This window comes from Helianthus annuus, chromosome 10 (assembly GCF_002127325.2).
Source record: "Helianthus annuus cultivar XRQ/B chromosome 10, HanXRQr2.0-SUNRISE, whole genome shotgun sequence".
In the NCBI taxonomy this organism is placed as follows: domain Eukaryota; kingdom Viridiplantae; phylum Streptophyta; class Magnoliopsida; order Asterales; family Asteraceae; genus Helianthus; species Helianthus annuus.
In genome coordinates this window covers 167,277,887-167,349,975 of record NC_035442.2, presented here as the reverse complement: position 1 = coordinate 167,349,975, position 72,089 = coordinate 167,277,887, and the positions used below count along the sequence as shown (strand labels likewise).

Here is a 72,089-nt window from a genome sequence, read left to right as displayed (position 1 = left end):
TTAATCAACTTCACTATTTTAGGCAACTAGATTTATTAATCATTTCAATATTTATCTAGATGTTTTTGGATTTATATTTGTTTTTTTATCAATTAAAATGTTCAATCATATTTTTATGAATTCTACAAACTGAAAAGGATTTTATAGCCATTTAGAATTCCATTTAAAAAAATCAATTATATATTTGCATATTTAAATATCTAATATTTTTATGATTTGATTGAGCTTGGTGGTATATTTTTCATATTATTATAGTTGAAAATATTCAAGTAATTATTTTCTTTTATTTTATTTGGATTTATATCATGACTTGTTTTAGCCCATTGCATGTATTTGTTTATATATGTTTTGTGGATATGACTACTTCAACCTATATTCTTATGAGCGAGTCGATTTGAGTTATGTTTTCTCTATAGCATATGAAATGGTTAAAATTTAAATCAAAATAGTCAAAAATGAGAAGTCAGGCCGGTTAAAAGTCATCCTAAGTTTCATTTTAATACATGTTTTATCTCTAGCAAATGAAATGGTTAAAAGTTAAGTAAAAGTAGCCTAAGTTGAGAAGGCGGGTCGGTTAAAAGTCGCCCTAAGTTTCATTTTAATACAACTACTTTTTTTACGCCGCGCGTAGCACTGAAACCGAACAAATTATAATGTAAAACAAACGTGATTTGAAAATAAAGCATGTTGTTTAGAAAGTCAAACCATTAGAACGGTTTAGTTTATAATTGTATTATTTTATGATACAAAATAAATACTTAATTTATTTTTAGTACAACTTCGTTTTTAACAAAACTTATAACAGAATGTCGAGGGAAAAAAATCAAACAAAACTACGTACTTAAGTTTTTAGAAACAAGTTATAAGCGTAAATTATTAAAAATATATCAAATTATTTGATAAATTAATATATGTTCTAGAAAAAGAAAAAAAAGAGGGCATGTGGTGGTGTGCTGACATGGTGGAGTCTTTCACGTCACCAACGCTCACCACTCTGTGTGTTCTTATGATATGGATGATGAGTTGGAGGAGAGAAAGAATAGAAAGAAAATAGTAAAGTTCTTGGCTAAATATATGCATATAGAGAGACAATTAAGTTTGTAATTAATGAATTTTTAAATAAAGAAAGAGAATAGTGAGATAATGTGACAATTTATTTTTAAGAATTATATAATTATATAAATATTGTTGACGAAAGACGATTAATAGTAACTTTATTTTTATAATAATATATAGTTTTTTTTTTCTTTTATTTAATATATTATAATAGTTTATTATTATATTTACTTTTAATATCATATGTTTAATTTTTTTCCTTTTTTAAAATCATATATCTCCTATACCATTTTTTTAATAATTCTTTTTATTCTTTTTTAAACATATATTAATTTATCGATTGATTAATTTGATACTTTTTTTGATAATTTACGTTTATAATTTTTTTTGAAAACTTAAGTACGTAGTTGTGCTTGATTCTTCCCCGACAGTCTGTTATAAGTTTTGTTAAAAAGAAAGTTGTACTCTAAATAGAATATTTATTTGGTATCTGTTGACGAAGGACGATGAATAGTAACTTTATTTTTATAACAATATATAGGTTTTTGTGTTTCTTGTATTTAATATATTATAATAGTTTATTATTATATTTACTTTTAATAACATATTTTTAATTTTTTTCCTTTTTTAAAACCATATATTTCCTATACCATTTTTTAATAATTCTTTTTTTCTTTTTTTAGAACATATATTAATTTATATATAAATTTGATACTTCTTTAATAATTTACGTTTATAACTTTTTTGTCCTAAAAACTTAAGTACGTAGTTGTGCTTGATTTTTTCCCCGACATTCTGTTATACGTTTTGTTAAAAATGAAATTATACTCTAAATAAAGTATTTATTTGGTATCATAAAACGGTATGATAATAAACTAAACCGTTCTAATGATTTGGTTTTCTAAACAACATGCTTTATTTTCAAATCACGTTTGTTTTACATTACTATTTGCTCGATTTTGTCACAACGCAACGCACAACCTAAAAAAATAGTTTTAAATTAGAGATGGTCTTAGCTCCTTGTTAGAGGTTTTTGTTGTGGAATAAAAGTGGGCCCCTTCTATGCTAAAATGTAAAAATTAAAAATTGCATTTTTATTTTTTATTTTAAAACAAATCAGAATAAGTTAATAAGATGCCAACTTGGATTAATTACTGCAATTAATTTCTTTAACTCAACAACATTTAATGTAAAGTCAAAATCAAATTAAGTTAGTAAGCGTTCTAATCCTTATTAAATATATGATTTTTTTTTAACGGTCAACAAACCCAATCCCGAGCACTCTCGGGGCACCCATTGGACAAACGGAGTACTCCGAGAATAATCCGAGTCCACAACCAATTCGGGGAAAACTCGGTAACCCACCCGCCCGTAGGCACGACAGTGAAATTACCGGTAAAACCCGTTTGGCTCAAGGATCCAACCCAGGTTTCCCTGGGTCTCCTATCATTGCCCACCAGTGCCTCACTCTGCATCAAGTGGGAGTCAAACCTGCATCTCTCAAGAGAAATGCAAACCCTCCACCACTTGATCTAGAGATCATTGATGTTATATATAGGATTTATTTTCTTTTTTTAACGGCAAATTAGGATCACTGACGAACCACTGGAGTATCATCGTGCCAGCAGTAGAACCACCCGATCATATCCATCTTCATTAGGTTATAATGTCGATACACCAATTCAGGAGGAAACCTAATAAATCTAGGATAAACCCCCCTTTGTGAGGAAACCCAATAAATACATTGCGCATTATCTCTTTAATACGCATTTGTTTTCTTTAATTTTTCAATGTCTAATATAAATATAAATATGAATTATAATATGTTAGTATAAAAATAGCTATATTTTTTAAAATAAAATTTATCTAAATCTTATTTTTATTAACTTTGTAAATGGTGCTAAATTTAATGGCATTTATTATCTCTGTTTTAACAATACTTTATTATAAATTAATTCATAATATGTTATTTTTACCAATCAACTAATAAGGAAAAAATATTAAGGCATAAATTAAGGATAGCACAAGAAAGTAATCAAATTTAGATGTTTGTAGAATCTTGTTATATAATTTTACAAAAAAAAAAAATATACTCACAATAATATTATGTAATAACTAGAACCTATTAGCAATGTATAGAAAGAATGCGAGAATGGGAGATGAATTTCTTATTGATGTACATGTATGAAATACAAAGCCTTTATCTATAGGCTCAACATTAACATAAGAGTAAATACAATGAGGAGTTAAGGATGTGGAGAGTCACTATAAATGATATATTCATAACACTCCCAATTGACGATGCATATGATGAAATAGTACAATCTTGTAATATGCTTGGTGATGCTGCTTCATTAAAAACCTTGCTAGGAAAACCCAGTGGGATAAAACCATAGCTAAGGGAAAAAGAGTGCAGCGCGTATTGTCTCCCCCTAATACTTCTGGATCAGGTATGTTGCCTCATTAAAAACCTTACTAAGAAAACCCAATGGGACAAAACTTAGTTAAGGGAAAAAGAGTGCAACTTGAATAAGTCTCCCCCTCATTTTAACATGTATCCTTTAAGTGACGTGTGTCCATCTTCCTTAAAAGTCGAATAAAGCTTTTGTACTGAATGATTTGTCGTTTGATCCCTTAATGTGCAATCATTTATGTTGAGCAATGTTGTATAATCTTCTAACGAGACTTTAGGTGCCTCCTTCCAAAAAAAAAATATCATATGTCCATGACTGTGTTTTGTTACATTCCTGCATCTACAAGACTAACCAAACTTGTTTTGATGGGTTAGTAAAATATAATCAAATATCGTTTATACCTGAAATATTTTTTTGAAATCATTCCAATGTCTCTTCGCTTGACAAAGGTTATATCATGACAATAAGCTCAAGTGAAAGATATTATAACCATACATAGCTAGCAAAACATTTTTAATGCACTTATGCATTTAACGATGGTACTTCTAGAATGAGGATCTCTACTTTGGTAGGAGATGATAATAGGCATTTCTTATAACAAATGACTTAACAACCTTTAACATACTTTAAGGTTCAACTATGTCCATACTAAAATATCCAAACATCATCTTCTAGATGTACTTGAGGGATTAGTAAAATATAATTACATTTATACTCGAACTGTAGTTCGAGTAATATTTAGACGATGCCAAGGTCATTCAAAAATTCTCCCTCTAAAAGCTCGACAATTTCTCTCAGTGATGCCTAGACATCATTACTGTAAATTGCAATTATAGTGAACTTTTAAAAGTAGAATGTTCATTGAACATGGCTAGTTTAATCAAACTTATATTCCTCTTTATGCGAATATCTCGAGTTGTACAACACTCGTTTTGACTATTTAGTGCATACGTATTTTGTCAACTTCATATAATACGTTCTTGAGGTTTTGACATCATTAATGCTTCTAGCATTATCAATCCATGAGAGAATTCTTTCCATCTTATCAAAATATTCATGTGCTTTCACTCTTTAGAAGTTTTGCTACATAAATTTGCCCTTTTAACACATAGATATCTATATCATATGCAAAAATATCATGAACACTTGCTTTTATATCCAAAATCCATATTGTACCATGTTTGTACATTGTGTACATTGAGATGCCATAATAACCAGGTATACATTTTCTATGTATATTTATTGGAGTATTGGTGCACAATAATTACATTCATAAGGTGTTTCAATTAACCTCTTAAGCACTCAAATGCTTTAGGATACTCATGGGGAGTTCCAATTATATTCAATTCAATAACATATACAACATGTATATGTATTCAGATCTGAATTTATATAATAATCATAATATTCTCGAGAACTTATTTTATATGACTTAGTATCAAGTGATACATAACTTTCATAAGACGCATGTCAATTCTCTTTTATATATTACCATACTAATAAGATATTGGAAAGTCAATGCACCCACCACTAGAGAATACGTTTTCTCATAATCAATCATAGGTCTTTGTGAAAATTCTTGTGCCACCAATTTTGACTTATATCACTTAATTTGATTTTCACATGATTCGCGTAAAAGACAATTTTGTATCCAGCATATTTTACAACTTTAGGTGTATAGACTGTTGGTCCAGAAACTTTCCATTTCATTAGAGAACTAAACTCTGCCTTATTTGCGTCTTTCTATTTTGGCCAATCATTTCTTAATATTCATTCATAGGCAGATCTTAAATCTTGTCCTCATCATTTAATCATTTTAAGCACTACATTATATACAAAAGTATAACGACGTCGATTTTTATTTCGATTCCATACATATCTTAAACATGATACAACTTATCGAGATCTTTTTATTTTCAGGTACCTGAGGTTCTTCTTGAACCATCATGTCTATTGTCTCTTCAGAAGATCTTATTACTATAACCTCGACTTGACCATCTTAATTACTTGCTCCAATTTCCGAGGAATTTTATTATTGGAATCAACCAGTCTACCACGTTTTAGGCATGAAATACACTCATTACAAAAATATGTGGTTGTCCTCTTAGGACACAAATATAATTGGAGCATAAGCAGTTGATTATGTGACTTACTTAGTCACTCTATTCAGGTCAGTGAACTTGTTTGGTAATTTGTTCTTTAATATTGGTAAATGAATTATACATTAAACTTCTAGTTTGTAGTTTATAGTCTGAGGATCAAGATGACATGATAATTCATTTCACTTTTCACTATCCAACTGCTTGTTATCTCCCCCTAATGTTGGGAACATTCATTCACTAAAGTGAAAATCAATGAGCCATAAACAAATTTCTCACTAATGGCTTTAAGTATTCAATCATAGGCGATTATTTATACCCAACATATTCTCAAACTTTTTAGAAGTCCCATCTTTGTGCGGTGTGGTGGATAAGTTTCAATATATGTCGCACAACCAAAATCTTTGATGATACATCTTTGGTTCCTGACCAAAAACCAACTGTATGGGGGAGAACTATAACTTATTGGCTTGATGTGAATTGATGGTACTATATATAAAATTACATGTACCTAAATGAACTTTTGCTCCTCTCATGATCATTGGATTTGTAACCAATAGAAGACGTTTAGTGATCATCTCAACAATAACACTTATTCCAATGATCATTAATAACTTGGGAATCAAATTCACTATTATCAAATAAATATACTAATCTGGATTAATATGCTTGCTATCACATTAGCTAAGCCACAATCACACAAGATTTAGGTTGTGGATTTGATAACCATTTAGACGATGCATCGATTTAAAAAAAAGTAAATGGTATCATGTTGGGATATGCATATCCTTTAATCGCTTCCAGAATATTTAGGTGTATCGTTTATTTTGCAAATATAGAATTCCCTTGAGAGCAAACATTACATGTTAATTATTATCTTGAAGAATCTTCTAGTTCTTCATTATGTTTCACATCATCATTGACTCGGTGTGGTCTAACCGGTCATGCCAACTATTAAATAATTATGATCCATAAACTTCCGGTTTATGATCGTATGTGTATTACTTGCTCGTATGTAATACAAAATGTATGATACGAGAGAATATATTATAACTTCAAAGTTAAAACCATCACGTTATGCAATCACTCCTTAGTTTGCCACTTTTGGTGGTCCATCTCATTATTAAAATGGCCATCATTACAATTCTTATAGTCAATCTCATCATTACAAATGTCTCAATTAGGTCCATCATTACATTTACAATGATTAATATATAATCACATTCACTTTTGGGAATGGAGTAGAACCAAAACAAGCTTCATAGCTTTTCATTATTTACTCGATCACATGAGTATAAAATCATTTCATTTTTTTCATAACTCTTATAATGATATTGCTACTTTAGGAGCATATGTCTCAAGTGTGACAAATGAAAAGATTTTAATCGATTTTTCCTTGTAAATAATGTTCTCTTTGCTTACCATCAATTGAGAATGAGTAGTACAAAATTTATCAATCTTATATCTTACGACCTTTATAACGATCATTGTATACTCATCACATTATTAACATGGTTGATCTCATTACATGAGCATCATAACAATTTCCTCAACTACCATGATTACGAACTTTACACCAATTATTATATCATCACATTCAGTTCAATGGATGGATTATTACCAAACAACTATCATGGTGACATCATGACAATTTTCTTAGTTGTTATATACATGATCGCGACCATACATTGGTCATTATATCATCACATTCACTTCATGAATGGATTAGAATCACACAACTTTAATGGTGGTCGTTTCAAACCTTACATATTCTTTAACAATCTTGCTTCTTCAAGAGCATATTTGAGGTTTGACGATGGAACTTGTTTTATTCCACATGTATAACTAATCTTTCACCACATAACATCAATTATATTGCCGAATCATTAAGATTTATCAGTCCAAAATCTTACAAGCATCAATAAATTAACAATAAGCTTTAGTGAGTTTGAAACTTCGAATGTCATATTATAAATGAATCTTGATCACTATTCAATCATGTTTATAATGTGTGATCATATACACAACTTTAATTTAGCTGCTTCATTGAAGACAGTCGATATACATAAACAATATATAGCATATAGATGACATATACTACAAAGTTAAATCAAGCAATACATAACATTATAACATGTTATCAAATAAAATAAGGTTATAATAAAACCTTATGAAATAATAATATGTCATCACATTCAAGCAAAAAATATATAAATTATGCATTAACATATCATGGCATAACGAATCACATGCATATCTTATATAAAATATTTGTTGCTCTCACAAAAATTAGAAATATCTTAAAACATATTCAATACGAAATAAAGAAACCTATTGCTTACACCAAATAATATGTGATAATATCATGCACAATTATCAACATCTTAGTTGATTTAGTTGATATTGAAATATTATGTAATTCAGTTAACACATGTTACAAAATAGTGTTGGTTCATGAATCAACAATTTAAATAATGCACTTTACGTATAATAAAAGCTCATATCGACTTAGAATATGTTTATATGGTTCGATCATTCTTATCATTTAAGGCATGTGCTATTGATGTACAAACAAGACAAATAAACTAAGAACATTTTTCTATGTACCATCCAATTACATAAGCCATAAAGTAATCTTAAAACCAATTTTCTGACGACAGCTACTTAATTTATTTAATGTATTCAGTTCAAGTAAAATATATATAAATAGAAATAACAATTAAATCTGAACCATATATTTTTAGTAAATAACATCATAACAAATTAATTATATCAAACATCAAGATGGTTAGTTTATCATCAACATTCATCATATATTCCACAAATAATTGTTTTCAAAATAAAACAAAGAATATAAACTTTATGTATGCCAAAACAGTAACTTAATAAAATATCTTAAAAATCACATTAACCATATTGTTTTCAAACTAAAACAATAAATATAAACGTTATGTATGCCAAAACAATAACTTAATAAAATATCTTAAAATATCACATTAATCATACTAATTAATAGCATAATAAAATCACTAGCCATAAAACACACGCATACAAAATTCAATCTATATATTTTATGATTAAACACTTATTTGCATCACTAAATTATGATAAAATCAAATACTATTAAAATTTTATAAAATAACATGTAGTAATAAACAAACATTGATGTGACATGTAATTATGTTGTCCAGCCTCAACCTAATATAAAATGCTTACAATCCCATTAATTCATTACAATATAGTTTCATCGGAACAATAATTTCATTAAAACATTAATAAGCTAGTATTAGAAACCACTAAAGAATATGTGTGTATATCAAATTAATTACTATTATTATTGTTATTATTATTATCTTAAATTCAAAACAGTCATGTGGCTATATTATTAAAATAAGAGTTTGAGTCCAATAAAATATTTAATGATAAAAGAGAGATAACCAAGATGGGTAATAAATTAGTTACAATATTGTAAATAATCAATTAGAGAAACTAGAAAGATTTTTTTTGTTGATCGAAAAATCATTGTGTTTCTGGTTTACTTTTGCTTTCTTTTCTTCACATCTCAATGTTTTTCGTGGGTGTTTGTTTGTGAAAGAAAACTATTCAGATACGTTAACACATAGGAAAGTAAACAAAGAAGTAAAAAAACTTTATGATCCTGGTTAAATAAGGATGATGTCAATGTTGTTCATGATGATTTTAATCTTAAACCATAACCAATAAAAAATATCAAGAAAATCGTAAGTTAATTTTTAAGTTTTATCATACCAACAATCGATGAGAAAAGAGGAAATAAAATTAAAACAATTAAGGGCTTCTATACCAGATCAATAATTTTGTCTTTTATCTCTTTCACCAACGTTGATACAATCCAACTTCAAAAGCAATTCGTGTTGATAACGTGTTATGTAATAACTAGAACCTATTAGCAATGTATAGAAAGAATGGGAGATGAATTTCTTATTGATGTACATGTATGAAATACAAAGCCTCTATTTATAGGCTCAATATTAACATAAGAGTAAATACAATGAGGAGTTAAGGATGTGCAGAGTCACTATAAATGATATATTCATAACAAACTTCATTTAATTAACATTTTAGTGTCGTAATATTTACTAATAATATGGTTTCCTTGCAAATTCAATAGAAATACTAAAAAAGATGTAAATGCTCTTGTACTCCTACCATTTTTAGGCTAATATTTATTTTAAATAAATATACTAAACACCTTTTTGGTGTCTATATAATAGATTTATTTTCTTACATGCTCATACGATGATTACCTCATTAATATGAAAAGTTTATTTTTCTTTTTGTTTTACCTTGTTATCATCACAAATGCATCTCAAATCACAAACACTCAAACCGTGTCTCTCATATCTAAGACAACGAACAAGGTATGTTTTTTCGATGACCGTTTTTATCTACAACGGAATTCAGGATCCTATCAATGTGCATGTACAATTAGGTGACGATGATCTCGGAAATCGTACACTTGCATTAAATAATAATGAAAACTGGAGCTTTTGTCAGACGGTCACCACTCTATTTTATGCTCATTTCTATTGGAACTCAAAGATTGCTTTTTTTGATGTTTTCGATATTAATACAAGTCAGAAATATTGCACTAGATGGAAATATCGCAAAGAACGAAGATGTTTTTGGATGGTTAAAGAAGATGGATTTTATTTGGCGGATCATCTTTATACCTTTCCAGGTGGATAGACCAAATTACATGATTGGTAATGCATTTTCTATTTTACAATCAAGGAGATTAAATGAAATGAGTTCTAAGCGTATGTTGCCTTGCTATTTTTATTTTTTTTTGTTTTGTTTGTTTGTTTGTTTTTTTTTTTTTTTTTTGAAAATGTGATCTTAACTCAAACTAATTAAAGTACAAACCACATTATAATAAAACATCTACTCCGTATGTGATTAAAGTTAGCATTCAAAGCTTTTAGACTAAAAAATTCAATTCATACATGACGAACCGGTTGAAACATCGTTGAATTGAGTTCAGTCAAGATCCATCTGAATTGTTTCCTTTTTTTTGAACGACAAATTTGGATTACTGACGGATCACTGGAGTATCATCGTGCCACCAGCGAAACTACCCGTTCATATCCATATCCACTAGTCATAATGTCTATACGCCAATTCAGGGGGCAACCCAATAAATATTAGAAAAACCCCCTTTTGTGAGAATCTAACTCGGGACCTTTTGATCTCAAAGCTTTATCCCACCCCTAAGATGTCACTAGTCTATAAAATGATAAAGGCATGGCCAATCGTTTCCTTTCAGATTCCCAAACATATTTGGACTTCCTCAATACACCCACCCCTAGTAGCATATACTTAGTATTATATCATTATATATGATAATATGGTAATAAAATAGAATATGATTTTAAAAGTGAATTTTATTATCAATTTATCATGGATCATCAATTCAAAAGAGGTGCATACAAGTAATGTCACACCCCCAAAATACCACATAGGGAATATCCATGTTAGGCGTGTGACATACCAACAACGAGTCACCGGTTACATTAAACCTATACAAGTTATCAATAAAATCCCTTTTATTAATAAAAAGATCATCAACAAGTTTAAATGAAAATTAATAAGTTCAGCGGAAGCAAATAGTAAACCAAGTTAAACTGTTTCAAAACCAAAGTATTGTTTCATGAACAATCACATAATCCTCCCAGTCGACCCATGACCACTCCGGCTACTCCAGACAGCAAGTTCCCAAATCCAAGATACCTAACAACCTGCGAGCATGCAACAAGTGTATCAGACAACGCTGGTGAGTTCATAGTTTTAGAAAACGTTTGTTACCAGTTGTATGTAAAGCAGTTCACTGACAAATGCAAGTAATATTGTTAATATCTCAATTCCGAACAAGACGGCTCCTGATGTACATGACTGCCCTTTCCCACGTACTCCTATCCAGTACTGGGCCCGACTGGGTCATTAGTTCACATCCGTCCTATCTAGGAGCGGTGTGAGGGTGCCAAACCTAAGTAGCGCTACCAACTAATACCCGTTACCCTCCAGGTAACATAATAAGGGACTTACAAGAATGATAGGTGAGAATATTAACCAATATACCCGTTTTTTTACCCAAAAGACTTATCCCTCCACGGGATACCCACTGACTGTCCCCAACCACTGGGACGCATGCTCGAATGTAGTGAACTCACCTTAGATTTGCTCGGTTAATTAAGTCACTTTGTTCACGGTTGGTCAACCAAATCCTAGCATGGTTACCAATATAAATCAGTTCCATATACAAGTGGTTCACATGTTATCACACCTATACTAACAACATGTACACCATAACCATGTTTCATGTTCTATCCACATACAGTTCACATATAAGTACACGATTCACCAGCATGTACTAGTTTAACTATCATCACATAACACATTGTAGGCATTTTTGTCACATAAACATTACTAACACAAGCCCATGGTTCGGGCATCAATTTCACAGCCCATCATATTATTCAACATAGGGTGCGGCCCAGTAGGTCTAATGGCCTAATATTCAAGTGTGCAACCCGTTATGAGTGTGCGACTCATGGTAAAGTGTGCTACGCCTTTTAATATGCGACTACGGCTATGCGGGTTACTCTTTCCTTTGAATCATGGTCAAACAATTTACGTGATCTGATAAGTTAGTTCTCCGTATTTTCTGCAACCGACATTCATCATCAGATCGTAATTCAATTGAGTCAATCATAATATGATTTCTTCTAAGAATCAGATTAATGGTTTATGCTATTATAACTTCTTTATCATGAACTCATTTAAATATAATCATTACTAGAATTTATTAACAAAACTCTAGTGCTCATGCACATGCTCACGACCCCATCAGATTAAAACCTACATATGTACATCATCGACAACCCTAACCCTTCATATAGTGTTTATATATTTTTTTTATTAACCAAGACCCTAGTGTTCATGCAACTATAGTTATTAATATTAATCATGTGATTCAGACTCCTATTTAATCGAGACAACACCTGCATCTGATTACTAACAACTCTAAGCCATCAACTAATTATTACCCAATCAGATAATCCTAGCAACATCAAGAGACTATAGCTGTGTAACCAACACAATCGACCAACTCCCAACATCAAGCAATACATGTTCAATCATGACCTCATACACTACCAGTTAACATTACAATCATCAAGCCAATCAAGAAAAAGTACAAACACAACCATGATCATGGATAATTAATGTTAATATTACAATAGTTAGACACGTTACCAAGTTTAGAAGAGGTGATGAGGCGCTAGAGCTTGCGAACCGAATGAACCTTGGATTGTTTATGCGTTGCTAATGTTCACAAATGAAAGGGGGTAGGGAATGCAGGGGTCACGATCTACCACCCCCTCCATGCACACCATTATCCACTTCGTAACCGTACACCATCACTAAAACCCTTCATGCCCCATCAACGCAACCACACCATGCCACGAGTACCGTAACCCGCAACCAAACGTCAAGCCCGACATCACTTAACCACTGGTACCACTCGAAACGGGTTAACGCGCCAGACACGTGTTCACCATGTCTACGTAATCGTTTCTTCTTGGTGAGTTCTAAAAAGAATCGTACCTGAGGTTGGCGTATTATACAAACCATCAGCTGCTCCCCAAAACCTCTTGTTGCCGTCACGTTGTTGCGGAAACGCGAGTCACTCACCACTGCACTGCTACCATTGCAGCCACTCGTCTACTCCACCATCCACCACAACCCCATCACCGTTCCCACCATTGCACCACCACGTCGGCCTACACTACTGAACCTCATCATTCGCCCTCGTAACAACACCCACCGTAACTCCGACCGACGCACTAACAACCTTCATCGTTCTACATGAACACCCCTTACAACTACCATTTCGTCATAAATGCGTAGCAAGTTGCTACAGATTTCCTACGCAATACATTTTCCATCACAAATGCGTAGCAAGTTACTACACATTTCCTACGCAATAATTAATAATAATGCTGATTAAACATTAAAATATAATCTAAGTATAATAATAAATATTTCGTCATAAACGCGTAGCAAGTTGCTACGCATTTCTGACGCAACAATTAATATTTAAATGAATTTAACATATAAATCTAATTCCAACAAATAAATAATGGTTCCGTCGGAAATGCGTAGCAAGTTACTACGCATTTCCGACGCAATAGTTAATAATAATAATAATTAAACGTTTAAATATAATTCAAATACAAATATAATTCATCTGTCGTAAATGCGTAGCAAGTTGCTACGCATTTCCGACACAATACTTAGAATTAGTATTTTTGTCACTATTGTGTCGCAAATTGCCCAAAAAAATCAAGGTCTTTTTTCCGTAGGAAATGCGTAGTAAATGTGTTAGAATTTGCGACGCATTTTTTTGCGTAGAAAATTTCCGTAGCAAAATGACCACTTTTCTAGTAGTGAGAGAGAGAGTCAACGAAAGTGTATCTCACAGAGAGGATTGAGACATGCTTGCGGCAAGATGGTATTTGAATATTCGGGTTTGTGGTGAGAAAGATACAAGAGGGAAAGTGACGGCTGCCATGTTTTACCTTTTGGTTTTTAGGGTTGTGTGGGGGGAATGGGGGAAACGATGGGTTGGGTAATTAATATAATTGTTTGAATCCTAATCTCATAAGCATCCCTCAACTATTAAGCATATTCAAGTTGCACCAAAATTATCCCAAGTGTTGCTATTTGCATTTTAATTGTTATTATTAATATTAATAAATTAATATATATATATATATATATATATATATATATATATATATATATATATAAAACGAACATTCGTCAATCGTGAAAGAAAATAACGCGGACGGGTGTTTTGAGTTTAGCCGGAATTAGACAGAGTAAGGAAATGGTGTTTACCTGAAAGTGCGGATTGTCACAGCATCCCCAACTTGAAAGAAATTTCGTCCCGAAATTTGACAAGTAACCCAAAACGGCAGGATGTTAAATCAGGATGGCTGTGGATTTTCCGCGGGTACCACATCATTCCCAACTTAAAAGAAATTTCGTCCCGAAATTTGACAAGTATCAACAAGAGTTACTTCAACCGTTTGAACAATCGGGGATACTAGAGCTTCATTTGTTCTTTGTGTTTCCATGCAAACTCTAATTCATGACTTGAGTTCCTACGAACTCTCACGATTTAAAATTCAACTAAATCAACAAACCTTGACTTCTTGGTCCATGTTTTTGGTAGATTACTCGACAACTGCAACTTGTCGTTAACCTTAGATTCTAGTAAAAGGTATCACAAGTGTTTCATCGGGCAAACTCTGCCTTAGATTCGAGATGTATAAAGCATTATGTGTGTTGCCCAACTTGTCGGGTAGCTCGAGTTTGTAGGTCGCGTTACCGACTCTTTCCAGAATTCTGAATAACTCAACGTAAAGTAAGTTAAGCTTGTCACGCTTCCCAAGCGTATCACACCCTCCAAGGGTTAGATTTTCAACATGATACGATCGCCTAAAGCGAACCCCCAAGGTTTCCTAAGCTTATCAACCTTTCTCAAAGGCTTCAAGTACCAGTCCTGGACCTGTGATAGGTTGTCGCCCACCTTATTCCAACAAGGAGAACGGCATTATCATCCATGCAATGCCTCAGACAGAATGGTAACTGTTGTAGTAGAACTCAACCAAAGGTAAGTGTCGTTCCAATTTTCACTAAAGTCAATCACACCCATGCTCGCAGCATGTCTTCGAGTGTCAGGATGGTTTGTTTACTCAGACTGTTTGTCCTACGATGGTAAGCAATGTTCATGTTTAGATGTGAGCCCAAGGTGTTGTGTATTGACTTTCCTAAATCAGGTATAAATCAAAATCAGGGGTAATAGGAGTTGGCACCTCGTGCCTAAAAGCCGCCTCTCACAGAGGAACATTCACAGCTGTGAAGACTCATCAGTTTCCTTGATTGCAAGAAAGTGTGCTGGTAACGTGAGACCATCAACGATCACCTAGGTGATATTGTTTCGTTTTAAGTTGTTAGTAGACTAGTGATAAAATCCATGGCAGTCCGTTCCCATTTCTTGCGTTTCTGGTTGCCAATATCCCACCTTGACTTTCCCACAAGTCAAACATCGTTCTCATGCGTTGCTATGTGGGCCTTCAGGCCCGGTCATCCATACATGGTCTTCAGGTTTTAATTCATCCTATCTAAACTCAGATGAATATGTTATCGAGGCTCGTGTGCTTCGCCTGCACCAGTTCCCTAAGGTTGTTGTATAGTGAGGTCCATATTCGTTCGATGAAGTAGCAAATACCGTTCAACCTGCCAAAGGTTGCTTCCCCATGGCCCGCATGGGTCAATCTTGAGAACTCTCTACCTTCAGTTCTCCAGTTCAATCAAGGCGAGTCTGATCAGGTATGTTAGAGTTAATAGCAAGTTGTAAGGCTCGTGCACGTCCAGGTTTCACGGTCGTATTCATTCAAAAGTTCCATCCAGTGATGCCATCACATGTTTAGCTTTCTTGAAACAAGGGTACACTGGAGGCTCTTGTGATCGGTCTAAGTGGTGCATTCGGTACCGTCCAAGTAATGCCTCCAATTTAAACCCAAAGTCCACAGCTTCCACCACAGGTCGTGACTCGTGCAGTTCTGCCTGTAGGTCCATTACGTAAGTCATCACTTTCTCGTGTTGCATCGGTGTGTAACCATTGCAGAGTTGGGATTCGAAAGCTGAAAAGACGTCCTCCTTTTTTGTCCTTCACGAACACAACACTCTACTGTGCTAAAGGGATTTAAGATGCGTGATCCTCGAAAATCCTGTGGTGAATCTGCGATAGAGTCTATTGTGACCAAGAAATTGCTGCATCCTTGAAGAGATCTTTGGTGCCGAACAATATCTAACGAAATGAGTCTTTAGCGAGATCCACGTCACTTCGTTGATCATATGACCAAAAAGGAATCTCTCGAATCCAGAAGTTACCTTTAACAAGACTTCGCGCGGAGTGGCTCCTCCCTCGGGAGCCCTAAAATAAGATACAAATGCCGCCCATGATGTTCCTTCCTCTTGGAAATGATTCAGAACGTCATCCATAAATACGATCGATTCATGTGGTCCACAAAGTTGTCGGTGTGTTGATTAACTTAATGGTCATGGTGCACGAATTCGCAATGGCCCTATTGCGTTCGATATGTCGTTTCAGGAACATTCTCCTCTTGGTCTTCCGTCAATACATGGTCGAGGCATACAGTTCTTGATTGTCACCTTGCTCAGTTCCGGATAATCAGTACACATACGAAAAGGCTTTATCTTCCCGAATATAGCTGGGGCTTCCCAAAGCGAACAAAAACTATGTCCAATAAAACTCATGTCCTACAGTTCCTGTAGATAGTCCTTGCAACCCTCCTAGTGCAAGACGGTATGTAGCACGAGTAATCAGGGTTGCCCCTGTCGTGAGATCAAACTGAGATTCTGCCTAACAGTGGTGGAAGTAAAGCTGTAAGCTCTTCGGGTAGCACAGTGAAAGGAATCACGAACAATTGGTGGATCCTCGATCCTCTTTCCTTAGCCTCAACATCAGTAACGGTTGCTAACGTAGCGGGGTGATCCCTCCATAGACACTTTTGGGCCTTCATAGCTGATATGGCGCTAACATTTGCACCACTCTGTTGCTTTAGAACAAATAACGATTCTCCACACAAAATTTTCACCTCACAAGGTGTGTCTGCGCGATTTCTGAATAACCAATCCACAATAACTACTGCATTGTAACCATCAGGGGTAATAGAAGGAAGGTCGATGTCGAACAACTGTCCCCCAAGGTCGAGTTTGCATCCCAGCGAACATATAAGGCTTCAGAGATGAAGCGAATAGCTATCCATCAAGCTATCATGTTTCTATTACGCCTGGTATAGCCTATGGCAATACTAAATGTCCTTCCATGAGCTTCATTTACAGTGTTGTTTTCGTCACGAGAATTTCCAGTACTGTCGTCGTTCCCTTGGTTGCCGTCACCTTGACTTAACACAGTCAGTCCTTGTCGAGGTCACATTCGTTTCCATACTTTAAGCTACGATCACGAGTACCTTGATGTTGCCGCGACTGTTGCCACCAATATTGTCACCTGTAACGGTGGCCTGCGTCCTTTCACCAACAAGGTCCATCTTCTCACATTCCGTGCTATGTCCTAAGGCACTACTCATGGTGCGGGCGGTTACACAGTCTGCTCTACAGTCAATCGTCATTGATTTTGTCCCGATTGGTTCGTAAGAGTCGACTCCCATGAGTCGCTAGCTGGGGTTAAGGAGTCAAATCACTGTTGTTCGTTGCCGGTAACTAGGGTCGTTCAAATGCTGAAGTCGGTAAGGTACTACGTTTACCCTCTTATCCATCGTTCTTGCAAGTTGACTAAGTGATACACGATATGTCGCGAGAGTGTTGCAGAAGTGATCGCACTTCGGGATCTAAGGCGTCAACACGCTAAGTTCCAGCAAACAAAGATAAGTGAGGAAAGTATAGTCCAATCATTTGACGCTGAGCAATCCAACTCAGGGACGTTCGTACTAGCACCTAGCATTCTACACAGTTTGCTAGGCGTTCAGATGTGTGTTCAGGTAATACTCGATAGCATCGAGATTCGTAAGGGTTCAAAAAAAAAGAGTGAGAAGTTCATGTTCGAATAGGAGACAATCACTGCTATGACTCCTATGGATTTGTTACGTTTTCTACTGATTAATCAACAGGACAGAACCCCTTTTCCACTTGCTAAGGCTCGCTGGGACTCGCATGCACCCCACATTATTATTATGTGTGCACCCACAATAATATTGTGATTTGCATGCTAATCATAGCTCCTCCTAACTCATGTCAAAGGGTTCCTCAACTCAAGTAGCAAACAAAGAATATCACAAAACAGGGGTCACGGTTCTCTAGGGTAACACCACACTATCAATCACTTAACACATGCAAGTAATACATGAACTCGTATTGTTGTGCTAAACGTGCACTCACATGCAATATCATATGTAAGTGTTCACTAGTTATGCTGTGCAATGAGTGGACGAAAGACAAACCTTGCTATCTGAAGCTGAGTGTCATGGTCGTATTCTTGTTTTCAGAACTGTTCGGTTATAGTCTGGTTTTATAAAAACGTTTTAAAACCAAGTTCACTATAACCAATGGCTCTGATACCAAACTGTCACACCCCCAAAATACCACCTAGGGAATATCCATGTTAGGCGTGTGACATACCAACAACGAGCCACCGGTTACATTAAACCCATACAAGTTATCAATAAAATCCCTTTTATTAATAAAAAGATCATCAACAAGTTTAAATGAAAATTAATAAGTTCAGCGGAAGCAAATAGTAAACCAAGTTAAACTGTTTCAAAACCAAAGTATTGTTTCATGAACAATCACATAATCCTCCCAGTCGACCCATGACCACTCCGGCTACTCCAGACAGCAAGTTCCCAAATCCAAGATACCTAACAACCTGCGAGCATGCAACAAGTGTATCAGACAACGCTGGTGAGTTCATAGTTTTAGAAAACGTTTGTTACCAGTTGTATGTAAAGCAGTTCACTGACAAATGCAAGTAATATTGTTAATATCTCAATTCCGAACAAGACGGCTCCTGATGTACATAACTGCCCTTTCCCACGTACTCCTATCCAGTACTGGGCCCGACTGGGTCATTAGTTCACATCCGTCCTATCTAGGAGCGGTGTGAGGGTGCCAAACCTAAGTAGCGCTACCAACTAATACCCGTTACCCTCCAGGTAACATAATAAGGGACTTACAAGAATGATAGGTGAGAATATTAACCAATATACCCGTTTTTTTACCCAAAAGACTTATCCCTCCACGGGATACCCACTGACTGTCCCCAACCACTGGGACGCATGCTCGAATGTAGTGAACTCACCTTAGATTTGCTCGGTTAATTAAGTCACTTTGTTCACGGTTGGTCAACCAAATCCTAGCATGGTTACCAATATAAATCAGTTCCATATACAAGTGGTTCACATGTTATCACACCTATACTAACAACATGTACACCATAACCATGTTTCATGTTCTATCCACATACAGTTCACATATAAGTACACGATTCACCAGCATGTACTAGTTTAACTATCATCACATAACACATTGTAGGCATTTTTGTCACATAAACATTACTAACACAAGCCCATGGTTCGGGCATCAATTTCACAGCCCATCATATTATTCAACATAGGGTGCGGCCCAGTAGGTCTAATGGCCTAATATTCAAGTGTGCAACCCGTTATGAGTGTGCGACTCATGGTAAAGTGTGCTACGCCTTTTAATATGCGACTATGGCTATGCGGGTTACTCTTTCCTTTGAATCATGGTCAAACAATTTACGTGATCTGATAAGTTAGTTCTCCGTATTTTCTGCAACCGGCATTCATCATCAGATCGTAATTCAATTGAGTCAATCATAATATGATTTCTTCTAAGAATCAGATTAATGGTTTATGCTATTATAACTTCTTTATCATGAACTCATTTAAATATAATCATTACTAGAATTTATTAACAAAACTCTAGTGCTCATGCACATGCTCACGACCCCATCAGATTAAAACCTACATATGTACATCATCGACAACCCTAACCCTTCATATAGTGTTTATATATTTTTTTTATTAACCAAGACCCTAGTGTTCATGCAACTATAGTTATTAATATTAATCATGTGATTCAGACTCCTATTTAATCGAGACAACACCTGCATCTGATTACTAACAACTCTAAGCCATCAACTAATTATTACCCAATCAGATAATCCTAGCAACATCAAGAGACTATAGCTGTGTAACCAACACAATCGACCAACTCCCAACATCAAGCAATACATGTTCAATCATGACCTCATACACTACCAGTTAACATTACAATCATCAAGCCAATCAAGAAAAAGTACAAACACAACCATGATCATGGATAATTAATGTTAATATTACAATAGTTAGACACGTTACCAAGTTTAGAAGAGGTGATGAGGCGCTAGAGCTTGCGAACCGAATGAACCTTGGATTGTTTATGCGTTGCTAATGTTCACAAATGAAAGGGGGTAGGGAATGCAGGGGTCACGATCTACCACCCCCTCCATGCACACCATTATCCACTTCGTAACCGTACACCATCACTAAAACCCTTCATGCCCCATCAACGCAACCACACCATGCCACGAGTACCGTAACCCGCAACCAAACGTCAAGCCCGACATCACTTAACCACTGGTACCACTCGAAACGGGTTAACGCGCCAGACACGTGTTCACCATGTCTACGTAATCGTTTCTTCTTGGTGAGTTCTAAAAAGAATCGTACCTGAGGTTGGCGTATTATACAAACCATCAGCTGCTCCCCAAAACCTCTTGTTGCCGTCACGTTGTTGCGGAAACGCGAGTCACTCACCACTGCACTGCTACCATTGCAGCCACTCGTCTACTCCACCATCCACCACAACCCCATCACCGTTCCCACCATTGCACCACCACGTCGGCCTACACTACTGAACCTCATCATTCGCCCTCGTAACAACACCCATCGTAACTCCGACCGACGCACTAACAACCTTCATCGTTCTACATGAACACCCCTTACAACTACCATTTAAAGATTCGTTGCTGCCGCACTTAGCGAGGAGAGAGAGAGTCAACGAAAGTGTATCTCACAGAGAGGATTGAGACATGCTTGCGGCAAGATGGTATTTGAATATTCGGGTTTGTGGTGAGAAAGATACCAGAGGGAAAGTGACGGCTGCCATGTTTTACCTTTTGGTTTTTAGGGTTGTGTGGGGGGAATGGGGGAAACGATGGGTTGGGTAATTAATATAATTGTTTGAATCCTAATCTCATAAGCACCCCTCAACTATTAAGCATATTCAAGTTGCACCAAAATTATCCCAAGTGTTGCTATTTGCATTTTAATTGTTATTATTAATATTAATAAATTAATATATATATATATACATATATAAAACGAACATTCGTCAATCGTGAAAGAAAATAACGCGGACGGGTGTTTTGAGTTTAGCTGGGATTAGACAGAGTAAGGAAATGGTGTTTACCTGAAAGTGCGGATTGTCACAAGTAAGACTATGGGGTATGGAACTTGGGTTGGGGCGTGGGTTGGCTGAAACGCCCAAGCCATCACCCCGGAGGCTTGGGTTGGGGCGTGGGTTTGGGCGTGGCCCTTAGGGCTTGGGTTTGAAGCCGGGCGTGGGGCGGGCTAGCAAGTTGAAATGGCGGGCGCTCAATGGCCAAACCAAACTCATGCCCCCAACCCAAGCTCCACCATACCCCATGGGCGTGGGTTTGGGTTTTTTTGCCACGTGTTAACTCATGCCCCCAAACCCACACCCACATACCCCATAGCCTAACTAAACCTTCTTTTCAAAGCTTTCTTTACCTTATGTCCCACGTTTTCACTTATAAAAAACTGAAGGGAGGAACCGGCTATAAATAAACCCCCACAAACGAAAAATGAATGGTTGCTTTCGACCTCTTGGGCCTTAGCCGATGCTCTGAATTGCGTCTGGAATTTTTGTTCCGATAAGCAAACAAGCAGCCAACGGGCTTTTTGTAGGACCCTCTTTCTCGTATCAGCTTATTATATTATGGGAAAATCACTGAAATAGACAAGTTGACGCCCTCATTTCAATAATAGCCATTTGACACCTCTCAACGAGCCGTTTCCGTTTACGGAACGACAAAAAAAACCCTTTAACGCCAGCCAATCAGAAGACGACATGTGTCCGACAAACGCTGAAATGGCTCCGAGTCGTTTCAGGCGACCAACTTTGATGAAAGATCTCAGCCGAGCCGAGCCGTTTCCCGTGGCCCCTGGACCCAAGCCGGCTGAGTACCTTCAACGAGCCGAGCCGTTTCAGCAGGTTGGAGCCGGCTTGTCAACTGTGTTGTTTACGAACACACGGGACCCACCACTGCAGCCAAGCCGTTTCAGCGTACTATTCGAGCCGTCTTAGTCTACTGTTCGAGCCGTTTCAGCTGTTTCCAAGCCGTTTCAACAGTTTCGAGCGGTCTCAGCCAACAGTTCGAGCCGTTTCAGCTGTTCCCAAGCCGTTTCAACAGTTTCGAGCGGTCTCAGCCAACAGTTCGAGCCGATTCAGCTGTTTCCAAGCCGTTTCAACAGTTTCAAGCAGTCTCAGCCAACAGTTCGAGCCGTTTCAGCTGTTCCCAAGCCGTTTGCATGTGGTTATATATATCGCCCTATTTTTTGTGAGTTTGTGCAACAGATCCATCTACCACAATTAAATCTCTTAGTAAAATGTTATCCACTCTGCATTATTTATTTCTCATAGATGTTTTCATGTATCACAAACAAGAAAAAATTATGAAAGCAAACATATTTATTAGATTAAACGACGTGTTTCTGAGCTTTAACTCACAACATTCCTTTTGGTTATCGTTTCTCGTATTGGAGTGTACTTCTCTTCCGAAGTGTTCCGTCTACTTACTCATTCTTTCAAAAATTTTCAACAGTAAGTGTAGATGGAACTTACCGGTTAAAGACACATTTTTATCATTGCTAGTTGTTTTGATGTAATTTCTGGAAGCAGAAATAGATTCACTCTAACTTTACTATTTTTGTCCCGATCTCCCACTCAGTCGGAACTAGCGGTTTGGCGTATTCTAGTTTAGATGTTTGTGTTTGTATTTTTACGTGTTATGTTTGTTGGTGCACTTGTGTCTGTACTTTGTCTGTATTCGGTCTGTGTATAAACGATGTCCTAAGTTAGTCTGTAAGTTGACCAAGTCAACTATCCTCCTAGTTTGACTTGGCCAATATGTTGTAATGTAAAGTGTCTGAGTCGAAGGATAAGGGATCGAAGGATGATGTGGATCCTTCGATCCCCACGAAAGATATGCTTCGAATGCTTAGACCTCGAAAGGTGATCTTTCGAGGTCCCTGCTGATCTTTCGAGTGACTTGTCTTCGATAGATGATCCTTCGGACCATCTATCGGATCCTTCGACCAGACATCATAGGCTGGGTATATATATACCCATGCAGTGTAGTGTGAGAGAGAGATGCACACTTAGAGAGACAGACAGAAAGTTAGAGAGTTGAGAGCATTCTGTCCGAAACTCACACACACACACTTTGAGAGTTTGCAAACTGTTTGTAAACATTGTGCTTGTAACCGGAACCTTCATACGTATTAATACAGTGGTGTTAATCGGTGAACTCTTGTGTGTTTGTTTCTATACTTGCTTCATCCCGATTTGCTTACTAGCTTGGATTCCGCACTCGCTAGTAGGTTTGTATAACAAGGTTTAGGTTCGTTATCCTCCGCGAAAAGGGACCTACAATGTTTTTTATGTATTTTGTATTAAATAATAAAGTTTACTTATTTACATTGGATATGTTATTGAAGTTTACTGATTTACATTGGATATGTTATTAACAACTGCAAAAAATTTCCATGCAAAAAAAATAACATAATAAAGCAGCCAACAGCCGTTTCAGTTGGTGTAAAAAACCTATTTAATATTTAAATAGTAAACAGTAATATATACACCTGACCCTACCCACGTCGTTCACATAACCTTTTTACTCTCAAACCCACCGATCATCAAACACGCCGTTCACATAACCTTTTTACTATCAAACACCCGAAATAGCAACCTCTTCATCTCCGTGGACCGAAGTAGAAGACATAGTGATATGCACAAAACTAACCCTTTTTTAGTAAAACTAACCCTTTTTTAGTAAAACTAACCCCTTTTTAATACTAATGTTGGAAAAAAGTGTGTTTTTATCTTCCTTTTGTATTTTTAGGATTAAATGAGCTCAGATGAACAAAAGAAGCAAAAAGGTAGCTAAATCTAACATAAATACAAGAAAATGAACAAACGTGGCATGCCCGACCCCCCCCCCCCCCGACAGCATCCTCCCAAGCAAAGCAAAACAAGAGAACAGAAGGCTGAACACGTCCCGTGCTCAGTAAGCACGGGGGCGTGCCTAAGTGTCAGCAGAAAAAGACAAAGTTGTAGAAGCTTCTATCGCCCACCACAGGGTCGTGCTCAGCGGACACGAGGCCGTGGTCAACTATAAGATTCGCAGAATCCAGGCCAATCTTGATAGATACGCTTCTGCACACGGGGTCGTGCTCAGCGGACACGGGGGCGTGGTCAACTAATGCAAACAAACTGCAATTAATGAAGAAAGAGAGAAGGATGGACACGGGGCTGTGCCCACCGGACACGGGGCCATGCCCGAGCTTCTGTTCATCCTATAAATAGGAGTGCTTGGATCATAGAGTGTCCATCATAGAGCTTCTGTTCATCTCTCATACTTCACCCACCACCCACCACCATCACAACACCATCATCCACCACCATCATCCATTGTCCATCATAGAGTGTGTGAGTCGTCTCGGGATCCAAGATTGATCGTAAAAGTTCTTAACAATCAAAGGCCATGTTTGCCTAAGTCTCTTACATCACTTGGTGAAGACAAGTGTTCAGTATAATACTTATATTTTTAATCTTTTCGCACTTTTTATTTGGTTATGTATTAATGACTTTAATAACTAGTTTCTTATGTTGAAGGTGATTCTTCCTTGTCGTTTGTCCGTGGTGTCTTGGCATTATTTTACTGTCTATATAAAATAAAAGATTTTCACCATTCATATCTCCACGATCTATATGGAGCTATGTTGGCTACCTGGTCGGGGGTTAAGGGAACGGTTTGGTAAGAGTCTTGCCATTGTTCAGTGTATAGATCCTGCAAAGGACCTGAGTCAAATTTAGTAGGACCTCTTTCAATACCCACCGGTATTGGATGGCGGGGGTCCAAACTCTTTGATCCCCTCATAAGTTAAACTACTATTAAAACTTTAACCCGGCTACTTAGGACTGTATCCCTGCTGACTCAGACTACTTAGCCGAGGGTAACGTCACCTTCAAAAGAGGGGCCTACCACATTATGCATTGATAACTTAATTAATTATCTTTCAATAATCCGACCCTTTAGGATTGTATCCTTGCTGACTCAAACTACTGGTTTGAGGGTAACGTCACCTTCAAATGAGGGGCCTACTACAATAACTAAGATAATCTCTTAAAAAGTGCAAAAGTGCGGAAATAATCAAAGGTTACACTACACATGAGTCGGATCCAAGTGATTTATCTTGTCTATCTGTTTTTTACTTCTATTTTTATTTTTATTTTCAGCATTTTAGTTAGTTTTATTTTTTCTAGTTTAAAACCTTTTTCTAACTTTTTTATTTGATTAGACGTTGAGGATAAACCGCTATTAAAAGCTCTTGTGTCCTTGGACGACCTCGGTATCTTACCAACACTATACTACGTCCACGATGGGTGCACTTGCCCATATGTTTGTTTAGTGTTAGTAAATATCGTGTTTTATAAATTTAAAACTTGGCTAAAAAGTGTAAAAGGGCTTAAAATATACACCTAAAATATAACACACTTCACACGCATCAAGTTTTTGGAGCCGTTGTCGGGGACACAAGGATTTTAAGAAAGTTAGGAATCAACGGCCTAATCGATTTTTCTAAATTTTTCTATTTTTTAGGATTTTTCTTAAATTTTTCAGCTTCTGCAGAACTCAGTACGGGTCGTGCCTGTTGAACACGCCCCGTGCCCAATCATTGGAACTGGCAATCCTGTTTTACGTCAGACAATAAGCTGAACACGGGGCCGTGCCCACTCAACACACCCCGTGCCCAAGATTCAGATACTGAAAACAGAACTGTAAGATCCCGACGGTTGGTAATTTCTGACACAAACATGAGTGATACTGATACTTTTTACTTTCGGCACTCTTATGGTACGTGGTGTCAAATATGTGGTGGCTCCCATAAAGAATTAAAATGCTATTTTCTAAATTATAAGCCCCATTATATAGACCCACGGTTTTCCTGTAGCCTTAAGAGGGGCGAAAGTAAAAATAATCCCTATCTCTCCCTCGAATCTGCTCAACCGGACCTTCTAGGAGAAATGCTTCTTGATGAACTATTTCAATTAGAAGATCTAATTCTTAACTGGTTAAAAGAACTTAGGATGGATTTTATTAATTCATCTCAAGACGATACCAAAGAAGAATTGTTGGGACCGCATTCGAATAAAAATAACTTCGTTGTTCCCGACAATACCTTCAGTTCTAGCGAAGCCTTGGGCGATAGTCGTCCCTGTGCCGATTGTGCCGTGAAGGACTCTCCATTGAGTTCGTTCAATGCATACATAGACCTGAGCGATTCGGCATACACCTTCTTTAACGAGAGCCCGGGAAAGGGTTGGACTTGTCCACCTACATCTAGCATAGGAATCACCCTCACCGACAACCTCTTGCGTTCTCGTCTTAATCTAGAGCAGTTAAGGTATCTTAGGCACTTTGGGGTTGTTCCATCCAGTAAGGAACCTCCCGATCCGGATAAGTTCCTTAAAATTAGGAAAATTCCATAAGACAGCTTCTAGGCACGGGGCCGTGTCCAGGTCAGCACGCCCCCGTGTCCACCAAAAGATTCCTCTCTAATTTTTATCTGAATACGGACAAAATGTGTCAGGATTCTGTCTGCACACGGGGCCGTGTCCAGCCGACACGGGGCCGTGTGCAGCGTACTGTCGTTTTCTATAAAAGCAGCAAGATTCCTGCTCATTTGGACCACTCTGAAGACAAAGGTTTGCTGGGATCTTCACTCATACCATCCTAGGTATGTTCTAAAGAAGGTTCTCAACAACCATCTTGTCCTTTCCACTTTTGTTCATTACCTTCTTCTTCAATTTTCACTCAATACCTCCATTAAAGCTTGGAAACTCCATGATTCCAAGGTTTATTGTGGTGTTTGTAAGGTTATTAATTAAGGAATCTTATTCAAAATAAGTTGTATAACTTTGTTTTAAATTGTTTAAGCTTAAAAGTAACTTACAAATTTGAAAAATAATTTAAATCTCCAAGATTCCTTACTCTAAAAACCTGCAGACAATTGGACACGGGGCCGTGTCCGAGGTACTGTTCCATAAAAGTTGAACTCTTTTCGGTCTGTTTTCTCAGAATGGCAAGCAGAACAAGCGGAACGTCTTCATCACACTCAAGGAACAACCGACAGGGGAGGAGGTCATCAACGGCGGAAGACTCTCTTGTAAACTATGTTTACGCCTTAAGAGAGGTTATTGATGAAATGACGGGGGTGGAAGAAGCATTTGTCGACCGTATCAATCACCTAACGGTGGGACTAGAAGGGTGTCTTTGAGAGGTCAACCTCTTGCACCGGAGGTTGAACATTCTCGCTTCTCCTCCTTTGGTACCAATAATAACCCAAAGGGCATGGAACGTTGTGCCTGAAGTCATCATACCAGCCGAGTGGTACACCATACACCAGGGACCTCCTCGCGACATACTACAAGGGGTTCCGGTTGGTGTCTCTCCCCCTCCGCAAGATGTTGAGGAAAATGAAGCCGCCTTCTTCCTCCTGCGAGAGATAGAAGAATGGCTTTAGCAACATCTAGGGAACAACCCTCGGCCTAGAGTTCTACGAAATTTCTCGATACCTGAAAACTAGTTCCGAAATTTTGGTTCTTAATGAAAAAAAAAGTAGGACTCCTTATGAAAATTTTATGTATCACTTGACCTACCTAATTTAGGACTTTTAACTTTTACTTGTCTATTTTGTTCTTAATTTTCTAGGAATATTATGTAAGTCTCTCTATGGTATTAATGAATGATGGTTTTAGTTAATTTAGTGTTTGGATGATGTTGTAATGGATAAAACACACTCGGGATGGTAAAGGACAACCAGGGAAACTTGCACCAGCGCCCCATGCACGAAAACAGGACCATCCGACAAATTTTCTTCGTTATAGCAAGTTCAGCACGGGCCGTGTCCGCCCAACACGGCCCCGTGCTGCACAATCTGCAGAAAATGCTTAGTTCAGGTAACTGGACACGAGGCGTGCACACTGAACACGCCCCCGTGTCCAGGCTTCTGTTTCTTTTTTACAAACTTTTGTTACTGGCACTTGAACACGGAGCCGTGCCCGGACACCACGGGGCCGTGTCCAGATGCCCAGTAACATAAAATTTTGCTTTTTCACACCTTTTTACACATTCAATCAACCTAAAAACTTATTTTTGGGACACATTGAGGACAATGTGTAATTTAAGTGTGGGGGGGGATGCTAAAACTTTGAATCTTGCAAGTCCTAATCAACAAGCCTTACACAAAACTCTATTGGAACCGCTAATCACCCCAATTTTTTTCAAAAGATTTTTTCATTTTTTTTAGTTGTCCAAGTGTAAGTTGGGAATCACAAAATTCTAAAAAGGTTATATTTTTACAAATTTACAACCGATAGCGTCATGATAAAAAGAACCAACATAAGAAAATTATGAAACGGCATGACTAGTTTAGTTAAAATTTGATTATATATACTTGATCACATAAAAACCCATTCCCACAAAGGTGAGTTTTGAGCCTTTATTGAGCATACAAATACATATCTTTAAACTAAATGCTCATTTTTTGTTTCTTGTGTGAATAGCCGCTTGGTTCTTACAACTCTAGAACTTGCCACGACGATACATTCCCGGTCCTTACCAACTTAAACCCAAGCAAGTAAATGATGGAGGCATTAGGACTAACCTTTTTTATTTCTACACCATTACTTTTTCCTTTTTTACCACCTACCCAAAAACCCCCTAGTTAACCCCTTTGAGCCTAAACCTTTTCATTTCTTAACCCAATTCAAAAACCCTTTTTACCCACCTAAACCCTTTTTCATTTTAAACCCTTTATTTTAATAACAAAGCTCGGTTTTTCTTATGACTTATATTCAAAAAAAATGATGAAGCCTAAAGAAATAAACAAGCAAGTTTATCAAAAATAACTTTGTTTGAAAGAAATGCTTCATCAAAATAAAAAGCTTTGAAAAATAAAAGTCTTCCAAAAACCGATGCTTTTTACGCCTTTCGCCCTTTTTACTAACCACTAACCCAACCACCCACCTTTAGCCCAAGCCTAACCCTTCACCCAAAAAGTCCTCTTGATATTTAAAAAGGTTTATAGTTAAAAAGGAGGAGGATTGATTGCTTGGCAAGCTTATGGTAGGAGTAAGTTCCATGACGCTCTCGAGTGATTCACTAAAATACATCTTCGACCGAGTGTTGAGTGATCCCCCGTGAGGTATGTGAACTTGTATATAAATGGAATTTTAAAAAAGCATGTTATGCCCTAATAAGTAATTTATCTTATGTAATGTTTTTAATAAATCATGACGAATAGGATTGTAAATAAATAAAAAAAAACTTAATAAAGAACCTTGGAAATCCCGACACTCTATGACAAGCCCAAAAACCATCTCTTCTACCCATTCCATTTGGGAGTGTAAAGCCACACTATAAAGAGTTTTGCTTGAGGACAAGTAAAGATTCAAGTGTGGGGGTATTTGATGTGCACAAAATGCAACATATAAATTACATCAATTGTGGCATAAAACTAATCCTTTTTTAGTACTAATGTTGGAAAAAGTGTGTTTTTGTCTTCCTTTTGTATTTTCAGGATTAAATGAACTCAAATGAACAAAAGAAGCAAAAAGGCAGCTAAATCTAACATAAATACAAGAAAAGGAACAAACGTGGCACGCCCGACCCCCCCCCCCCCGACAACATCCTCCCAAGCAAAACAATAGAACAGAAGGCTGAACACGCCCCGTGCTCAGTAAGCACTGGGGCATGCCCAAGTGTCAGCAGAAAAGACAAAGTTGTAGAAGCTTCTATCGCCCACCACGGGGCCGTGCTCAGCGGACACGGGGCCGTGGTCAACTATAAGATTCGCAGAATCTAGGCAAATCTTGATAGTACAGATACGCTTCTGCACACGGGGTCGTGCTCAGCAGACACGGGGGCGTGGTCAACTAATGCAGACAAACTGCAATTAATGAAGAAAGAGAGAAGGATGGACACGGGGCCGTGCCCACCGAACACGGGGCCATGCCCGAGCTTCTGTTCAGCCTATAAATAGGAGTGCTTGGATCACTTGCAGCTCATCCCTTGGCACACCACCTCTCTCACACTTCACCCACCACCCACCACCATCACAACACCATCATCCACCACCATCATCCATTGTCCATCATAGAGTGTGTGAGTCGTCTCGGGATCCAAGATTGATCGTAAGAGTTCTTGACAATCAAAGGCCATGTTTGCCTAAGTCTCTTACATCACTTGGTGAAGACAAGTGTTTAGTGTAATACTTTTATTTTTAATCTTTTCGCACTTTTTATTTGGTTATGTATTAATGACTTTAATAACTAGTTTCTTATGTTGAAGGTGATTCTTCCTTATCGTTTTTCTGTGGTGTCTTGGCATTATTTTAATGTCTATATAAAATAAAAGATTTTCACCATTCATATCTCCACGGTCTATATGGAGATATGTTGGCTACCTGGTCGAGGGTTAAGGGAACGGTTTGGTAAGAGTCTTGCCATTGTTCAGTGTATAGATCCTGCAAAGGACTTGGGTCAAATTTAGTAGGACCTCCTTCAATACCCACCGGTATTGGATGACGGGGATCCAAACTCTTTGATCCCCTCATAAGTTAAACTACTATTAAAACTTTAACACGGCTACTTAGGACTGTATCCCTGCTGACTCAGACTACTTAGCCGAGGGTAACGTCACCTTCAAAAGAGGGGCCTACCACATTATGCATTAATAACTTAATTAATTATCTTTCAATAATCCGACCCTTTAGGATTGTATCCTTGCTAACTCAAACTACTGGGTTGAGGGTAACGTCACCTTCAAATGAGGGGCCTACTACAATAACTAAGATAATTTCTTAAAAAGTGCAAAAGTGCTGAAATAATCAAAGGTTACACTACACACGAGTCGGATCCAAGTGATTAATCTTGTCTATCTGTTTTTACTTTTATTTTTATTTTCAGCATTTTAGTTAGTTTTATTTTTTCTAGTTTAAAACCTTTTTCTAAAATATAACACACTTCACACGCATCACATAGCCTTATGCGAGGCATGGGAGGAGGCGGTTACCGATCCTACGCGTCACGGGCAGGGGGGTTGTGGGTCCGTGTGCAATGTTGTTTTGCGCAACTATGGGGTGCGGACCACAACGGCTCCGTCGACGCTTTATCTTCAAGGTTTCGCGTCATCCGCATGGACTGTGAGAGGTTCGAGCTTATTTACAAAGTTGTTGAGTCTCAAGCCCAAGACCTTGGAAAGGAGGACACGAAGCAAGTCGCCCTCATCAACTACCGCCAAGAAGTTGGACGTGATTTCAAGCACGTGTCGGAGTGGAAATCTCAGAAGATCTGGTTTTAGGTTTTATTTTTTTCGTTGTTTCTGGCTTATTTTATTATCTAATGTTTTATATTTATGTTTTTTATATTAATATATATGACAACCCTCCAAAATAATCCGACACCCTAAAAATATTTAGAGTACCCCAATATGTCCTAAAATACACCCCGAATACAAAAACAGGCCCCGAATATCTTTTTTTTTATTAAAATTAAATAAAAACAAAATTCATGTGGCGCTCGCGGGCCGCGAAGACCTTGTCATGCCATCCGTCAAGCCTACACTTGTGAGTCGACCAAGCTAGGCCCTACATAGCCTAAGTCGCAGGCCGCGTAGCCCTTGGCTACATCCTTCGCGGGCCACGAGGGACCTGAAATCAGGCCCTATAAATAGAGGGCATCGGCTGTTCAGTCGAATTCTCTCACACACTTTCTTTCTCTCGAATTTCTATATAGTTAAAGTAATTTCCGGGCATAATACCCCCTAAATAACGAAGTTCTGCCTCATTGTAAGTATCATAACCCCGGTTACGTATTAGATACGCTACCCGATTGATCCAGGGTTACGTAACGGCTGTCGAGGTTCTGCCCGACGTAGTCGTTGGAATGCCGTCTCGGGGAGGGATTACTAATGTAAATATTGGGTTATTATATTAATGTGTGTGCATGTGTGTATTTAATAGATAATCACCCGGAAATCCTTAAGGAAAACCCTAAGACAGCAATGTGAGTAATCTTCTTTTTGTAAACCTTTTTACAAACTATTTTTACAAAACCTTTATTTATATAAATTATAATTAGTAGTGATTGAGTCTTTGTAATTCTTCAATTACTGCCGGTATGTTGGGGTTTTGTATACAAAATGAGGAACACGTTACCATTGGACAAAGAGTTAGCCAATGTGTAATATGACCCACCAGTCAGGATTGACAATACTGGATGAGTAATTGTGTAGATGTAAACATTGTAATCGCTCTCAATACTGTTAAAGGATAAAATTCTTCTTGATTAAACTGGATTCACTCACCAGTATTTCCCACTGACAAAATGTTTTTAAACACATTTCAGGTAACAAAATGTGAAAGCCAAATAGAAGCCAGCTGAACAGCACTGAAGGCTTGGAAAAGTGGCTATAAAAGTTACCTAAAATAAAGAGATGTTTTTTTTAAATAAAATAGGGTTTATTCCTATAAAAATGTGTGTACTTAAAACTTGGGATTTTCCCACGTGTTTAACATTATAAAAGTGTGGTATTTTACTCTGATAAAATATTTTCTAAGTACGGTCCTGATGTAATTTCCGTTGCCAAAATGATAAACACCGATACCACTGAAATTGACCGCGGCCGCCTGTTCCTGGGTAATTAGGGGACGGGGGTTGCGACAAAAGGTGGTATCAGAGCTAAGCCACTGATTCAGCCACAGAACTGTTCTGCTGACATCAAGATATTATTCAAAATGTTAGGAAATTGTCTACGGAACTACGTGCATATCTGTATTTTATTATTCTGTGTTATTTGACTATTTGTTAGTTTACAGTATGAGCGACCAAGGACCTTCAGACGCTTACCGTCAGTTGTCCAGCTCACCTAGGAGCGAAGGCACCTCTTCACTGCCTACCCTCTTAGGGTATTCAGCTGACAATGAAGATGGGATATTCGTGTTTAAGGGTCAGTCTGAAGAGCCATTCCCTCCTAAAAAGAGAGGATGGTTCAGTAGAGGAGCGCATGCACGTAGGAAAAGAATGAAGAAGTTACAACAGCAACGTATTTTAGCTGCCGCTAAGAGAGAAACTGATGCTCATGCCTAGGATATGCTTAATAGGAGTCTAGCAAACTTTCATTTATTAGCAACTACAGCCGCAGACCTAACCTGGAGAAACTCATAGCACCCCAACCATTACCCATGTTTCCCACACAACCAATGGAAATTGAAGCCAACCCAGAAAACCAAATCCAAATGCATGATTTTGACCCAACAGAGATACCTAGAGTGCCAGCACCCAATCCCTTAGACCCAAACTACGACCCGTGGTTTGACGACCATAGGGATTACCAACAACATTACCCAATACCCGAAGAACCTATACCAAACCTAGCAGCCTACCCTAATCTAACCCTCTAGATCCTTATTATGATAATGACCAATTCATCAGGGAAATTCTAGAGAACCCTTACCCTTACCAAGAACCCATGCCCCAGTTTCCAAACCCAGTACCAGCACCTGCACTCCCAATGAGTGCATAAAATGTGCAAGAACTCCAAAACTTTGGTGAGGAGATTTTAGAAGGTAGTGAAAGGATGAGGCAAATAGGAGAATGACTCGTCTGGAATTATGACGAGCGTAATATGGATTTTTGGATGAACTCCGACCCTTAGTAATAATAGTAATAATATAATAGTAATAATAATATATAATATATGTGTATGTAAATCTAGACCATAGCTACTGATGCCTAATAGTATTGTAATTTTAATTCCAGTTGTATTGTAATATATATATGGATGCATACTATATAAGAAAGAGTAAGTCACAATATTCGACGATTTTGACCAATATGTGTGTTATGTTTAAAATTCAGATGGACAATGAAGTGAACCAGGAAAACCAGAACGATGAAAACCAGAATAACGATAACCCGAACAACAATAACAATGGAAATCAAGTAGATAATAGTGCCATCCAACACATAGTGGCACAAGGAATTATAGACGCAATGCCATATATTATTCAAACGGTTAAGGAAGCTGATAATAAAAGTAATAATGGCAGTAAGCGACCTACTGAACCATATCACAGCGTAAACAATGGACCAATACTTCAAGTGCCCATTCCTAAAAGAAGAAGAACCATGTCTTATGGTTGTTCTTACAAAGAATTCTGGTCCTGCAAACCAATAGAATTCTCGGGCAATGAAGGACCCATTGCAACTCTACGCTGGATAGAAAAGACTGAGGCAATCTTGAAAATAAGCAAGTGCGTGGAAGAGGATAAGATAACTCAGCCTTAGAATGGTGGAACACTATCCTCCAGTCCAGGGGAAATGACAGGATTTACAATATGGAATGGGAGGACTTTAAGAACATGGTAGAAAGGAAATTCTGCCCTCCCAATGAAAAGGAACAGATAGCAAATAAGTTCCTAAATCTTAGAATGATTGGAGTGGATAGTAAGGGTTATACTACTACATTCTTCGAATATGCTAGAATAGTACCAATCCTTGCATCACCAGAACCAGTATTGATCTCCCGTTACATCTGGGGATTAATCGGGGAGATTAGGCATATAGTCAAGGCAGCTAGACCCCAAACCATAAAGAAAGCTGTAGAACTAGCAAATACCTTGACTGATGAATTAGTTCGTATACGAGAAGAGGACCAAAGGAGGAACCTAGCTCAAAGGCTTACCCAGGAATTCTGTTCTGGAAATTCCAACCATGGGAAAAATGTAGGTTCTACTTCTGCACCTTATTGCAAGTATTGCAAAAGGAAGCATTCTGGAAGACGCTCCATATACTGTAACTTCTGCAAAATATCTGGACACAAGGAAGAAGACTGTAGAAAGAAACCCAACAATAGGATATGCTACAACTGTGGAGAACAATGTCATATCAAGCCAAACTGTCCGAAACTAGCTCCAGCTACGAACAACAAGACTACTAAAAATCTAGAGCATTTGTGCTGACTGCAGAAGAAGCCAAGATGAAGCCTGACGTGATTGCCGGTACATTTTTAGTTAATGATGTTTTTGCTAAAGTATTATTTGACTCTGGTGCGAACCAAATTTTTATTAATACTTTATTTTGCAAACTTCTCAACCAACCATTAACTAAACTCCCACAAGAATGCCTGGTAAAGACAGCAAATGGGGAAACCATTAAGATTACCGAAATCTTGCAGGGAGCAAGAATAGAGTTTTTAAATCAAAAGTTTATTGCAAACCTTTACCCAATGAATCTGGCAGGATTTGATGTTGTATTAGGAATGGATTGGTTAATAGCCAATAAAGCTAGTGTTTATGTGATCAAAAGTCAATCCAAGTAAATTCACCCAAGGGTGAAAAGATCATAATTAAGGGAGACAACCCATCTAGATCCACGAAATTCATCTCTGTAATGAAAACAGCTAGTTATATAAGAAAAGGATCATTAGTGTATTTGATTTCTATAATCACTAACACTAAAGGAAAAGAACTGAAAGATATTCCAGTAGTATCCCAGTTTCCAGATGTGTTTCCAGAAGAATTACCAGGACTACCGCCGGACAGAGAAGTTGAATTCAGAATCCATCTGCTACCAGGAACAGCACCTATTGCCAAAGCACCCTACCATCTAAAACCCACAGAGATGCAAGAGTTAAAGAGGCAGTTAGACGAATTACTGGAGAAAGGATTCATACAGTCGAGTTCAACGCCATGGGGAGCACCGATACTGTTCGTCAAAAAGAAAGACGGGTCAATGCGAATGTGCATTGATTACCGTGAATTGAACAACGTCACGATTAAGAATCGGTACCCACTGCCGAGGATTGATGATTTGTTTGATCAGTTACAAGGAGCTCGATTTTTCTCGAAAATCGTTTTACGATCAGGATATCATCAATTAAAGGTACAGGAAGAGGACATTCCTAAGATCGCTTTTAGAACAAGGTATGGCCATTATGAATTTACTGTCATGCCATTTGGTTTAACCAATGCCCCAGCCGCATTTATGGACATGATGAACCAAATATGTAAGTCATATTTGGATAAATTCATAATTGTCTTTATAGATGATATTCTTGTTTATTCTAAAAGTAAGGAGGAACATGCAAAGCATTTACATGCACTTCTAAGTTTATTGATAAAGAAAAAGCTTTATGCAAAGTTTTCAAAGTGCGAGTTTTGGTTAGAGGAAGTGCAATTTCTTGGACATTTAGTCAATCATGAAGGAATTCATGTGGATCCAACCAAGATCGAGGCAATTACCAAATGGAAAACCCCTGAATCACCAAGCGAGGTTAGAAGTTTCTTAGGATTGGCCGGTTACTATAGAAGATTTATTCGAGATTTTTCTAGAATAGCCATTCCCTTGACTAAGCTAACCTGTAAATCTGTTAAGTTTGAATGGGGACCAAAACAAGAAGAAGCCTTTAGAATTCTTAAGCAAAGACTAACCCATGCACCCTTACTAGCGTTACCAGAAGGAACTGAAGACTTTATAGTCTATTGTGACGCTTCTAAGTTAGTTTATGGATGTGTGTTGATGCAACATCAAAAGGTTATAGCCTACGCGTCTAGACAACTTAAGAATCATGAAGAGAACTATTCAACCCATGATTTAGAACTAGGAGCCATAATTTTTGCCCTTAAGATTTGTAGACATTACCTTTATGGTAGTAAGTTTACCATTTTCACCGACCATAAGAGTTTAAGGTATGTTTTCGGGCAAAAGGAGTTGAATATGAAGCAAATACGTTGGATGGAAATTCTTAGTGATTACGATTGTAATATCCACTATCATGCAGGAAAGGAAAATGTGGTAGCTGATGCTTTAAGTCGAAAGTATCATGAAAAACCAAAAAGAGTGTGTTCTCTTATATTAAACCTACAGGTAGATCTAAATGAACAGATTAGAGAAGCACAAGAATCAGTAATCAAGGATGATACTGAAAGGTTAAAAGGAATGATTAAGGAATTAGAACGAGGAGCAAATGGAATTTGGAGATTCCATAAGAAAAGAATGTGGATACCTAAATTAGGAAACCTACGCCACTATATATTAGAAGAAGCCCATAAGTCTAAGTATACGATGCATCCTGGAAGTGATAAGATGTATCAGGATTTAAGAAAGAATTTTTGGTGGATAGGAATGAAAAAGGATATAGCAGCTTATGTTTCTAAGTGTTTAACCTGTTCCCAAGTTAAAGCTGAACATCAGAAACCCTCGGGATTGTTGCAGCAGTTAGAAATGCCAGTTTGGAAATGGGAATTGATAACAATGGATTTTGTTACTAAATTACCCAAGACAAGAAAAGGTAATGATACAATCTGGGTGATTGTAAACAGGCTAACTAAGTCAGCTCATTTCCTACCAATGAAAGAAACTTTCAGTATGGAGCAACTAGCTAAGCTGTATGTAAATAAAATCGTTTCATTACATGGAATTCCTTTATCAATTTTTTCTGATAGAGATAGCCATTTTACCTCTAATTTTGGGGCAAGTTTCCAAAAGGAAATGGGAACCAAGCTGAATCTAAGCACCGCTTATCATCCTCAAACGAACGGGCAATGCAAAAGGACAATTCAGACAATGGAAGGTATGCTTAGAGCTTGTGTAATTGATTTCGGGGGTAATTGGGATGATCACTTATCACTGATAGAATTTTCTTACAATAACAGCTATCATACCAGTATCCATGCTGCACCATTCGAAGCACTTTATGGACGAAAGTACCGAACGCCAGTTTGTTGGGCAGAAATTGGAGAGAAACAACTATCTGGACCAGAGATAGTGCAAGAAACGATCGACAAGATTATTCAAGTCAAGGAAAGACTAAAAATAGCACGTAATCGACAGAAAAGTTATGTTGATAACAGGCGAAAGCCGTTGGAATTTCAGGTAGGAGACAAAGTGTTATTGAAGGTCTCTCCTTGGAAAGGAGTGGTAAGATTCATCAAAAGGGGGAAAGCTAAGCCCCAGGTATGTTGGACCTTTTGAGATTATTAGAAAAATAGCACATGTAGCCTATCAACTACAACTGCCAGAGGAAATGGCAGGAATACATGATGTATTTCATGTTTCTAATCTCAAGAAATGTTTAGCTGATGAATCACTGGTAGTACCTCTTATGGATATAGAGGTAAATGAAAAGATTAAGTTTGTAGAAAGGCCTCTACAAATTGAAGATAGAAAAGTCAAGAATCTCAAACACAAGAGATTAGTTCTGGTCAAAGTGAAATGGGACTCCAAAAGAGGACTAGAGTATACATGGGAGCTTGAATCAGAGATGCAAAGGAAATACCCGCATCTATTCCAGTAGACCTCAAGGACGAGTTCTAAACAAGGTGGGGAGGATATAACAACCCTCCAAAATAATCTGACACCCTAAAAATATTTAGAGTACCCCAATATATCCTAAAATACACCCCGAATACGAAAACGGGCCCCGAATATCTTTATTTTTATTAAAATTAAATAAAAACAAAATTCATGTGGCGCTCGCAGGCCGCGAAGTTCGGGCTACGCGGGGCGCGACAGCTGGTCTCCAAGGCGCAGCCCGGTGCTGCCACGTGTCATGCCATCTGTCAAGCCTACACTTGTGAGTCGACCAAGCTAGGCCCTACATAGCCTAAGTCGTAGGCTGCGTAGCCCTTGGCTACTTCCTTCGCGGGCAGCGAGGGACCTGAAATCAGGCCCTATAAATAGAGGGCATCGGCTGTTCAGTCGAATTCCCTCACACACTTTCTTTCTCTCGAATTTCTATATAGTTAAAGTAATTTTCGTGCATAGTACCACCTAAATAACGAAGTTCTGCCTCATTGTAAGTATCATAACCCCGGTTACGTATTAGATACGCTGCCCGATTGATCCAGGGTTCCGTAACGGCTGTAGAGGTTCTGCCCGACGTAGTCGTTGGAATGCCATCTCGGGGAGGGTATTAGTAATGTAAATATTGGGTTATTATATTAACGCGTGTGCATGTGTGTATTTAATAGGTAATCACCGGAAATCCTAAAGGAAAGCCCTAAGACAGCAATGTGAGTAATCTTCTTTTTGTAAACCTTTTTGCAAACTATTTTTACAAAACCTTTATTTTTTCTAAATTATAATTAGCAGTGATTGAGTCTTTGTAATTCTTCAATTACTGCCGGTATGTTGGGGTTTTGTATACAAAATGTGGAACACGTTACCATTGGACAAAGAGTTAGCCAATGTGTAATATGACCCACCAGTCAGGATTGACAATACTGAATGAGTAATTATGTAGATGTAAACATTGTAATCACTCTCAATACTGTTAAAGGATAAAATTCTTCTTGATTAAACTGGGATTCACTCACCAGTATTTCCCACTGACAAAATGTTTTTAAACGCATTTCAGGTAACAAAATGTGAAAGCCAAATAGAAGCCAGCTGGACAGCACTGAAGGCTTGGAAAAGTGGCTATAAAAGTTACCTAAAATAAAGAGATGTTTTATTAAATAAAATAGGGTTAATCCATATGAAAATGTGTGTACTTAAAACTTGGGATTTTCCCAGGTGTTTAATATTATAGATAGTAAAATGTGCGTGATATTGAAATAGAGAAAATGGTTGTGTTGGTATGTCGTTGAGGTGATGGAATTCACTCGACAACCGAATGGGTCAAATTAATAATTAAAAATAATAAGTGATCAAAATAAAGACACCATTTAGTAAAAATTATAACGGGTCGAACAATTTAAGAAAATGCCTTTTTAGTAGTAAGAACTCACGATGCGGACAGAATAGGTTCAAAAAGACATGATGGTATCAATATACCATCATACTTTGATAAATGGTCATATCGACTAAATGGGTCAAATGGTATGTTAATACCATTTGACAATAATAACTGACGACTACTTGTTGAGTTTTGTGATTACAGGAAATAACATATGTTGCGTTGCTCTAATTAGAGAATTTAAAGCAAGAGGTATGTAAACGGGTCAATGCCATGACCCGAGCCAGTTACATACAGTTATAATTATAATTAAAGGTGGTGTTGTCGTCAATTATTAGTAGAAGTCCTTCGTCGTAAATCGAGGGTCTAAAATTGACCAAAAAGCCCTTGACGGGCATATTAGGCAAACGACCCATATGGGTTGTTTGGAAACTTGCGTTACGATTAGGAGATATAAGTAGATGCCTTGAATATAGAATTATGAGGTGTGAAAGGAAAAAAGAGCAAGGTTTAGACTAAAGTGCTTAACACTCTCTAAATGGGTCAAAATGGTTTTATGTGTATACATAATTCATTAGAAAGTATGAACCTAGGCTAAGGTTTGTGTGTTAAATACATTAGTGTATGTATTTTAAATGTCTAAGGATCGAGTTAGTGGTTTTAAACACAAACGGGTCAAAATGTTAATTTTGAACAATAAACCGAATACTTAGAAATCTAGAATTTTATTAGTTTGAATGACGGATTTTAACTCCATGTGATGGAGAATTAAATTAGGAGTGCGTAGGAGAAAGAATCGCGTAAAACGGACAAGCGGATTGAAAGATACGAAAGTTTTCGTGTCAAAAACGGCAAAATTGGAATGGGCTGGTGCAGGGGCCACCGTAACTTATGGTGCCCACCGTAAGTTACGGTGGGGCTGAAACCTTTACGCCAGGTACTTACTGAGTTACGGTGGAAATATTTTAAGTCAGGGGCCACCGTAACTTACGGTGACCACCGTAAGTTACCGTAAGTTACGGTGGCCAGAATTGAGTTTTTGTTTATGGGACCAAGGGATTAATATTGGATTTTCCTGATTCTTTTCTTTAATTCGATTATTCGACTCCATTTTCCTCGTGATACCAGTTATTTAAATATCAAAACTAACTTTTAAGTTGGTTTTGAACTCAGGTGAATGTCGAGAGCCCCGGATGAAGATCAAGTGTCGAGCAAGAACCGAACACGCGTTAAATGAAGCTTCCGCAAGTTGTTTCGTCATCATTTTAAAACGATGAATTAAATTACACTATGTAGTTTTGCTTTTAAAATTTAGTAAGTTTTAATAAACCATTATTTGAGCATGAATGTTTAAATATAAATACTCCGCAAATTGTGATTATTTACGGGAATCGTTAAATAAATTTATGGTTGTTACAAGTTTGTATCAGAGCCCCGGTTTAAGGGATTCAAGTATGGTGGGGAAAACCATGCTTTGACTTAAACCTTATGCTCTTGATAAAGATTGGTGTTCGGTTCGAGGCTTGATCGCAAATCTGGTAAGTACATGTATATTAATGGTTTAGCGTGTTAAGGTGTTGTAAACAACACATAGGGTTATCGTGTTATACACGTTACCCCAATTAAATGATTGATATAGTTGACGAAATTACGCGTGTTGACGCGTATAGTAGAAAAGCCTTGTATTATAATACGGGCAATTATTGAAGTTGACATTACTAACTTTTGTGAATGTTTTAACTGAAGGACACTCGCGTCTGAAGATGACGAGAGTTGAACGAATTGCAGATATGATGGTGGAACGGTCCGAGGTATGACAAGAAGAGCATACTCATCAAGGACCTAAATCGCGTGGCAATGCGAACAAGGCTAATGGCAAGAGAAGCCCGTTAGGGCAAGCATTTACCAGGTGCACGTTTAAATTATTGCATGAATAGAAATATACAACAAATACGTAGAAACTGACAGTTGTATTTGTAAATAGAAAACTTGGAAAAACCTGAATAGAATACCTATCCAGGATATTGTTTCCAAGGGAAATAAATAGAGGTGTTACTACATGGGGCGTAATGTGAAAGTTATAAAAAGGTCGTGTATGTCATGTGTTGATCGCTTACTCTGGCCAAGTAGGTAGCGAACACATGATACCATGAACTTTTTATGATGAACATACTTACATCCGATGTAATAAGGACGGGGTGAGTGGGACAAATTAAAGGTACCCAAATGAATCAAATGAGCAAATATTTGATAATAATGTAGACGCACAGCCGGGTGACGGAAGCGTATTACATTAGGATAATGAGCCCGAGTAAAGGGACAAAGATTAATATAAAATGACTAAGATATGCATTGGGAAGGGGTGTACTTACACTCGAACCCGGAAAATCAAATATATAAAATGACTAAAATATGCATTGGGAGGGGGTGTGCTAACACTCGAACCCGGAAAATGCAAATATATAAAATGACTAAAATATGCATTGGGAGGGGGTGTGCTAACACTCGAATCCGGAGAATGCAAACATATAAAATGACTAAGATATGCATTGGGAGGGGGTGTACTTACACTCGAACCCGGAAATTGCAAATATGTCCCTTAACTGGTCGTTTTTGTAAAACGCCAAACTTGAGGACAAAGTCGGAATATAAAAGTGAAACGAAGTCTTAAAGCATACCGGAAGGGTTGCAATAATAACGACTTCGGTAAAACACCCGGTTGATAGGTAAGGAGTTAAACACATGAGTAGACCGAGAAACGGGAATTCGGATGGAAAGCCAAAAGACTCGGGTTTCGAGTTATGACTAAAACATGATAAAACATTGCAAATAGAAATTTTGATAAATTTACGTTCAACTATTTCAAAGTTGAACGAGTCGAACAAAGAATGAAGTTTGACATTCATAAGTGATGAATTTTCACGCGACAAGTCAAACGAATTTAATAAAGGACAACGCTTGCTAAAATAAGTAAGCACAAACCGAGTAAATGAAAGTGAGAAATATTAATAAACCTATGCAAAGGATTATAGGCGTTTAAAACATTAAGATAAAAGAACCCGATTAATGGGTTGTAAAGAAGTATAAGCAAGAACCGGGTAACGGTAAGTGTTGGGCAAACCGACGTGTAATTGACGTTAGAAGTCAAGAAGTCGGAAAGATAATTCAAAAGAAAACAATGTAGCCTTAGACTACGGTCAAGGTCAAACGAAATTTAAAAAGTAAAGGTGAATAATTCTAAACATAAAAAGGGGTGCCTTAACGCCATATGCGTATATAAACGTATACACGTTGAATAAAGACTCGAATAAAAGATGATCTACGGGATCATCATAACCTACGGGATATTAATTAGTGTAACGGTCTACGGGGCCAAAATGACCCACGGGTCATGAATTGAAGCAAAAGGATCATAAGGGCCTCGCCTTAAAGAGGTGAAAGCTTAAGGAAATAGCCTACGAGGTTAAGTGAAGGAACCTACGGGTCAATAGTGTAAGGTGAGGGAACTTGCTATGAATCCCCACGTTAAACGAGTACGGAAAACAATAAATTATGGGTTGTCAATTTCCTTGATATGAGTAATTGACATAGTTAAAGGTAAAAACGTTAAACTAAAATTCAGTTTTAGTAAGGAATAACGTTTTAACAAATATGAATACTATAAGGCGAATTCGGAAATAACAAATATCAAAGAGTATGGGTCTTAACATCGATAGGTGCGAGACGATACATTCGAAAAGAAGAAGTATGATAAAGAAACGTTGAATAAAAATTTAAACGTGACGTGACACGCACACGGACAAGAAAAGAAATATAGAAAATGATCACGTTGTAACGCGAGTTACGGGGTATGAAGTGACGGCGACTAATTAGTCTAGCCGGTAAAACTATTCAAAGTTAAGAAAGCGTCATAACAAATACAAGCGCTTGTTAATATAACACAAGCGCGGGATAGACCTGTTAAAAGACTAACGAGACTAAGTGGTCAAGTGACAACTCAGTCAATAAAGATAAAGGGTTGAAGGTTGGAAGTAACGGCCCGCGAGGCCTTACACATGAAAGATATGCGCGTCAAAATAAAGAGAACTTTGACCAAAAGAAACGGGGGCGTTGGAAACGAAACTAGGTTCGTTTGATTAAACCAATGAACTACGTAAATAAGGTTTCGAGGACGAAACCTCTTTAAGGGGGGTAGACTTGTAACACCCCAAAAACGGGTTTGGTAATCAAACTCCGTTAATATTACTAATATTACTGACGGGTAAAATACCGTTAGTGGTAAAAACTTACCCGGTAAATTTTAGGATTTAAATAAATAAATCTAATATTTGTCAAAAAGATGAGAAATACTTTGAGAAAGCAAAGTATATAAAAGGCCCGAGATTTAACGGGACTTAAAATAAAACGGGTTATGGCTTTCCCGAAACCACTAAGTTAACTAGGATTGTTTAACCTAGTTAGTCATAAGTTTAGATGTAACAAAGAAACTTGGTTAAAACACCCAAGGTTTAACATGGCAATAGTTGGAGAGCCAAGAGTGCTAATTTGGAAACTTGATTTTATAAAAATAAAAGTAAAATACCAAACACACACTAGATGTGTGTGTCTGGATTGATCTAGAAACACAGGGGGCGACCAACTCACCCACAAACCCTAGTCTTGCAATTTTCACCAAATTGAGGGCTCCAGTCTAGTCTAAATCGATTTCCAAGCACGAATTCGTGATCACCTCGTTGAAGGGATCATAAGGTATGCAAATTTTGGTGTTTTTGGTTCATCTCAAGTTCTAGACAAATTGTGAAAATCGAAATTGAGCTTGATTATGTGATGTATAGATGAAACTTGTAATGAAAACAAGTTTAAGAATGAATACTAGTTGATAGTTGCAGAAATCATGCCAAAAATTATGAAATCTATGATAACCCATTCATAGGTTAAGTGGGTTTTGCAAAATTGGCTAAATACTAGAGTTAGAACTATCACAAGTAGTATCACTTGGTATCTATATGATGATTTCAATGTTTGTATGCATGCTTGACATGAAACCAAAATGTGTGAATAAATAGGCGAAAATAACAAGTTATGAACTTGATTCTAGTTAGATAAAAATCAGACCCGCTAGGTGTTCGTTAAAATGCCTAAGTGAGAATTAATATGTTGAGAATCGGATAAAAATGCATATTTGAACTATACGGCAAATTATGCGTGATATGTTGCGGAAGGAGTTCTAAACAATATTTGGTCGAACTCTATAGGCAAGGAAATCCGGATCGTCAAGTGGACAAGCCGGTGGAAACACGCATTGGAAAGGAGCGCTTTAAAGGTACGCGACTTATCGTCTTGTTACATTTATGTAGATAAGCTTAGTCTTAAATATGTTTAATGTTGCTATGGTAAAAAATAGTTGCGCTTGGTGAATCTAGGAAGTGATGGAATTCACTCGGCAACCCAAACGGGTCAAAATAGATAGTAAAATGTGTGTGATATTGAAATAGAGAAAATGGTTGTCTTGGTATGTCGTTGAGGTGATGGAATTCACTCGACAACCGAATGGGTCAAATTGATAATTAAAAATAATAAGTGATCAAAATAAAGACACCATTTAGTAAAAATTATAACGGGTCGAACAATTTAAAAAATGCCTTTTTAGTAGTAAGAACTCACGATGCGGACATAATAGGTTCAAAAAGACATGATGGTATCAATATACCATCATACGTTGATAAATGGTCATATCGACTAAATGGGTCAAATGGTATGTTAATACCATTTGACAATAATAACTGACGACTACTTGTTGAGTTTTGTGATTACAGGAAATAACATATGTTGCGTTGCTCTAATTAGAGAATTTAAAGCAAGAGGTATGTAAACGGGTCAATGCTATGACCCGAGCCAGGTACAAACAGTTATAATTATAATTAAAGGTGGTGTTGTCGTCAATTATTAGTAGAAGTCCTTCGTCGTAAATCGAGGGTCTAAAATTGACCAAAAAGCCCTTGACGGGCATATTAGGCAAACGACCCATATGGGTTGTTTGGAAACTTGCGTTACGATTAGGAGATATAAGTAGATGCCTTGAATATAGAATTATGAGGTGTGAAAGGAAAAAGAGCAAGGTTTAGACTAAAGTGCTTAACACTCTCTAAATGGGTCAAAATGGTTTTATGTGTATACATAATTCATTAGAAAGTATGAACCTAGGCTAAGGTTTGTGTGTTAAATACATTAGTGTATGTATTTTAAATGTCTAAGGATCGAGTTAGTGGTTTTAAACACAAACGGGTCAAAATGTTAATTTTGAACAATAAACCGAATACTTAGAAATCTAGAATTTTATTAGTTTGAATGACGGATTTTAACTCCATGTGATGGAGAATTAAATTACGAGTGCGTAGGATAAAGAATCGCGTAAAACGGACAAGCGGATTGAAAGATACGAAAGTTTTCGTTTCAAAAACGGCAAAATTGGAATGGGCTGGTGCAGGGGCCACCGTAACTTACGGTGCCCACCGTAAGTTACGGTGGGGCTGAAACCTTTACGCCAGGTACTTACTGAGTTACGGTGGAAATATTTTAAGTCAGGGGCCACCGTAACTTACGGTGACCACCGTAAGTTACGGTGGAGGCCAGAATTGAGTTTTTGTTTATGGGACCAAGGGATTAATATTGGATTTTCCTGATTCTTTTCTTTAATTCGATTATTCGACTCCATTTTCCTCGTGATACCAGTTATTTAAATATCAAAACTAACTTTTAAGTTGGTTTTGAACTCAGGTGAATGTCGAGAGCCCCGGATGAAGATCAAGTGTTGAGCAAGAACCGAACACGCGTTAAATGAAGCTTCTGCAAGTTGTTTTGTCATCATTTTAAAACGATGAATTAAATTACACTATGTAGTTTTGCTTTTAAAATTTAGTAAGTTTTAATAAACCATTATTTGAGCATGAATGTTTAAATATAAACACTCCGCAAATTGTGATTATTTACAGGAATCGTTAAATAAATTTATGGTTGTTACAAAAAGTAGATTAACCGTTTTGGCTGGTTTTACGTTTCACCCTTTCGACTGTTTGGGAAAATCCCGAGAATAGCCGTATTTGGCCGTTTCACCGTTTGGGCTGTTTAGGACCAACAGCCATATTGGGTCGTTTCACCGTTTGTGCTGTTTGGGGACCAAAACCCATATTGGGCCGTTTGGGCCAAGAAAACAGATTGGGCTAGATAAGTTTACCTTTTTAGTAAGTTTAAAATCAAATAATTTAATAAACAGTTTTATAAAATTTGACCGTTATAATAAGTTTAAAATTTAAAATCTATGTTAATAAATTTAGACCTCTGTATAAATAATGTAATTAAAGTCCAACAAAGGTAACATGTTAAAACAGGTCGACATTATATTATAATAATATAGTGTTTTAAACCATCTCCACCATTAAACATTACATTAAAAAATTAAGTTAAACGTTGTAACATAACTTAAATATATTACAACCTAAATACGTGAGTTAAATGTAAATTTTGAAAGTTTCAAACACGGAAAGGTGTTGAAAGTCCTCCTTGTAAAGCATTGCGTAGTCGAGCAGGGCCTCTTGAATGACCTCTTCTTCATCCTGGTTGTTCTCCTGGTTTTTAACGTTTTGGCACCTTCCTAGAAAACGGGAACATTTGAAGCGCAGAAAAGCACAACGAGTCCTTACGACATCTAATGTACGGGTCGTCTCTTGTAGGTGAATGCAAAAAAAGTTGAATACCTGCCCCCAGAACGCATGATCGGTAGTTGAATACGAACCTAGATCACGAGCAGCGGTGAAGGAGACGACAACAACAATATCTTCTTCGTCGGTCCAAGAATCCATTTTTTTCCTAGCGAGGTGTTTAAATGGCAACAGCAATGTCTCTATTTATAGTGTTGATCAACATTCCCCAATTTAGTCAAGTTATTATATAACATTAAAAACAATAATTATTTAAGTGATGATCAACATTCCCCAATATAGTCAAGTTTTCATATAACATTGTAGGATCGTTGTTAGACCCGAACGAGTCGATCAGAAGAGTTGTTAATCCGGAACAAAGGCGGAATCAATGAAACGGACGCTCAATGTAATTATAATGCCTCTTATATTGATTTAACACTGATTACAACCTGAGAACAATTTGGCAGCACTTCGTTACATAATCCTGATTCCGTGCCAAATGAAAACGACAAGTGCACTATATATACTAGGGCTGATTTCGCTCCAAATGAACCAAAGACATTTCGAGCGGAATCAGGAGTTTCTGATTTCGCTTGAAATGGTCTTGGTCCACTTCGAGCGGAATCACATCCTAAACCACTAAAATCTGTTTCTCGATCCTCGTGCACTGAATATCCTATTCTATTCTATTACATGATACAAGACGAAGTCAATAGACGTAATGCACTAACAGACTCCCCCTCGGATATTGACGAAGTCTTCAGTGTCTAGTCTCTATCATGACACCTCTTCAGTCTTGATCAATCCACATTCTCACTCAGATTGTAACAATATACCCATCCTTCAATCTTTATTTTTTATCAGCTTCTCTCTTTGACTATTACACCAGGATCTCATCACTGGCTCTATCATCAATAGCTTCATCAGGCTCCCCCTTTCGTCAAGCTTCCGTGCTTTTAGGGATCGACACCTAGCTTTCCAATTACAAGCTCCTCCTAGCTTCAAGCTTGTCTTCAGACTCCCCCTTAGACTCTGCTCTCGAGATCGTAGTCTAGTACTTTATCTGCAAACACTCATACATTTATAAGTAACAACTTTTTGAACATTCAATTTTCCAGAAATCGTAATCTGGCAATTCAAACTTTCTAAATCACTTCTCATGAATTTGGCAGTTTCATCGAAACGTATCGGAAACTAGCTCTATAACAATATAAGCATCCAAATCCCCCACAGTTAATCATCCAAGTCCAACTTAATGACCTTGGAGATATCACAAACTGTTTTTGAATTATTGATAGAGAATTTCAAGTTTCAAATTAATGAACTTGTTTTATTTTCAGAAACACAATCAGCTTACTTAGATTTTGAAACTCAGCATCTCAGATATCAGTTGTCGAAAATAAAACGAAAACAAAAATCTTTTTGTATTTCCTGAAAATATAAAGCAGTAAAGAAATATGTACAAGCATATTTACAATCAATATTTTTTATTTGAGTATGCGACAGAGGATCATATCAGTTTATGACAAGTCACAAGTACCGTTAAGCTTAGTTACACATTTAAGAATTAAACAATTCACTTAGATTGTCGATATACTGGTCCACTTAAATTTCCATACAAACTTCAACTGATTCAGGATACGATTTAGGTATTTTAAGAACTTAAACTTATTCATGTGTCCCACCTCTTGAATATACTCCCGTATCCAGAATCCCAATATTCAGTCTTACAGGTGAGTATATCACAGATGATATCTGTAAGGGGTTAAATGCGAGGGCCATGAGAGCTCAGGTCGATACTTCCGTATACGCAGAGAGATGACGGCTTCGTCTTTTCAGTGTGTCCCCTTTAGAGGATCTTTTGCTTCAACAGCAATGATTATCAATTTTATTGTTTAATCAAGTTGTTGAGGGTAATGCTATGTTTCAAGCATTTGCGGAAAGTATTATTCGGGGACTAGGTCAGAACTTCCATTCAGCAGAAGTCCCAAGTCCCGTTATAATACCCCAGATATCACTGAGTATAAAGACCTAGTATTTCAGAAAGAGGGACCTTTCAAACAAGATTTCAGGGGTTACCTATATATCCAAGTAGTGTTCCCCACGAAATAAGCAAGTGTTTGAATTTAGATTTATATCCCGAAAAAGTTTACTAAATGTATAAAAACCTATCGGCATATCATCAGTGAAACTGTTTAAATCTTATTTAATATTTACATTTCTTTAGCATACTGTAATTGTCTACTGATGTGCTATCATTTCCTCTTTTTACACAAAAACTCAATTTTTGAATTTTATCATGTTTTTGGCTTTTTCAAATTTTCTAATGTTTTTGAATTTTCTGATAATTTTTCTCCCCCTAAAATGCAAAATCATTAAAAATTTGACAACCCAATACTGATAGCTTTGTCTCGCCATCCAATTTCTGCTTCTCGTGTACTGAATTACAGAAAATATAACATATAGTACTAATTACCCCCATGATTTACAACCCAATGATTTTCGACAGTGTGAAAACCGTTTTTCAATCTTGTGAAAGTAATCATGTTTGTTCAGCCGTGAGCGTTTCGGCGTATTCAATTAACATATATCCAAAACAAAATTAAAAACAAACATATTTTTGGTTTTTAATTTTTCTAATTTTTAGGATTTTTGAAAAATATTGTTTATTTATATACAGAAAATGTTAAACTCCCTGTTCAACCAAACCAGGGTCCAACAACCTCTTTCTGTGCCAGGCTGCTCCAGCTTCCATTCTCACAATCTTCAGCTTTGTTGAGCACCTGCACATTCAAACTACATCAATTACTTGAACAATTTAGCCCAGGTCTGTTGGACCTTAGGCATTTCAACACAGTAACCTTCATTCAATTTCGAAAAATCTTTGTCAGTTGGAACAAACACTTGTTCAATTTTAACTTCATCTTTTTCATCAACTTTTGAAATCATTGGTTTCTTCACTGACCAAGTTTGTCCTTTTGGAGTACCTCTTTTGTAAAAATGTGAATCTTTTTGAACATTTTGGTTTTGAACAACAACTTTAGACTTCCAAAACTCTTGAGGTTTTGTCATATCAACTGGTGTTCTCCAACTCTGTGTTGTTCTGAATCTAGGTGTGTGAGAATTCCAGGTTTGTCTTGACTCAAACCTGTTCAGGTTTGATTTCCAAGTTTGATTTAAAGCAAACTTGTTTGTATTGTACCTCCAAGTTTGTTTCGAATCAAATCTGGTTGACCTTGGTTTCACACCCTCAGATTTCTGTTTTTCAACATCAACAGGCTTTGGATTTGGACACTTTCGTGCAACATGTCCAATTTGATCACATTTAAAACACACTTTCTTTGAAACAACCTTGGCCTGTTGTTGTTTCTTTTTCTAAGCATCAAACTCCTCATTAGACTGTTGTCCAAATTTGAGTTTTTCCTCTTCTTTCAAACTTTTCCCTTGAACAAAATTCATCTTTTGTTGCAAATTCCGTTTTTCATTTTGCTTCCAATTCTGTTTCTTTTTATAACCCAACCCAGCCTTCATGTTTTTCTTCTTAAAACCAGGTTTGTTATGAAAAGTTTTCTTGTTTTTCCCAGCAAATTTTGAAATTTCTGACTTTTCGATTTCAATCATCTTAAAAACTTTATCAATTTTCTCTGAAATCACATTCTGAATCGGGAATACAATATCTAAGAACAGTTTGTCCGATCCAATCATGGTATAAACCAATCTTTTTGAATCATCATTCACAACTTTCTCAGATTTTGTGTTTTTCAAGTAACCATCATGAAAATTACCTTCTTCTTCATTCTGTGATTCAGATTTACCTTTTGTAGACTCATCTTTCAAAACGCTATCAACAACCTTACTTACCACCTCTGAATCATCAGCTTCATCAGATTTGGTGTAAGTCACATCGATACTTTCAGGTAATTGGTCAACTATGTTTAGACCTTTTGCCACCTTTTCCTCATCATAAAAAGTATAATTGTTTCTCAATGGTGGTGGTACCTGATGAAATTCTGAACCAATACCCTTTTTGTTCTTGTCAGTATCTTTGTCATCTGGTGTGATGTTGAAAATGCGTTTGAGAATGTATGAAGAGTTATGATAACTTTGAAGTTTGGTTACAACCTTTTCTTTTTCAGCCAAGACTTGTTTAAGATTAGCAATTTCATCAACACATTTGTTTAATTCAAGTTGCTTTTCTTTAAACTTTCTTTCATACATTTCTTTAGTGACTAAAGTTTTAGACAATCTTTGGTCAAAACTTTTGACTTGGCTCTTCAAAGTATCATAAGCTTCTTGTACTCTCTGACTCGACCACTTTAAAGAATCATACTGTTTTTGTAAATCTTGAAATTTAGTTTCTTTTTCAATACAACCAACACATTTTGCTGTACACATTTGTTTATAAACATCATTATCCTTTTCAAGACCTTGACATTTCTGTGTCAATTTTTCAACTCTTAGTTTCAAAATTTCTTCGTCTTCAATCATTTCTTTACATTTTGTTTTGAAAACATTTTCAAGTTTGTTTGTTTCAATATCTTTTGTTTTTATAATGTCATCCTTTTCAATACAGGCTTTGCATATTTCTATGCAATTCCTGCACTTGTTCTCATTTTTATCAACAATTTCAACATTCGACAAGTCAGAAGATTCATTTACCTCAGTCTTTTTCAGCACCGATTCTTCTGTTTCAGCTTTCTGATCTTCCTCTTTGTTCTCCTCTTCTTCTTCTTTCTGTTCTTCTTCAGCAGCAAGCTTCGCTGTGATTTTTACTTCTTCAACCATCTTTTTCAACTCTTCTTCCTTTTTCTTCTTCATTTCTACCACCTTTGGTAGACTTGCTTCACAAACTTCTCTTATCTTGTTCTCCAAATCCGGCAAATATTCTTTCTCAGATAACCTTCTTGTGTTGAAAGTACCCTGACTTGGAAGCAATTTCATTACAGCTTCATAATCCACTTTTGATGGGTCAACAACTGGATTACCTCGTGGATCCATGTAACATTCCAAATCTTCATTCCATCTTTTTGCTCTCTGGGCTTCTTTGAATGGTTCTCTTAATTTTCTGATTTCCCATCTTGCATAATCTATTTTCCACCATCTATCAGGATCAGCATCAGCCACAAATGCATATCCAACTGCATCTTCTTCAGGACAAACTTGACTCCAGTCGTATCCTTCATCATCATGAATAACTGCCAGAGCTCTTGATTTTTCTTCAGGCTGCTTCAATCTTGGCGGTTCTGATTTGTTCTGATGATAAATCGCTTTCTTGTAATAATCTTCTTTGAACGGGTTTTCAGAATCATCAGCATACGCATTTCTGCACTCGCGCTTAAAGTGACCTTTTTGTTTACATTTGAAACATGTCACCTTTGATTTATCAAAGCCTAACTTGGTAGAAGGTCCACCAATAGACTTCCTTCCTGTGATCTCCATGAAGCGCTGTGCCCTCCTCACAGCACTGGCTATGCACCATCTTATGTTGATCAATTCCATCTCCTCAGGATCGATTTGATCGTAATCTTCTTTTGTCAAGTTGGTGTAGCCAATCTTCCCTGCAACGAGACTTTCATACGATTCAAGAACTGAAGCTAGAAAAACCATCTGTTGTTTCGCTGACTCTTCACTAAAATTCTGCCCATTCTTCAGATCCACTGCGATATTACACTGAAATAAATTCTTTGAAGCATATTGGCTTGAAGTTGTTGAAGAAGATCCACTGTGAAAACCACTGTGAAGACTTTCACTGTTCACTGAATTTGAACTTTCTGCAGAAAACGCGGTTCTTGGAGACCCAGCCTGTGGTATATTTCCTCTGTAGTACAGCTCCACATTCTGCTGATGAGCTGGATTGTTGACTTTAGATCTTTTTATCTCCAATTCATGACTTTCAAGTCTTTCGATCAGCAAATCCACTGTTAACTCTTCAGGCTTGATTGTATTTTTCAACATTAGAGCGAAGTATTGCCAATCTTGATCATTTGGTAATGAGTCAAATAGTTTATCAACCAGCTCCTCTTGAGTGTATGTGATTTTGTATCTGACCAGCTCCATCTTTAGATGTCCAAATCTCTCGATCATTTTACAGACAAATTCATTTTTCATGCAACTAAAAAGATCAAACTCTTTACGCAACAATTTCTTTTTGTTTTTTACAATCTCATTGCTTCCTACACATTTTCTCTCTGACGCTTCCCACAAATTTTTCGATGTTTTCTCTTGTTCAAGTAGCGAAATAATATCTTCTCTCACTGACTGTTTGATCAATGTAATCATTTTGTATTCAGCTACAACATCTTTTATATCTCTTTCTATAAAATCTTTTTCATCTAATAACTCTCCTCCTTCTTTTACTGGTTCTGTATATCCATTTTTCAATTTTAACCAACTTTCAGGAGCGAAAGCTTTTACCCAACCCTCAAATCGGTTTTTCCACCAGTTATAATCTTCAATCCTCATTAGCTTCGGTGGTTTCTGTTGACTTCCATACATGTTCTCAAACTTCAAATTCTCTGAAATCTCTTTCGAATATTCTCTCATCTCAGATCTTTTCTCTGTCGATTCTGAAGTGAACGCGTTGTAAAATGTGTTGTAATATTCTTCACCGTTGCTCGACATCTTCAATCACCTGAGAACAAACAAACACAATCAGTATCAGTAAAAACAAATATTCCCAAATAAACTGACACTCGGTTGTCGTGAAACGATCTTGACACAAGACACTTTGGAACGAAATCAGATTTCAAGCTAATTCCCACTTTCAAGCAAAATAAGAGTTTTCGAGCGAAATCACAAGTTGATCCTACAGGCGAAATAAACTTTTATAACTTCGGGCGGAATCACTTGAATAACAATTCGAGCGAAATTAGATCTGATCTTCAAGCGAAATCACTTGATTAACATTTTGGAGCGGAATCAGCTGGTTTTTCAGGCGAAATAGTATGTTCGAGCGGAATCTGGTTGATTTTTGGAGCGGAATAGCACTCTTTGCTATTTGAAGCGAAATCAGTGTATATCCCTTCAAGCGGAATAGCCAACTGGAGCGGAATCAGAAGTTACTTTCGAGCGGAACCATGAAGATCGAGCAAAATTAACTAAAACCTCTGGAGCGGAATCAAGATCTCGAGCGGAATTAAACAATGTAAGTTCGAGCGGAATCACTTCAGAGGTCAATTTTAGTCATTTTAGGCCGAATTTTGTCCTGTAACTTTCAAGGTTTTGTTAATATGCACTTTTATACCGTCTGTGAAAAATTGATCAGGTTTTAACCGTTAAATTTTGTCCTGTTGAAGAAAGAAGGTGTAGAAGACAGAAATCTGATGCAATTGAGCTAAACTCTTCCTCCTGTGCTCTTATACCACTTGTAGGATCGTTGTTGGACCCGAACGAGTCGATCAAAAGAGTTGTTAATTCGGATCAAAGGCGGAATCAATGAAACGGACGCTCAATGTAATTATAATGCCTCTTATATTGATTTAACACTGATTACAACCTGAGAACAATTTGGCAGCACTTCGTTACACAATCCTGATTCCGTGCCAAATGAAAACGACAAGTGCACTATATATACTAGGGCTGATTTCGCTCCAAATGAACCAAAGTCATTTCGAGCGGAATCAGGAGTTTCTGATTTCGCTTGAAATGGTCTTGGTCCATTTCGAGCGGAATCACATCCTAAACCACTAAAATCTGTTTCTCGATGCTCGTGCACTGAATATCCTATTCTATCATATTACATTATACAAGACGAAGTCAATAGACGTAATGCACTAACAAACATTAAAAACAATAATTATTTAACAGCATTTAGGCGTGACAAACACCGCCAAAAATACAGTTTATCGGCCATGAATCGTCTATATGACAAACATATTTGTTTCACGTCTCCGGTAATGTTAATTGGTTTGTCCGTAACGAGATGCTCCATAAGCATACACAGATAGACAGCTTCATTGCCTACGATTGACCTGTTAGAAATCACGTAGTTATCATTTAGCTCATGAGTTATGCAACATTCGGGTTTGCCTGTCTTTTTCCAATACCGCAAATGCACCAGCAAACCTCCTTAATACACCTTGATCTTCGTCAACCGTGGAATAATAAACGTTTCAACAAAAAAAACCCGAGCCGTTTCAGTGCAAATATAGAGCCGTTTGAACGAGATCCGAGCCGTTTGAACGAGATACGAGTCGTTTCAACAAAAAGCCTGAGCCGTTTCCGTGAAAATATAGAGCAATTATTATTCCACGGATGACGAAGATCAAGGTGTATTTAGGAGGTTTCCTGGTGCATTTGTGGTATTGGAAAAAGACATGCAAACCCGAATGTTGCATAACTCATGAGCTAAATGATAACTACATGATTTCTAACAGGTCAATCGCAGGCAATGAAGTTGTCTATCTGTGTATGCTTATGGAGCATCTCGTTACGGACAAACCAATTATCATTACCGGAGACGTGAAACAAATATGTTTGTCATATAGACGATTCATGGCCAATAAACTTTATTTTTGGCGGTGTTTGCCATGCCCAAATGCTGTTAAATAATTATTGTTTTTAATGTTATATAATAACTTGACTATATTGGGGAATGTTGATCATCACTTAAAGAATTATTGTTTTTAATGTTATATAATAACTTGACTAAATTGGGGAATGTTGATCAACACTATAAATAGAGACATTGTTGTTGCCATTTAAACACCTCGCTAGGAAAAAAATGAATTCTTGGACCGACGAAGAAGATATTGTTATTGCCGTCTCCTACGCCGCTGCTCGTGATCTAGGCACGTATTCAACTACCGATCCTGCGTTCTGGGGGCAAGTATTCAACTTTTTTTGCAATCACCTACAAGAGACGACCCGTACATTAGATGTCGTGAGGACTCGTTGTGCTTTTCTGCGCTTCAAATGTTCTCGTTTTCTAGGAAGGTACCAAAACGTTAAAAACCGGGAGAACGACCAGGATGAAGAAGAGGTCATTCAAGAGGCCCTGCTCGACTATGCAATGCTTTACGAGGAGGACTTTCAACACCTTTCCGTGTTTGAAACTTTCAAAATTTATATTTAACTCACGTCTTTAGGTTGTAATATATTTAAGTTATGTTACAACGCTTAACTTAAATTTTTAATGTAATGTTTAATGGTGGAGATGGTTTAAAACACTATATTATTATAATATAATATTGACCTATTTTAACATGGTACCTTTGTTGGACTTTAATTACATTATTTATACAGATGTTTAAATTAATTAACATAGATTTTAAATTTTAAACTTATTATAACGGCCAAATTTTAAAACTATTTATTAAATTATTTGATTTTAAACTTACTAAAAACGTAAACTTATTTAGCTCAATCTGTTTTCTGGTCCAAACGGCCCAATATGGGTTTCGGTCCCAAACAGCCTAAACGGTGAAACGGCCAAATATGGCTATTCGGGATTTTCCCAAACAGTCGAAAGGGTGATACGTAAAACCAGTCCAAATGGTTAATATACTTTTTTAGGTTTATAGATTAAAATTAAATAAAACCTTTTATATTAATATAAATAACATAAATATTAAACATTAGATAAAAAAATAAACCAGAAACAACGAAAAAAATAAAACCTAAAACCTAAAACCAGATCCTAAGAGATTCCCACTCCGACACGTGCTTGAAATCATGTCCAACTTCGTGGCGGTAGTTGATGAGGGAGACTTGCTTCGTGTCCTCCTCTCCAAGGTCCTAGGCTTGAGACTCCACAGCTTTGTAGATAAGCTCGAACCTCTCACAGTCCATGCAGATGGCGCGAAACCTTGAAGATAAAGCGTCGACGGAGCGGTTGTGGTCCGCACCTTGTAGTTGCGCAAATTAACGTTTCACACGGACCCACAACCCCCCTGCCCTCGATGCGGAGGATCGGTAACCGCCTCCTCCCATGCCTCACATAAGGTTATGTCTTCTACTTCGGTCCACGGAGATGAAGAGGTTGCCATTTCGGGTTTGATAGTAAAAAGGTTCTATGAATGATGTATTTGATGATCGGTGGGTTTGAGAGTAAAATGGTTCTGTGAACCGCGTGTTTGATAATCGGTGGGTTTGAGAGTAAAAAGGTTATGTGAACGGCGTAGGTAGGGTTAGGTGTATATATAGTGGGTTAAAAGTAATTACATTTTGGTTAAAACAAAGTTTATTGTTTAAATATTAAATAGGTGTTCAACACCAACTGAAAGGACTGTTGGCTGCTTTATTATGTTATTTTATTTTATTTTTTTGCATGGAAATTTTCTGCAGTTGTTAACAACGTATTCAATGTATATCAGTAAACTTCAATAACATATCCAATATAAATCAGTAAGCTTTATTATTTAATACAAAATACATAAAAAACATAACACATAAAAATACAAACACAAACATCTAAACTAGAATACGCCAAACCGCTAGTTCCGGCCGAAGTAAATTGTCTTAAGATAACTACGCCAAATCACTAGTTCCGACTGAGTGGGAGATAAGGACAAAAATAGTAAAGTTAGAGTGAATCTATTTCTGCTTCTGGAATTTGCATCAAAACATCTAGCAATGATAAAGATGTGTCTTGAACTGGTAAGTTCCATCTACACTCACTGTTGAAAATTTTTGAAAGAATGAGTAAGTAGACGGAACACTTCGGAAGAGAAGCACACTCCAATACGAGAAACGATACCAAAAGGAACGTTGTGAGTTAAAGCTCAGAAACACGTCGTTTACTCTAACAAATATGTTTGCTTTTATAAATTTTCCTTGTTTGTGATACATGAAAACATCTTTGAGAAACAAATAATACAGAGTGGATAACATTTTACTAAGAGATTTAAATGTGGTAGTTGGATCCGTTGCACAAACTCACAAAAAATAGGGCGATATATATAACCACATGCAAACGGCTTGAACAACAGCATGAAACGGCTTGGGAACAGCTGAAACGGCTCGAACTGTAGGCTGAGACCGCTCAAAACTGTTGAAACGGCTTCGAAACAGCTTGGAAACAGCTGAACTGGCTTGGAAACAGCTGAAACAGCTCGAACTGTTGGCTGAGACTGCTCGAAACTGTTGAAACGGCTTGGGAACAGCTGAAACGGCTCGAACTGCTGGCTAAGACCGCTCGAAACTGTTGAAACGGCTTGAACAGTAGGCTAAGACGGCTCGAACAGTACGCTGAAACGGCTTGGCTTCAGTGGTGGGTCCCGTGTGTACGTAAACAGCGTAGTTGACAAGCCGACTCCAATCTGCTGAAATGGCCCGGCTCGTTGAAGGTACTCGGTTGTCAGCCAGCTTGGGTCCAGGAGTCACGGGAAACGGCTCGGCTGAGATCTTTCATCAAAGTTGGTCGCCTGAAACGGCTCGGAGCCGTTTTAGGGTTTATCAGACATGTGTCGTCTTCTAATTGGCTGCCGTTGAAGGGTTTTTTTTGTGCCGTTTCAGTAAACGGAAACGGCTCGTTGAGAGGTGTCAAATGGCTATTCTTGAAATGACGGTGTCAACTTGGCTACTTCAGTGATTTTCCCTTATATTATTCTAATGTTTTTACTGCGCCTTTGACTTCTTACCTATTATATTATTTTAAATCTTATATTTAATACTCTCATATTAACATATTATATTGCTTGGCTAATGAGTCGCGTTCGAAATAGATGTTGGTAATCCTAATCTCACACCCGGTTTTAAAATCGTATCCATACTTGTTTCAATACCTGTCAAGTATATGTCGGATATCGGGTATACCCGTCAGTTTCTTTAAAAATACTCTTTGAGATTTTCAAATACCCTTTTTTTCTTACCATTCTAATTCATATATAATTATATACCGGTAATATTCTTCCGCGCGTTACGACGGGTATTAGGTCGGTATCAGTTTGATTCATTATGGTATTAGTACGGTATTGGCACTCGATATATCACCGTAATATAAAACCCAAAAAATTATAAAAACAAAACATTAAACTGCTAAAAATGAACATTAATATATACATATCTTAAGCTCTTGTACTATTTTTTTAATAAAGTAGCATTAATAAACTTATGGTTTTAAATAAAAATATTACATTTTTTTGTTATTTTGTCCAATTACTATAGTTGAAATTAAAAATAAGTGAAATACAAGTCACTAAAGCTTATAGCTTATAGTGTACAACTTATTTATACATATCAAAATAAATTAAAACAAGAAAAAATAAAATAAAATAAATACAAAACAAACCTTGCGGCCTACCATCCCACCAAATGCACCATTCTTCTCCAAGTTCATTATACTCAAATACAAACTCCTCCAGTGCATTTCATCTTAAATGTTAAATCCACATAAGCCAAATGCAAACTAAATGCTTTGCATTGATCATGGTCTAAGTTGGGTAAACAGGTTATTCAGTCTATCATGCTTTTGACTTGCTCAGTGATTTCGAAGACTAGTAACAATCTTATTTTTAACAATCTTATTAGGGAAGTCAAAGCTTTAGGCTTTCTTTGGTTGAGGTATCGAGCTAATATTGTGGGTTTGGATGAGCCTAATTGGGGGCGTTTCGATTTCTTGTATGTTCTTTCATGATTTTAGTTTGTACTTTGTTTTCCTCTGGATGAGCCTAATCGGGCTAGTGTGTTGCTCTAATGCAATGTTGCCATTAAACGGTAGCCGGAATACCAAAGGGCATGCATGGGGGTACAGGGGTGCATGGGGAAAAGGAAACGTCGGTTGAGGGAAACGAGAATGGCGTGGGTGACTAGGCATGAGCAAATGGTATAAAATACCGATCCCATCCCGATACCGATAATCCCGATCCCGACATGTTTCGGTATCGGAAACGGTATCCACATTTTGGTTTTTTCGGTATCGGTACGGTACGGTATTGGTAAAATACCGACTTTTACCCTCAAAATACCGATACCGTACCGATACCAAACCGAACCGACATGTTTCGGTATCGGTATCAAGTATTCATGAAATTTCGGGATCGGGATCGGTATTTTCTCATCCCTATGGGTGACAATCCAGATGTTTCAACTTCCAAGAACACTTCAGTTAATGTTGAGGTGGACCAAAAAGGGGTTGGGTCAAATTTTCCTAATGGGCATACTGCAGATCAATGTGACTATAATAAGGATGGGCCTAACAATACTAGACCCAGTTACATCACATGCAGGCCCAAATGCGGTAAAAACCCAAGAAAAAGGCCCAAAACTTTTTATCCCAAATGTTAATTAGGAGCCGAAGATTACCAACAGTTCGGGCCCTTTCAACCTCAAGGAGATCATCCGAATGGAGGAGGAGGTCAACAAGATGAGGGAATTTGTTCCAAGTTGGAGTATGCACAGGGAGGCGTCGGAAGAAATTGCGGGGGAAGAGCAGGTTCGCCTTAATTTCGAGGATGAAGTCTCTCGTACATTGGATTTTGGGGCCTGTCTAGGGATAGATGTGGATGGATTTGAGAATCACGTAAAAAAATTGGTGCGTGGGGAGATGGAGTTTAACCGGGATCAATAAATTTTATCCCAATCAATATCAATGGGGGTTCGGTGTCAGTTTGAGATCCAGATGGAATTGTTTGATTTTTGATTCTGTAGGGCTGATGTAGTTGTCTTGATGTTTCTGTCTTTTTTTTGTTTTTTCCTGTTTTGTTTCCCAGTTTCTAGCTGGCTCTTTATATATATATATATATATATATATATATATATATATATATATATAGGGGAAGGTTCAAATGAAAACCACTAGTTATTGTGAAAACTCGAAAACTAATTAAAAAAAAGCCAAAAAAACATACAAAAAAATTTTTTTTTTAATTTTTTTTTTTGCAATCAAAATTTCGCAGGTTTTTTAATATAAAAAAAATTTTCAAAACAAAAAAAAAAAAATTTTGTGTAGTGCACATGTGTAATACTGCACATATGTATGTGTACTACACATGTGTATTATTACACATGTGCACTATACAAAAATTTTTTTTTTTTTGAAAAAAATTTTTTTTATATATAAAAACTAGCGATTTTTATAAAAAAAATTGAAAAAAAAAAATTTTGTGTGTTTTTTAGGCTTTTTTTAGTTAGTTTTCGAGTTTTCACAATAAAAGTGGTTTTCATTTGAACCATCCCCTATATATATATATATATATATATATATAGGACAAAGATCCGTTAGGAACCACCCTTTATTGCGAGACCCAATGTGAACACAACCAAAAATGCCTAAAAATAGCTAAAAACACACAATTTTTTTAATATTTTTTATAAAAAAAATCGCTACTTTTAGTAGCAAAAAAAATCGCTACTTTTAACATTTTTTTAATTTAAAAAAAACAAGTTTTTTTTTTTGCTACTAAAAGTAGCGATTTTAACATAAAAATATTAAAAAAATTAGATTTTTTTTATTTTTTTTAGATTTATTTACATTTTTTAGGTTTTTGGGGGGTTTAGTTTTTAGCATTTTAGCTTGGGGGGTTAGGTTTTTGGGGGGTGGGGGAGGGGGTTTAGGTTTTTTTGGGGGGTGGGGTGGGGTGGGGAGGTTAGGTTTTTTTTTTTTAGGGGGGGGGGGGTGGGGGGTTTAGGGTTTTTTTTTTTGGTGGGGGGTGGGGGTTAGGTTTTTTTAGCTATTTTAGTTTGTGTTCACATTGGTTGTCGCGGTTCTCGCAATAAAGGTGGTTCTCGCATGAACCTTACCCTATATATATATATATATATATATATATATATATATATATATAGGCTAAGGATCATTATAGAACACAAAATATTGCGATAACAAAAAGAACAACTCTAAATCACTAAATTTTGGGATTTAAGGTTGATATTTTTTAAATTTTATGTTTCTTACATTCATATGTGTATTACATATACATAAAAAACCCATATATTTTTACCTACACATAGCCTACATACGTGTAGGTAATTTAACCTACACATAACCTACCTATGTGTAGGTTATATAAAAACTGAAAACTATCCGTATTTTATTTTGAATTCTGGTGTGAGAAATAATAAATCTTACATTTGTAACATTTTCATTTACTTTTGAGGTTTTAGGATTGAAAAAACGAGTAATTCATTTTGTTCTGCGTGTTCTCGCAATATTTAGTGTTCTGCATAGAATCTTCCCCCATTTATAGATATATATATATATATATATATATATATATATGGGCAAAGATAATTGAAAACCCACTTGAGTTGAAAAAACCCTGAAAACCCAATAACAACCATTGATTATGATGCATGGATGGCTAAGATTAATTTTGGGATATGCGTTGCTTTTTCTCCCTTTCTCACAATATTTAAATATATTTGATATACTTTAAGGGTAAAATGGGAAAAGTCTACTTCCATGTGTCAGATTTTTTATTTCTTTTGTTGTAATTCTGTTTTTTTTTTTTCATTTTTATATAAATCAGATTTTTTGTTTCTTTTTTGTATACATCTGTATTTTATTACATAAAAAATGTAACATACATTTTTTAATTATCAATTTATGCCAAATTTGTAATAACACACTTTATTTCTATAACATAAAATATTACACAGAAACGTAACGTATAGTTGTTACATGATCAAATGCACTTTATTTTCTGTAACGGACATTATTTCTGTAACACAAAAAAAATGTAACAGACATTTTTGCTTTGATTGATTGTTACATTTCTAACACAAAAAGAATGTAACAACACACTTTGTTTCTGTAACAGTCACTTTGTTTTTAAAATAATCTGGGAAAAAATGTAACAACACACTTCATTTTTACAATAGTCTAAAAAAGTGTAACAATCCACTTTATTTTCAGTAACGTGCATTATTTATGTAACACGAAAAAATGTAACATGCATTTTTTTCTTTGATTGTTACATTTCGTAACTATGTTCAACATCAAACATCTTTTGAATCATCTTCAACATTTGAAACATCATCTTCAAAGTGTAGATTTGCAAACAAAGCTGAAAAACACATACTTATTCACCTTCTTGAACAAGATCTGAAACAAATTTTACACAAAAAATTGATGCAATCAATAATAAAAACAACAGTCTAAAAAAGTGTAACAACACACTTTATTTTCAGTAACGTGCATTATTTATGTAACACGAAAAAATGTAACATGCACTTTTTAATTATCAATTTATGCCAGAAACACAACACACTTTATTTTCAGTAACGTGCATTATTTATGTAACACGAAAAAATGTAACATGCATTTTTTTAATAATAAAAAATTGCAGACCCACAAAACACAACAAAAATGCAGACTAAAAAAGTGTAGATTTGCAAACAAAGATGAAAAAAACCATACTTATTCACCTTCTTGAACAAGATCTGAAACAAATTTTACACAAAAAATTGATGCAATCAATAATAAAAAAAACAAACCCATAAAACAAGAACTTAAAAACCTCCATCTTCTTGAACAAAAAAATAGCAGATCCACAACCACAACAAAAAACAAATTAAAAACATTCATCTTCTTGAACAAAAAAACAAAGTTGCAGATCTACAAAATACAAAAAAAATGATAAATCAAGAAATTAAAAAATTGATAAATCAATAAATTAAAAACATTCATCTTCTTGAACAAAAAAAAAAACATATCCAGAAAAAAGTTGCAGATCTACAAAATACAAAAAAAATGAAGAACTACAGAACGCAAAAAAATTGCAAATCTGAAAAAAAAAACTGAAAACAAACATACTTATGGACCTGGAGGATCTTCTAGATCTGGAACATCATGTTTAAACATCGTCTTTGTGGTCATCTTCAACATTGAACCGCCATCACATCATCTTCAACATCGATCATCTTCAACCGGATCTGGAGGAGGGTCTTCTAGATTTGGAATATCATGTTCAAACATCGAACATCTGGATGATGATCTTCTAGATCTGGAGCATCTGGATGATGATCTTTTGAACTGGATCATCTTTTGGATTCAGATCACTTTTAGATCTGGATGAAGATCTTCAAGATCTGAAAATGAATTAGATGATAAAGATATAAAGAGAGAGAGAGGGGGGAGTGTGTAAAAGAAGAGAGATGGAGAATATGAGATCTTTCAATTGAAGAGATATGCACGTCACTTTATGTTAAAAAGGAAGAGAGAGAGTGCTTATTAATGTGGGAGATGTGATGTGGCTGTTACATTTTCTGCCATCATGCAAAATGACGTATATACCCCTCGCTTATTAGTGTGGGAGATGTGATGTAGCTGAATCCTAGCCACATATGTGGGTTTCTTGGGTTTTCTCAACTGGAATTATAATGAGAAAACTCACTCCAGTTGAGAAAACCCAAGAAACCCACATATGTGGTTAGGATTCAGCCACATCACATCTCCCACATTAATAATCGAGGGGTATATACGTCATTTTGCATGATGGCAGAAAATGTAACAGCCACATCACATCTCCCACATTAATAAGCACTCTCTCTCTTCCTTTTTAACATAAAGTGACGTGCATATCTCTTTAATTGAAAGATCTCATATTCTCCATCTCTCTTCCTTTACATACTTTTCCCCCTCTCTCTCTCTCTCTCTCTTTATATCTTTATCATCTAATTCATTTTCAGATCTTGAAGATCTTATCCAGATCTAAAAGTGATCTGAATCCAAAAGATGATCCAGTTCAAAAGATCATCATCCAGATGCTCCAGATCTAGAAGATCATCATCCAGATGTTCGATGTTTGAACATGATATTCCAAATCTAGAAGATCCTCCTCCAGATCCGGTTGAAGATGATCGATGTTGAAGATGATGTGATGGCGGTTCGATGTTGAAGATGACCACAAAGATGTTCGATGTTTAAACATGATGTTCCAGATCTAGAAGATCCTCCAGGTCCATAAGTATGTGTGTTTTCAGTTTTTTTTTCAGATATTCAATTTTTTTGCGTTTTGTAGTTCGTCATTTTTTTGTATTTTGTAGATCTGCAACTTTTTTCTGGATATGTTTTTTTTTTGTTCAAGAAAATGAATGTTTTTAATTTCATGATTTATCAATTTTTTAATTTCTTGATTTATCATTTTTTTGTATTTTGTAGATCTGCAACTTTGTTTTTTGTTCAAGAATATGAATGTTTTTAATTTGTTTTTTGTTGTGGTTTGTGGATCTGCTATTTTTTTGTTCAAGAAGATGGAGGTTTTTAAGTTCTTGTTTTATGGGTTTGTTGTTTTTATTATTGATTGCATCAATTTTGTGTGTAAAATTTGTTTCAGATCTTGTTCAAGAAGGTGAATAAGTATGTGTTTTTCAGCTTTGTTTGCAAATCTACACTTTTTTAGTCTGCATTTTTGTTGTGTTTTGTGGATCTGCAATTTTTTATTATTAAAAAAATGCATGTTACATTTTTTCGTGTTACATAAATAATGCACATTACTGAAAATAACGTGTGTTGTGTTTCTGGCATAAATTGATAATTAAAAAAATGCATGTTACATTTTTTCGTGTTACATAAATAATGCACGTTACTGAAAATAAAGTGTGTTGTTACACTTTTTTAGACTGTTGTTTTTATTATTGATTGCATCAACTTTTTTGTGTAAAATTTGTTTCAGATCTTGTTCAAGAAGGTGAATAAGTATTTTTTCTCAGCTTTGTTTGCAAATCTACACTTTGAAGATGATGTTTCAGATGTTGAAGATGATGTTTCAGATGTTGAAGATGATTCAAAAGATGTTTGATGTTGAACATAGTTACGAAATGTAACAATCAAAGAAAAAATGCATGTTACATTTTTTCGTGTTACATAAATAATGCACGTTACTGAAAATAAAGTGGATTGTTACACTTTTTTAGACTGTTATAAAAATAAAGTGTGTTGTTACATTTTTTCCCAGATTATTGTAAAAACAAGGTGACTATTACAGAAACAAAGTGTGTTGTTACATTTTTTATTTGTGTTAGAAATGTAACAATCAATCAAAGCAAAAATGCCTGTTACATTTTTTTTTTGTTACAGAAATAATGTCCGTTACAGAAAATAAAGTGCATTTGATCATGTAAAAATTATATGTTACGTTTCTGTGTAATATTTTATGTTATAGAAACAAAGTGTGTTATTACAAATGTGGCATAAATTGATAATTAAAAAATCTATGTTACATTTTTTATGTAATAAAATACAGATGTATACAAAAAAGAAACAAAAAATCTGATTTATATAAAAATGAAAAAAAAAACAGAATTACAACAAAAGAAATAAAAAATCTGACACATGGAAGTAGACTTTTCCCATTTTACCCTTAAAGTATATCAAATATATTTAAATATTGAGAGAAAGGGAGAAAAAGCAACATATATCCCAAAATTAATCTTAGTCATCCATGCATCATAATCAATGGTTGTTATTGGGTGTCACACCCCGATCTCCACGTGTCACCGGTGGGCCTGGTGTGGGGTACAGTGACGTAGTTGGCACCATCATAGACAAACAACACAATAAAATAATGCACAGCGGAAGCAGAAATAGATTCATTTCAACTTTAATTAAAATGTAATAATAAATATCACAAGTAGTTGAAACGGATCCACAGGCAGATCAAATAAAATAAGATATATTGTTCAACAGTTTATTGTCGTCCGAGCTTGCGAGACTATTGTGGACGCTCTTTAGGAAACAGCCAGCCTAGTACGTATAGTACCTGCACTTAACCTTTTGGGAAAAATACGTCAGTTTACACTGGTAAATACAAGTTAACCGACTCATTTTGAAAATGATTGAAAATTTATTTAAATGCACATGGCATAAATATTTTTATTAACTTGGGATAATTATGCAATATAACTTGTGAACGAATTACATGTTACTCGTACGTTTGGTAGCCCGGGATCTTGTCCGGGTTAAAGATTAATAGACACACCACATTAAAGAGTTATACACGACGGGTGTACGCCTACACCCCGTGCTCTGGTCGTGGCAATCTCGTAAGATAATGCCAAGGATATCCGGGACACGGTCATTAACCCCCCAAAGGCTTTAAGTAAAACAAGACTGTTTAAACGAGCCGATCAAATTATTCCAATTGCATACCCAAGGGTGCAAGATTTGTACGCTCGATCAAGCGGTATTCTATATACCGTACCCCAAGCCCGTATAGGGAAAATAAGTCAAAATGTATTTACCTGAGTAAGTATGAATCATAATTGGTAAGTGTAGATAGCTTTTACTGGGCCTCCTATTCTGGAACAAAGGTTTATAATAACCTATTAGATTCCTAACGGGTCTTTATTTAAGCCTAAGCTTATACCGGTTAGTTTTAAGGACGATACGGTACAAGCGCACGATTAAGCGAAAGACCGGATAGAATGTGATTTAGACCCGACAAGTTTGAATACTTGTATAATATGGGTATACTAAATACATTCTGGATTTTGAGACAAAAATGATAACGTTTGACCCGTTTCGGTCAATTTACGCAAACTAGTTACGTAAACCGAACCGAGCGCTAAAGAGTGTTACGGGTAGCCAAAAGAGTCATATGCAAGTTCCCTGAGATAATATGCTTTAAATATGATATAATATCAGCAAGTTACGTTCTATTATGCCCCGAATAATTTTAAACTCAATTTATGCCTTAGAAGGGCATTTTGGTCATTTAAAAGATTATAAAAGAGTTAAATCGGAAATCTGAGTTACGGGTCTGATTTATACAGTAAATATACTTAATTTGACATGTTAAAACAGTAGGGTATGACCCATAGACAAAACTTATCATTTAAAATCAAACTATGCACCGTAGGGGTATTTTAGTAATTTCACAAGGGCTAAAAATGCCAAAACTGGAAATCTGAGTTCAAACATTTATACTTACTTTTATTATATGAAAATATGCTAAATACATCAGTAGGTATGAATCCTATATGTTTAATATGAGTATAACGCTTACTATGCGCTAAAAACGCTTAAAAATGCGATTTAGAGCTGTTTCCGGGTTTTCAAAAGAAAGATGAGATTTTTATATTTCCAGAATGCTCAAAATAATTTATTTAACAAATAAAATCAGTAGAAAAAGGTTTGGGGTCAAAAGGATTTATAAAACTCATTTTATGGCTTAAACGGTCAAAACCGGCATTAACCGAATCGACTTAGCGACGTATGATCCGATTAGCCAAAAATTAAATAAAAATCTTCAAAAATCCCAGAATATTATATAACATCAGTGGGTAAAAAGTTTTATATCAAAAAGTGGCCTTAAATAGGTTATATGCTAAATGCGCCGTTTATTTAACATAAAGATATAGTTTTACGCTATCGGCCATAACTCAAAATCTGGACCACCAACTGATCTCAAATTTTCATTGCAAGTTTATAAATTAATAATAAAGATTTCTACTCTTTCACTTTTCCAAAAATCACGTTTTATATCAAAAAGGGCAAAATAGTCGACTTTTAAGCATAATCGGAAACATACATATGAATCGGTTAAGCATAGACTCAAGTTGTAAAAATTCCAGAAAGTTATACATAAATAAAAATGGTCAAAAATAAACTCCAATACAGATCTCAAACATGCATGCATGGATCCGAATCGAGAGTCAACGAAAAAGTCGTTTTATAAGACTTTCGGTTCCGATCCGAGTTTATACTAAAGATTGTCGAGTTGATTATGATGAAACACATTCTTATATTCATTATAAAGTTATTTTTGATGATCAAACTGATTGCATGCCATCTACATTACTATTTATGCTATATTTCGCAAAAACGATTTCTGTTGACTTTTTAAGAACATCTTTGACTCGACAAATAGCATGCTTAGAGTGGGAATCAGAGAATACCCTTTTGAGGGTTTGTTTCCCACATAAATACCAACTTATAAGTGGTTTCAATTTGAGAAATGACAGAGCCAAATTCGTTTAATCGAAAAGTCAAACTATATGAACCACGGTTTGACTTTTGGCTAATAATCAAAGCTAGAACGAATTAGAGAATGATATGAAGGCTTACAAAGGTCCTAATGAAGCTTAGATAACACTAGGAAGTGGCCTTGTCGATCAGATTGCTCCTGGAAAAGTCTTGAGAGTTCTTGCAAGCTTGTGGGTGTTCTTGTTACTATCACAAGTGCCTCAAAAATGAAAGATTGATCTGATTTATGGTGAATTCAGGAGTTGTAAGAGTGCACCAGGTGTCCTAGACATGCATGGCCATCTATTGGTGAGAATTGGAGGTGATCCCAGCTGTTTCCCACTCAAAAAAATGGACTAAACAGCCCCTGCTCGCAATCTGCTGCACCTGGGTTTATTGGCAGCTGCCAAACTTTGTTAATTATTGGCAGTTTTGGTCCCTGTCCTTGCACGCGAGGTTTTGGCTATGAATCTTGACTCGTAAACCCTCAAATCTGGTTTTTAAGAACCTTGGGACATTTACCAACATGGTAATGTCCTCGGATAACTTTGCGCTCACCCGAAAAGTCATGAAATTCGACGTTGACGCTTTTAACCCCTCAAGTAGGTTTTGGCCATAACTTTCTCATACGATAACGAAACTTCATGAAATTTTTACCACATATTCTAGTGAGTATATTTTAGCATTACAAAGCTTCGGGTCTGCCAAAAGTTCACTCAGAGGTATAAATTCAACATATTGACACTTTTAGCCCCTATAGTTTGTAATTCCTCACTTTTGTGCAATTTCCGCTTCGTATGATCCATGATCCATCCGTTTAAGGTTATAAACATTATGTAGGGTTATTATGGAGTCTATTTAGCCATTGTTGACACTTTGGATCCTTACGTTCCATAGTTTTCACCTTTTGTCAACTTTAATCCCTCTAAAGTTTGTTTTTACATATGCGAAGCCTATGACACGTGTCAATACATTATTGGACGTAAATTTTCGAGGTGTTACATCCTCACCCCCTTAAAAGAAATCTCGACCTCAAGATTTACTGAAACAAATGAGGGTATTTCTCTTTCATCGTGGATTCCACTTCCCATGTGTATTCGGGACCTCTACGGGCATCCCATTTGACCTTTACAATAGGTATATACTTCCTTCGAAGCTTCTTCACCTGTCGATCCTCGATCGACAATGGTTTTTCCACGAACTTCAAACTCTCATCTATGTGTATATCTGTATGCGGTATAACCAGTGATTCGTCAGCGAAACACTTCTTCAAATTACAGATGTGGAACACATTATGAATAGCGCTAAGTTCTTCAGGCAAGTTTAACTTGTAAGCAACTGCTCCGACACGTTCGATGATCTCGAAAGGTCCTATGTATCTCGGGCTTAGCTTGCCTTTCTTACCAAATCGCATTACCCCCTTCCAAGGTGATACTTTAAGCAACACTTTATCACCTACATCAAAGTGAAAATCTTTGCGCTTAGGATCCGCATAACTCTTCTGCCTATCCCTGGCAGCTTTCAAACGTTCGCGAATCTGAACGATCTTGTCCGTCGTCTCAAAAACGATTTCTGGTCCTGATAGTTGGACATCTCCAACTTCTGCCCAACAGATGGGCGATCTACACTTTCTACCGTATAAGGCCTCAAAAGGCGCAGCTTTTATGCTGGAATGGTAGCTATTGTTGTAGGAGAATTCAATTAGTGGTAGGTTCTTATCCCAACTACCACCCAAGTCGATCGCACATGCACGCAGCATGTCTTCCAAAGTTTGAATAGTACGCTCACTCTGACCATCAGTCTGAGGATGATAAGCCGTACTAAAATTCAAACGAGTGCCCAACGATTGTTGGAAACTCTTCCAAAAATGCGACGTATATCTAGTATCTCTATCGGAGATAATAGATACAGGTATACCATGTAGCGCTACAATCTTATCAACGTATAATTGAACTAACATATCGGAGCTATACGTCTCCTTGATGGGTAGAAAATGAGCTGACTTAGTCAGTCTATCTACTATGACCCATATGGTATCATTTCCTTTTCTCGTCCTTGGTAACTTGGTGATGAAATCCATTGTCACCATTTCCCATTTCCACTTGGGAATTTCAGGTTGTTGAAGCAAACCTGCGGCTTCTGATGCTCAGCCTTGACTTGAGCACAAGTCAAACATTTAGCTACATGCTCTGCTACGGACTTTTTCAAACCAAT

General features: G+C 36.5%; 1 long non-coding RNA gene across 1 annotated transcript; it reads left to right on the top strand.

The window, feature by feature from the left end:
* Window positions 1–44,964: 44,964 nt before the first annotated feature.
* Window positions 44,965–47,141, top strand: LOC110883438. The gene is made up of 4 exons (XR_002560465.1): window positions 44,965–45,080; window positions 45,587–45,654; window positions 46,148–46,230; window positions 47,109–47,141. It is a non-coding gene; the product is annotated as an uncharacterized LOC110883438 (long non-coding RNA).
* Window positions 47,142–72,089: the final 24,948 nt, after the last annotated feature.